Source organism: Puma concolor, chromosome D3 (genome assembly GCF_028749965.1).
Source record: "Puma concolor isolate L17-30 chromosome D3, mPumCon1.1.hap2, whole genome shotgun sequence".
Classification (NCBI taxonomy): domain Eukaryota; kingdom Metazoa; phylum Chordata; class Mammalia; order Carnivora; family Felidae; genus Puma; species Puma concolor.
Window position 1 is genome coordinate 79,643,458 of NC_141678.1, and position 72,089 is coordinate 79,715,546.

Below are 72,089 nucleotides of genomic sequence, written 5' to 3' on the forward strand. Positions count from 1 at the left end.
CTGCACCTTGTAACCCCACATAATTTTGAGAACAATGATGAAAGCACAAATTAAAATCAGATTGTTAGCTTTCTTCCCTACATCATGGGTTGCTGTCAATGATTTGAAGCCATGACTCTTTAGTGTTTCCACATTCTGAAGATTACACCCGACCACAAAGCCAGCACCCTTACTGCAGATCATTTAAACCATATATATGATGTTTCAGTAATAAATGAAGGTATGTGTAATCTCAGTGTTTAAACTGTGTTTTATAATAAATAATCATACTTGTAAACTATAACCATTATAGTTTTAAGTAATCAGACAGTAGTAAAAATCCACCAATGGCTTTGAAGCTTATTTATCTCGCTGTAACCCCTATGTTCAGATGCACACTATGAAACTACTACAGGCTAAAAGTGACAGGTTTTAGCTGTCAGAGGCTCCTCTGATTTGAACCCTAGGTTTAGTTCGCTCCAGGATGAAGCCGTGCCTCTCCCAAACAGGCAACGGTCAGATGTTTTATAACTTCTATTGCTAAAGAAGGTCAAGCTCACCCTGTACCCCCCAAGGTAATCAACACAAAGACAGAAAGGAGTGGGGGCCGGGGGAGGCCAGAAGGTTAAATTCCACAGATCCATGTATATAGGTTAGACCTTGTACCAATCACCTTACTATAACTACACTATTCCCAGAGACACCCCTATTGACGGGAGTTTGTCTCAATACAAAAGCCTTCTCAATACCTGATACAAAAAAAGAAAAAGAAAAAAAAATCCATCATCCACTATTTGTGAGCAGATTAATTCTGCCCAGGTATGAGCCTGCATGAATTATACCGAAAGTGCTCATTAGGAGTCTTTTTCACAGAGAGTAACGTTTCAACATATATAACTTTGTGGAAAAATGAAAAGTACATGGAATTATTTGGCATGCAGAGGCGACCCTAACCTGCTGTCATGAAGGGGTGATTTGTGGGTAACACTTCTCCTGACACTCCAATTCTCCTAATCACTACAAATTCTAAAGGAGCCTACAATGACGTAGGTCTAGATTTTCAGCCCAACACTATCATGGTCTGTTCACCAACCAGTTACTGCAATTATTACATGTGGGAAATATTATCCCTAATGGTTTCCATGTTCCTGTATTATCTAAGTGATAAAGCCAATGGCTAACTTCTTTCCTTTTCAGGTGATATTTGTGTGGCATAAAATTCAAATGTTGGGGCGCCTGGGTGGCGCAGTCGGTTAAGCCTCCGACTTCAGCCAGGTCACGATCTCGCGGTCCGTGAGTTCGAGCCCCGCGTCAGGCTCTGGGCTGATGGCTCAGAGCCTGGAGCCTGTTTCCGATTCTGTGTCTCCCTCTCTCTCTGCCCCTCGCCCGTTCATGCTCTGTCTCTCTCTGTCCCAAAAATAAATAAACGTTGAAAAAAAAAATGTAGAAGTGATCCCATTGCAGAAACAATGTCACACTTAGGACATGTTTTCATTTTTATTCCCACTAATTTCAATCCTGGGATTTTATATGAAAATCTAAAAAACAATGAAAGATGTACTCTTTAAAGTCACTTTAAAAAGAACAAAGAATAATAAAATAAACTTAGCAAATGCCAACAATTTTGCTTCAATTTCCAGGCTATCAGCAATGCTTTTTGGTTTGTAAAAGTACCTATTTTATAACATTCAAATAAAGATGGATAATTCACACTGGACTACAATAAAATCCTGAAAATACTTTTGGAATCCAATGTCACCTCACATAAGTTACTGAAGATTAATGTTACCACTGCGAATTCTAAAACAAATTACTGCAAAAAATCTAATTAGTATAAATGTCTTTTATTCTTAAGATAGTCTAGGTAACCACATAATTTTTTTCCTGTTTTAAAATGCAACCATAATTAAAGCTTGGGAGAGTTCCCCAGTTTCCAAAATTGATCCTTCAAAGAATGCCATAAAGGTTTAATATTACTTGCAGTACAGAGAGCAACTGATGGCATTATTTTTTATTAGATCCTTTATCAAATAAGTCAAATATAGATGTTATAAGTTTATGAGTTCAATATATCCCTGGGCTTGTTGACTTTAGAATCTAGTCTACCTGGGAGATGGTGCTCAATTAATGCTTGTGTCAAACAGCCAAAGTATACAGTTGTCCAATTATTTGCTTAATTTAGAAGCCCCTAACTCACAAACAAAGGGATTCTATTTCAAAAGAGCAAATTGTAAGTTCCTAATTCCAAGGACGACGTTGGTTATCTGGCCACAGAAAGTACAGGATAGAACAGTGGTCACAAAAGCGTATCAAGGAGCCAGACTTGCTGGATCTGAATCCCACCACGGCCACTGATAAGCCTTTAAAACCTTTAAAGTTATTGAACCTCTCTTGACCTCAGTTTTCATTGTAACATGGGATAAAAACAAAACCTGCTCCATAGAGCTGCAAGGATTACATCAATTAGCACATGTAATATTCTTAGTATAGCACCCTGTGATCAATAGATGTATAGGCTCTTTTAAATACAAAACAGGGGGGCGCCTGGGTGGCACAGTCGGTTAAGCGTCCGACTTCATCCAGGTCACGATCTCGCGGTCAGTGAGTTCGAGCCCCGCGTCGGGCTCTGGGCTGATGGCTCAGAGCCTGGAGCCTGTTTCTGATTCTGTGTCTCCCTCTCTCTCTGCCCCTCCCCCATTCATGCTCTGTCTCTCTCTGTCCCAAAAATGAATAAACGTTGGAAAAAAAAAAAAAATTTAAATACAAAACAGGGACACCTGGCTAGTTCAGTTGGTTAAGCGTCCGACTTCGACTCAGGTCATGATCTCACAGTCTGTGAGTTTGAGCCTTGCATCAGGCTCTGTGCTGACAGCTCAGAGCCTGGAGCCTGCTTCAAATTCTATGTCTCCCTCTCTCTCTGCCACTCCCCCGCTCATGCTCGCTCGCTCTCTCTCTCTCTCTCTCAAAAATAAATAAACATTAAAAAATTTTTTTTAATAAAATAAATACAAAACATATTTCTTTTCTACGTTAATGCACGTGACTTGAAAACTCAGAAACTATTTCATATATGAAATCACGGACTTTATTTTAAATGTATACATTACTCTGCCTAATATTTGGCAGAAACCATGCAAGAAAGATTCAATTCTGAACCTACTCTGAGGCTTTCCCCAGGTTCCAGTAACCAGGGTCATACCTAATATACTATTTGTATGATTCACTCTTGTTCCCTATTTTAGTAATTGTGCTTCTATCTTACTGCTCCAAATCTGAAATCTTGTCTTCATTTAGATCCAGAAAATCCCCTATACCTGCAGGCCTCACACAATGAGAGCCTTATTGCTAACTGAGCCTTAGCTCAGTTTTAACTTCTTCCTGACACTCTCTGCTTATTTCTCCTAGCATTAATTCATGGCTTCAACTATCAAATATTTATTTAGCATTTATTATGTTAAAGGGACTGGCTCAAACTCAGTGGTATGGAAAGGAAAAAGCCAACACATGAAGTCAGTCTCTTTCTGTAGGGCTTTACCCTCCTAATTAGACAGCTACCAGGCACTAACACCCCAGATCTTCCTACTCTGCCTGCCTGTCCAGAACCCCTTCCTTGCTTATTTCTGTGATCTGTCTTAATTAACCTGTCAAACTAATTTGTTGCAATTCCTCCAAGAAGTCAAAGACCCCTTGGATGCCCTTAAAGACACATAAAAATCTTTATCGGAAATCAAGGTACATGAGGGGACAAATGTGGCTTTCTATTCTGCACTGAGGCTCCTCAGACTTCCTAGAGTTTGGGACCAGGGCACTGCCTGTTTAAACATGAATATAATCTACCCACTGGCCTGCTGGCACCAAATCACTCCAAACCTCTGAATGTATCCATTGTTTCTCCACTGCTAAGAAGCACTGGATATGACTCATGATGGCACCTTTGCCCACCTGCCTTCCCCTGAGTCCCAAGCTCAATGAGCCACCTTGATTCAAAGGCCATCACTATCATCTAGGACCATGTGTACCCACAAAGATGATTCTGATGAAGTTAGTGACCTCTGCCCTTAGCCCAACTCTTCAGAAACACAGGGATTCAGAAGAAGAGGCCCAAAAGGAACACCATCACTTTGTTGCAGTCCCTCCGAAGAAGGAGACTTTCCTTTTGGGAGCTCTTATTTCCCAAGACACATACAATCCAGCAAAGAAACACCATACATCACAGAGAGCGAGCCTGTGAGAGGGGGTGCGGCATGAGGGAAACCAGCTTTTTCTGGAGACATCCCAATGTGCAGGGCAATGTAATTGATATGATTCATATTTAACCCCACTTACTCCTCATAACACCTTGAATTACTTACATCAAGCTGTGTTTTCTTGAAGAAGTAGACTTAGAGACATAAGCAGTTTGGTCAAGGCCACAAAGATCCTGAGTAGCATGACTGGGACTCTCTTTCCACAATATAAGACCACCCCCTAGGAAAAGCACAAACTCTGCAGGACAGTGTTTTATTGCAGAGATGAGCCAGTGATTAACTTCAGGTGCTGAATGAAGCCAGCGGGAGCTCTGATAGCTTGCATTATAAAATCAACTAGGAGCTTCTGGGTAACAGAGGCATTATCAGCTTCTGCCTGAGCCTGCCAGTAAGCAGGACCCAGATGGTCCTATCTGATCAGAAAGAACAGGAATAATAGGAGCTGGGTGATTCCCAGGCTCCATTCTGCTCCTCAATGAACACACACAAGTCTTAGAACTATTTCCCCTCCATCTTATAAGAGGTACTGACCCTCAATTCATGTTTCAAATAGTGTCTCTTCAACTTTATTTGACACTGAATTTATCAATTTAACAACCAGCAACTGTTTTAAGTCATGATAGAGGTTCTTGGCCTCTAGAGATGAAATAAACAAGACTACAAAATCCTCCCGAATGTTGACGTTCCAGTGATGGACACAAGCAATTGAACAGCTAAGCTCGCCATCATTTGAAAGGTGTTACAGAAGAGGCGTGAGCTGAGGGTTCCATGGAATCAAAGGAGGGTTAGGTTGAGGAAGGTCACACTGAAAGGTAACATCCAAGCCCTCTGCGAAGAATGAGTGAGGTGTGCATACATTAATTTGGGTCTTTGGGTGGAGATTACAATCCTGGGGATCAGAGATAAGTTCCAAGCCAAGTGGCAAAGTTTTCTTTAGGAACGTGTATAACAAACTTCTTACCTTGAATTGAATGGAGGTGCGAGTACTCAATCCATTTTTATCCCAAACCCTTCAATATATTCTCCAAACCCTATAACTCTGGCTAAGGTAGCACTTGGAATATCAGCCTCCACAGCCCACACAATTTTAATCCTGGCTCCAGCTTGACACACTACTCCTTAAACCCGGAGCATATTTATTTTCATAGAGTTTCCAATGTCAAACAAACAAACAAGCAAACAAAAAACTAGTTAGGATGCTTTTATGTAACATACTCATATAAAAATTGTCTCTTATCTTGGTTTGAAACTTCAAAACAGACTGGCAAATATTTCCTGGCCAAAAGATAAATATTCCAACTGTTAGAACAACAAATGCAAAAGCTTTAACACTCACACCTATCTGATTAATGCTGAAAACTTAGGTTCTTGGTATGGAAACTGTAGGGCATGCACTATCTGTAAGTCCTGAGGGTAGAAGCCAGACCTCAACGTTCTAAAGACTGAAAGATAATATCTTCAAGTCACCATGGAGCCTTCCTGGAAGGCAAGGTAAATTCTCCCACGAAGAGAATATATGCAGATTTAGCGAGTTTCCAAAGGGAAAGATGAGCTGCAGAGTGTTATACCATTTGGAGGTTATATTTGCCCACTGGGAAGACCAGTTAAAGGAGAATAACAGGAGTTTAAGCTTGAAAAAAAGAAAAAAAAAAAGGGAAAGCAATGAATCAACACTCTTAGATTTTGAACAGTGCTTTTAGGCTTAATGTTACAGCACATTATTTCTCCCCTAGAGGAAAAGAAATATTTTAAATTATATTATTATTGTGATGCATAAATAAGAATATGGCACTGAGTTATTTTAATCCGACACTGATGTGACCAGCAACTACTATTTACCATTGCAACAAGAGGTGCTACTATAAGAGGTGTTAAAAAAAAAAAAAAGCAGGCATGAATAGTGTCAATTTATTAGTATTTTGATTAAGTCTATTTTAAAAAGGAATGAATAAAAAATAAATCTAGTCATTAATGATTCTGATGTTCTGAATAATGTTCTGTCTAATTAAAGACAACAGTGTGGTCTTGATTCTGTTGTTGGTGTTGGGTTTGTCTGCTTGTTTGTTGTTTCTGTTTTCATTTGACAGCATTTGTCGGTAAGGGAACAAATAAAAAAGGAAAAAAACTTGATGGTCTCAACAAAGTTCAAAGTTAGTACCTTTAGGTTCTGACTTGACACTGGGGGCAAAGGTTCTAATCAAACCAGAGATTACCAAGTAAGGCCAAATTCAGTTGAGTTCTTCACATTTTAAGGACTGTTCTAATTCCTTTGCTTAGCATCCTAGTTGCCTGATCGTAAAGCAGATAACATTTTTAAAGACATTGAAGATGCTGATGTAAAACCAAACTGAACTACTGAAATCTATTCTACATGGATCAGGTAGTTTGGCTTTCAGGGTTTGTACAAAGTTAACATCATGGGGTATTTTAAGTATCCTCTGTAACTATCCTGTTCAAAATCCAGAAACTCCTATACCTGGATCTCCCCATGTGCCCTTGTGGGTTATTTTTAGCAATTCGCCAAAGAGCTAAATGCTATCAGTTATCGGTGGGTGATTCATCATCCATAATATAAATCTGATCAATATATGAATCTATTTCAATAATTGGAATTTAAGATGAAAGACAGACAGTTCATCACTTTCCTCAGTACAGTGGAAACTATTCCAAGGAAGAGGTGTAATAATGGAGGCATGCCCATATTCACTCCCATCAGAGGGGAGTGAAAAGAGAGGAAAGTATTCAAAATCAGATTAGAAGAGTTTGCTCTCATGGTAACTATTGTTGATGTTGCTACAGAAGTAGGATTATCCAGATGTACATGTGTCACTAAAAAGAAATATCTTTGCCCAAACAGGCCCCCGGTTGAGTGCATGCACTATGGATGAAATAAACTTCCCTTTACACAAAGAAGACTGTATGAAATTCTATTCTGAAAACATGGTTTGGAACTAAAATATCTGTCCCTGGTCTCAAACGTACTATGTCCCTGCTCTATCAAGCTATAATTCCCCAGCTTCTAGCCCTGCTCTAGGAGACACAAAATAACTGTTTACGAATAAACAAATGCACTACTGAAATAGGCCAAATGAGTCTAATTACCTAAAAGCAAATAAGAGGGGCACCTGGGTGGCTCAGTAAGTTAAGCATCCAACTCTTGATTTGGGCTCAGATCATGACCTCACAATTCATGAGACTGAGCCCCAAGTCAGTCTCTGTGCTGACAGCACAGATACTGCTTGGGATTCTCTCTCTCTGCCCCTCCCCCAATCTCTCTCTCAAATAATAAATAAATAAACTTTATAAATAAATAAAAGCAAGTAAGAGTTACACAGTTAGGTAACCACTTACAAAACCCTGGATATTTATATTTCCAGTCATCTTCACTTTATTCTATGGCCTTTCTTTTATGTTTGAACAGCTCTACTCTATAATTTCTCCTCAAAAACAGGGCAAATCCACTATGCCCGAGATGTATATGATAAAAAGAAAACAAAACAAAACAAAACAAAAGACAAACGCACACACGTTCTATCACCTACTGAAGACCACATCCAGAACCCCGGGAAAGGCATTCCAGTAGACAGATATCACAACTGGAAATAAGGCTGGATACTAAAATACTAAGCCCTAAAAGAACCTTGTTCTTTTCTAAAAGAAAAAGTCTGAACAATATATTTAACATATATATTTTGTTTATTTTATTTCCTCACATAGCCCCTAGCACAGGGTCCCACAAGGAGCAAAGACATATCCAATGTCTCTGAAGATGCAAACATCCCTTCAGGCTCACTTCCTAGACACACTAGAGAGTCTTTTCCCCTAAGATCTTGCTGTTTCCTCACAGTCCAATTCTACCCTAAGGACCCACCGATAATTCCCATTTGCCCATTTTAGGGGAATCTCATCCTTCTGGTCTCACTGTCCCTCCCCCAAAATGCCCTTCTTTACATTCCCTAAGATACACAGTATCATTTCTTCAAAGAGTTTTGGCATATAGTTTCAAGTAGTTCCTTCTTTCTGCCCCTTTACTTTAAACTTTGCCCGAGGGAAGATATTGCAAGGTCTGGATACCTACTTGAAAAAGCAGGAGGGAGAAATGTAGTAAGAAAACAAACAAACATATCAACAAATGTATCTCAGTAAGATTCACAGCTGGTCTACTTCTTTTATGTCCAAAACAATGCCCGCGCCCTTGACCACCAAAATCACCCTTCTACTCATTCATTCAACAAGAATGGATTAAGCACTTCCTGTGTACCCAGCACTGCATCAGTCCAACATGGTTCCTGCTCTCTCAGATTTCACTGTCTAGTGAGGGAGAGACAAGTCAATAAGAAACGGAAGACATTTAAAAGGAAATATATGGGGAACTCTCAGAGTCCTAGAAGGGAGGTGAAGTGCCGGCATGGCGAATGGCACCCAAGAAGGCCTCCCAAAGGAAGCGACATCTAAGACAACCCTGGAGGAACAACAAGGGTCAGGCATGAAAAGGAGGGAATGAAGAGACAAAAAGGGATCGAAGGAAAATGAAGAAAGGAGGATTTCAGGCTTTAAAAATAGCCTGTGCACAAGTTTAAAAGTAAAGGAAAAGGAGCCAAAGATTTAGAAATCAGTTCAATACGCCTGGAGAAGGGAAACCAGGAGATGGGACTAGAGAGGAAGCAGGTGTAAAATCAGGAAGGGGTCTTCAGCCGAGTTAAAAGGTTTGGGCTTCCTACTGAGGGCAATGGGAGATCTTAAGCAAGTGGAGAACAGCATCCTAGTCATGGGTATGGAGCCTATCCCAGCAGAGGCCAAAGTAGAATCAGGGAGTCCAGCATGGAGGCAGTTACAGCTGTCCAGGTGAGAGACGATGGGGCATGGACTAGAGTACTGATGGTGCAGAAGGCAGGGAGGGGAGAGATTCGAGAGAGGCAGCAGAGAGAACTGACAGAACTGGGAGCCTGGAAGTTTCACTGAAGGGGTGAGGAGCTAGGATTAATCCACCCACTTAATAAGAAATATCTACCGAGCACCCACTATGTGCCAAGCACTGGTCTAGGCGCCAAGAAGACAAGGGTAGAGAGTCATGCTTCCTCACTAAGGTAAAAGTATTAAGAGAGTCACATACTAAACCCATGACCACAAGTAAATTTATCCGTAAAACTTATGTCACAAGCTATGAAAGACAACTAAAGAATATGGCAAGAGATCTCAGCAAGGGACTGATTTAGACTAGAAGATTAGAGAAGACTTGTCTGAAGGGGCAACGTTTAAGCTGAGTCCTCAAGGATTGCGCCAAGTGACAAAGAAGAAGAAGAACGCCCGGGGCAGAAGAAATAATGTGGAGAGAAGCATCAGTATTGAGATTTATTCAAAAGGAGAATCGCTACACCTGGTGACAGGCTGGATGTGGAACTGAGGGAGGAGGAAGCGTAAGGGATGACTCCCAGTTTTCAGCTTTGAACAACAATCAGACGGTGATTAGCTCCCTCCACACACTCTCTTTCTTCACAACAAATGCCCGAAAGCCAGTCACCGGGCACCGCTTCCTCTCCAGGCCATTCTCTGCCCTGTGGTGCAGCCCCTTATCTTCAGAGAGGTTGGCCAAACCAAGAATCAGAGAAAAAATGGATACAGGATCTTTTTGTCCTTACATGGGGAACTCATCTCTGTCTTTTCAGCTCTCCTCCCAAGTTTGACCACGTCACCTTCTTTGAGTCTCTACAAACACAAGGACCAAGGCCTTCAACCCAGCTCTAGACACTTCCAAGTCCTACTTGGGAAGGATCTGACTGACTGGTAATGGCCAGTAAGGTATTAGCCCTTTCAGATTAATGATTGATACTTTAAAGGGAATATTCTATGCCTTAACCTACTAATTTTCACATATTTTAAAGAACAGAATCCTTTTATCAAATGTACAAACTTATTCTTGCAAAGATGCCCAACCTAGAGAACATACGGAAAGGGAAGCATTCTGGTAGTAGCTGCAGTGAATGGTCCAGAGCCTCATCCACTCTGGTCTTTACCCCCCACCCCTTCCAAAGTAATCCCTCTGGAACATTGAGGGTTTGCCTCAATTCAAACTTAAGCTGGGAAAAACAGCAGGAAAAGTCTGGGATCGAGTAAGAAACAGAGTTTCTCAAATCCTAACGTGTAAGTTAGAAAGAAATAAAAGAAGTAAGCCAATGATTCCTACAATCCTTTTCTCATTATGAAAATAACATTTTGAATATGCATTATATTTTTTTGTGCTAAATGACAAAACAGAGTATCAACCAGGGTTCTGGCAAAAGCAGATGGGATTCAGACAAGGTAATCTGAGGGAAGTTTAATAAATGTGTAAAAAATCTGAGAGGCTACAAAAGATAACAGGGAATCCCATTAGGGGTGCCTGGGTGGCTCGGTCGGTTAAGCATCCGATTTCAGCTCAGGTCATGATCTTGCAGTTCGTAAGTTCAAGCCCCATATCAGGCTCTGTGCTAACAGCTCAGAGTCTGGAGCCTGCTTCAGATTCTGTGTCTCCCTCTCTCTCTGCCCCTCTCCTGCTCACGCTGTCTCTCTCTCTCTCGAAAATAAAAATAAACATTTAAAAAAATTAGAACAGGTAGAAGGTACCACCCCCAGGCTGTGAGGAGAGGCCCCCACAGTAACCGGGTCCTTAGTTGGGGAGTAACCAGCATGGGGAGGCCCTCAGCGAGAAAGCTGAGGAAAAAGACTGCGATCGCACTCAGATTCCCCTCTGCTCTCCTGCAGCAGAAGCCAGAAGACAAGGAACCCTGAGACAGACCCTCATGGAGGAGTGAGGAAGAGCAGAAAGTAGATCTGGAACAACAAACAGGAGAAACGCAGCATAGACAGTTTGCCTGATTTGCAGGTAAGTGAATATTTTAGTGTAATTTTCATCCTTGGATTACAGTAAAATAGAAGACCACTTCACATGTGACATAATGTAAGACGGCAATTTATTTGGTGTTAACTTCAGGAAAATGATGTAAGCTCCTAAGTGCTCCAAATAGTATCTGTGACATCATAGGACAATGATGTGGGTTTTTAAATATTTCTCCCTGGGGTGTCTAGGAAAATTTTGTTTGACCTTTAGCTAAAGACTGTTTCAGGCAGACAATTGATTTTATCTGCCCTGAAAGGTGATCCAAAACACAGTTTTGTGGCCCAATCGCTATAAAGCTTTTTCATCAGGTTTCTCTTCAAGTCATTTGGTTACAAACGCAGGTGAGGGCAACATCGCCAGATGCCTCCAAAAATCCCCCCTCCAAATTTTGAGGGCCTTAGTACTTAAGTGGCTCTGCAGATGTCTTTGTGTAGCCAGTATCTCCAAGGACCAGCATGTACATATGTATGTAATTGGCATGCTGACAAGGCACATGATAGATGCAATTAAAATACAACTTATTTTCTCTTTCCCAAAATTCCTTTGGATTTGCTGAGTGGGGTGATCATCCCCAGCCAAGATTAAAAACTCCAGGGGACCCGGACTCCTGATGCCTTCTCGGGTAGTAGGCAGGCCTATCGTCCCTCTTAGGGAGGGAGCTGTTGTCCGCTCCTGCATTCTCTCTCTGCTCATCTTCCCCCCACTGGCCGGGTTGAGATTGGGAATGGGGGAAACAAGGAGGGAATGAGCACAAGAGCCTTGCCGGCTGATAACTGCTACAGCTGTAAACATGCTTGGAGCTCCTGGCCCCCAGCAGCCTTGTGAGGCTCACTCTTCCTCCACGGGAGCTTCGAGGGATTCTTGCGAGGGTCCCAGCTAGACCCCTCTCTGACCAAGACCCTTCTGTCTTGGCTTCTGGTCCGCTGTGCTAACATGGCATCTGGTCCGCCGGCATCCCTCAACTCAGCGCTCTTGGTTAGGGCATCTACAGGCTGGCTCTCCTCCCACACACCCACAGGGAGTCTTCAGGGACCCCATCCTGTCCCATGGGAGGTAGTTAATTCCCCAGTACAGCTTCCTCCCCCCATCTCTCTCTTTCCCGCTCTCCCTCTCTTTCCCCCCTCTCCCCCATTTCCTCCTCTCATTTTCTGCCCCCGCCACACACACGCCATGCTCCATGTTGCTTTTGCTTCCTCACATGTGAGTCAGGCACCAGACCCCACAGCCCCAGCTCCAGGAAACTGGGCTTTTCAAGCATCCCCTCCCAGCTCTGCACTCGCAAGAGGAGGAGGTACTGTCACAAGATAGTCACAAAGCTCTCCGAAGAGATCTAGTCGGGAGCCCCGTTCCCCACCCTCTCCACCCATCTCAGCAGCTCGGAGTCACGGACACTGAAATTCCCACTTAGAGTTTGGCACTCCATTTTCAAGTTTCACATCTATTCTATTCTGCTGCCTGGAACAAAACTTAAAGATACATTCACATGTACATTCAGGCAGACATCTATATTCCATTTTATACTCTATACCTGTACAGCTTTTAGGGTTTAAATAGTTCAACTCTGGGACTCCTCAAACTACTAAAAATCACTGGTGGAGGCTTTTGTAAAGCAAATTGGAGCAAGACTAAAACCTCTGCCTACCTATTTATCCATCGTTTCCTGCCAAAGGAATTTACAGAGGGCTGCAAATAATGCAATAATATGTTTTTCGTGGATGAAATTAGGAGAAAGTAAGCACTAATTGATTTCATATAATCCTCCGAGTTTGGGTTGCATTATATTTAATGACTTGAACAGAAATAATTAAATAGGTGATTATTCTGTACCATTGGTTCTTTTGCATGTATAAGAATCACATGGAGGGCATTAAAATTAAGATTCCGGGAGATATGCCCAAATACCGAGATTTTAATAGGTGATTCTCTTGCATGAGTTCAAAGAACACATTTGAGAAAGTCTACTATCTACTCTGGTGAAGGACAAAAATAGAACTGTATTTTTGTGAGTATGACATGTGGACACCACACCTCCATATACCTAAAAGAAACCCTCTTACCTGCCCTGATCCGTATCCTGACTATTCAATCAAGAAAATTATTTAAAGCTTAAATCACAAAAATTGTTTAAAAATCTGCACTTGAATTTGAAATATGACATTTGTTTATTTACCAGTCTTTTTTTTTTTTTTATGGGGTTAAGTCTCTCTTTCGAGTATGGTTCCTCTAAAGATGTCCTAAAGGACCATTCTTTCCAAAACCATACCTCTAATGCATTCTCTGTAATTCATACTCTGGCTACTTTAAAATGGAGTCTAAATCTAAATACAAAATGAATGCAAAATCTTTCTGCATTTTTAGTATTTCCTTCTAGTACTTTGTGGTTATATTGTACATACCTACTTCCATACCAGTATCTTCTGCTTCTCACCCTACAACTTGACAGAAGACTCAACTTAGTCTTCGTGATGATAAAATTCCAAGTCCCTCTTTCTTTACTGACTGCATGACACTGGTTGATATAGATGCAATTCGGTTAAATGATTGCGGTAAGAGGAACAGCTGGAAAAAAAAAGTTTGGGAAAGAAAACCACTGACTCTTCATAAGGATATACCTCACTGAGGGTTGGAGGGGGTGGGAAGTACAGAGTTGGACTACAGCAAGGTTGGCAAACCATCGCTCACAAGGCCACAAAGTAAGTATTTTAGACCATCTCAACTGTTCAATTCTGCCTGTGGCACAAAAGTAGCTATAAGCTATAAGTAAACAAATAAGCAAGGCTGTATTTCAATAAAACTTTATTCACAACACCAAGCAGCTGGCCCGCAGACAATCGTTTACCAACTTCTGGACTAGAGCCCTGATTCTCAAACATTAGCATGCGTCAAAATCAAGTAGAGTTTTTGATTCAGTATGTACAGGAAGGCTCTTAAAGCCTAGGAGTTCGTATTTCCAACAAATCCCTAGATGATGCTGATCCTGTTGATCCCAGGACCACATTCTAAGAAACACCATACTATATAGTTTAACTTAGTGGCTTTGGGTGTCCAGTGTGCTACGAGCAAGGGTCAGTATACTTAATGAGGTATTTTATCCCATATTCCCTTGAAAATTGAGCTCTACAAAAAACTTACTGGCTATTGCTTTGGGGGATGAAGGGGGGAGACCCAGGGGAGCAAAAATAAGGGAAAAAGAGAATAGGAGAAATGAGAGAGTAAAAGCATAGGGATGTGTTGCGGCACTGGCCACAGATTCAAAGCAGACACAGCTGGTTCCTCAATCTCGCCAGTTGTCTCCACAGGGCCGGTGAAACCACTATTTCTTGAAATAGTCCTTGTTGGAAAGGAAGGCAAGAAATAGATCTGCTGGCTTCTCTCCTTCTCTATCTCTTATTGGTCAAAGTCCACAGCAGGTCTGGCTTGTGTTGGATCTCTGTGCAGCTGCAGAGATAGCTAGAGCCCCCCATGTCCTCTCCCACCACTGTTCAGGGACACTGGACACCTCTGTTACACCACCTTAGCCTACGCCTTAAAACCTCTGTCTCTTCTCACCCATTAAAAGTAGGGATTCCTAAAAGGTTATGTACGCATTTTAAATTTATTTGTTCAGTGATGTTATCCATGCTCATAACTCCAAGTAACATGGCTCTGTGAATTATTCAAATGACCGTCGATATCTCTGATAACTTTCCCAAGTATATTAGCCAAAGCAAGCCTCAGCATTTTGTCAGGCCTGTAGCAATTCCAAAGGAAATTGTTCTTGATGTTTAGAAGGTTATATTTTATATCACATGATTCTGCCACCTCTAGTCATAACTCATCAGACAAAACGGTGGCACCTGACCCAAAGCAATCAATCCATAGGCTAGCAGTGGCCTATGCCTTGTCCTGATGAGAAGAGATAGGATGACCAAGCAGATTCCTCCGGGGAATGTGATTATTCGATGCCCAAAGGCTGAGCAGTTGGCATCAGGTGTTGAAGCTCACAGGACCCAAAGAGATAAAGCCAAGATACATAAGCCCAAAAAGCAAGTTGAAGTGAAGAAGAGAAAAAAATGATGAACAGGAAGAAAAAAACCTCGTAATGCAGAAAGGGAAAGACAGCAGAACACAGAGAAGGGGAGAGAAGTCTGGGGCACTGGGCTCCTGGGGGTCTCTGCGCCCAGTACCCATGTAGGCTGGTCATACCCTAATCCACATACCCTAACCATTCACTAGTCTCCAGCATGACCCTACCAGAACGCGTCATTCCCTTAAACTGCCGCCTGCTTTTGCCTACACGGCTTCCTCCACCCCTGGCATCTTCCACCAAAATCCAAATGCCATCAATTAAGATTCTCCCCATCCTGCTTACGATGCTTTCCTCATGGTACCAACGTGAAGTAACTCCTCTCCCCTCCTCTATGCAGTTCTCATCAGGTGTACGAATCTTAAACACACTTATCACTTGCATGTCTTACAAATTGTAACGTCTCAGGAAACAGAAAAAACCATAAACGTTTTTGATCCACTAGATGGCTTACACATAATAGATTTTCTATTAATACTGGCTAAATATTTTTTGAATAATCATTCTAATTCTTTTATATATTAATTATGTTCCTCCAGACATCCCTAATATTATTCCATTTGATCACAATCCTTATAAGGCAACATGATATATGCCAGCCCTGCTCTTTAGCACTTGATACGTATTATCTTTTTTAGACCTCTTGGCAGCCCTCTGAGGCACCATTACTGTGCAGCCCTCATTTTGTTGGCAAGGAAAGTGAGAGACAAAAAGTTTAAAATAGCCTGCATGAGGTCACATGGAGCCCTGGGATTTGAGCCCAAGAGGTCAGGTGTCAGCATCTACACCTGTAGCCATGATGTCATCCTGCTAGATAGGGGCTGAGGCTGCAATGAGCCAAGTATGGTCACGTGACGACTGGCACTGGAGAAAAACGAGACACAGCACTAACAGAGAGAAGATGCACAAGCGTAAATCAGATAAAACTGTCCCAATTCCAGCCCAAGTGCCAGTAACCTGGGTGATACAGGCATGATAGAGAAAGCAAAGACACAGATAATAATGGACCCGGAGTCAAAACGCTCCCCTTCCGTACACCAAGGCTAGAGAAGCCCCGCTGACCAGCTGCCCTAAAACTCAATTCATTTGGAGCTAGAGCAGTAGGAAACCGTGTCTGAGCAGAGCAGATAAATCCAAAGCGTTTACTTTTTTTCTTGTCAATAAGGATCAGAATATTCTATCCAAATTCCCAACATGTTTGCATGTTTCCTTGGAAACAGTGCAGCAGGTCTGGTGGAAGGGGGAGGGCGGGGAGGGACTCAGGAGCAGCTGCTGACAGTAAATCACCTGGAAGGGCATTGTAGGCACATAAATCCATCCCCACCCACCCCCACCCACTATGACCGCTTCATCTTGGAGGAAGGATGGATATCCAGACTTTTTGACTACGAGCTCCTGTTTCACTTTCTCCAAGCGCCCTACCGACAATACGAGAAACATCATCCAACCGTTCAGCGTGGTGTCAAAGAGTTCAGGCTCTAGAGTTGCCATTCTTGGAGTGAATCCTAACTCTGCCCCTTGTCAGTTGTTGAGCCTTAAACACATCATTTTACCCTCTGGCGCTCAGCTGACTCGCCTATGAAATGGGGATGACAATCATACCTCTTCCTCTTGGAGGGGGTGGACTCACACTAAATAATGCATTTTGTAGAGCTCTTCTCTGGGATAGCTTTTAACTATCCATCTAAAATTTTTTAGCTAATTCTAGCTGTGTACACTTGAAAAAGCTTGATTAACCTCTCAAACGTAGAGAAATAACATAAGTAAAACTATATTACTTGTTATTTGGTAGGCACTAAAGTGATGTTAACTAATCCTCAACTTTTTCATGTATTGGTTCATAGACAAGACCTCAGAAAAATGGTTCTACTCCTATCAATCCTTACATAAATTCTCCAGGTTCTTATGAAAAAAAAACAAAACATTTTGAATGAGTTTTCTTATTCTCGAGAAGCCTGCCAAAACAATTATTGCAATTAATAGGCCGGTTAAAAAAATCTATAGGTCACTAATTCTTTATAAATGTTTTGAGTCGTCTTCTGAATAACTCAGTGCTACTGAAACTTTTTTAATACCAGCAAATCAAATCAGCATTTGATTAGATATTTACTCTTATGTATTAATTTCAAACAAACAACTTAGAACAAAAGCTTTGAAACAAAAGATGCTGAACAAAGAGCTAACAAACAACCAGTGACTTAAAAACTCAGGGGAAAAGCATCAGTGTTTGCTAACCAAGCGATACATCATTCTGCACAAAACTTCAGTTTCTCCTCAGAATATAAGGAAAAGAATTATCACAGTATTAGATCTGTAGACGTTGTTCATATTTAAACAAGCCCCATAATGCCCATTGATCTGCATTTAGACAAGTTCTGAATTTAGACAAGGGCCAGCATCTGGGCGGAAATGAAGACTCGTGAGACAGTAAATTATATCCCCAAATTGCATAACCTCTGTTCTTTGGGGCTCCAGATGAAGACAATGAGCAATTACATGCCTATCAGATGCTCAAGATAATGGTAGATTACCAGAAATCAGGGAGATTAACTATTTTGTTCTGTCAGATCAGACACAGAAATTTATAAATGAAGAAGGATAAAGATCAAGGCTTCAGAAGAATTCAAAGAATACCATAAAAATCCCAAACCATTCAAAATATTTACTAATTTTTAGCTCTCTCTACAGGCACTTCAAGGTCATCGAACAAAAACTAAAATAATGAAACTACACCTGCAGTCTAAGAGCTTTCCAGTATAAAGCAAGATTTTAAAACAGTGAAACCAAGACAGAAGGGTAATATGTAGAAATCCTACAGAAGGGACAGCAGGGAAATTATGGGAGGAGAACTGATACACTGTGAGGCAATTAATAGCTATGCTTTTTCTCAGACCCTGACACTCTGGCCTCAAGGTTAAGTTATTTAGAAGATATAAAAATGTTTTCTCTGGGGGACCCTAGGTGGCTCAGTCAGTTGAGCATCTATCTGACTCTTGATTTTGACTCCGGTCATGATCTCATGGTCTTGGGATCAAGCCCCAGAGCATGGAGCCTGCTTGGGATTCTCTCTCTCTCTTTCCCTCTGCCCTTCCTCCACTCATGCTCTCCCTCCCCCCCCCCCCACCCCTCAAATAAAATTAGGGGCACCTCAGTGGCTCAGTTGGTTGAGCGTCCGACTTCAGCTCCGGTCATGATCCCGCAGTCCATGGGCCTGAGCCCCACATTGGACTCTCTGTTGTCAGGGTGGAGCCTACTTCAGATTCTCTGCCCCCCCCTCTTTGCACCTCCTCCACACACACACACACTCTCTCTCTCTCTCTCTCTCAAAAATAAATAAACATTTAAAAAGTAAAATGAAGTTAAATTAAACTAAATTAAAATTTTAAAAAGAAAAATGATTTTTCTGTGTACCTAACATAGGCAGACGAGATTAAAATCTTCTATAGCTCAGAAACAAAATCATTACAAACTCAGTTTCTGGGCCATGATGACCCCTATCTTCCCAGCATAGAACCTCCTGACTCTGCCCATGCCACTGGACGCTACTTTAAAGACCCCTTCAGGTGGCATGCTCTCTTTTTTCACCTTGGCCTCTGTGTATAAGCAGGAACTTGTTTCAAAACTCAAAGCCAAGGATGATTTTTGCATTGGCAGATAGGCAAGAAGCCACAACTGCATTGATCAAAATGGCCTTAATGTCCCCTCAGCTTGACAGACTGCAGACAGGCTTCTTCCTACCTATAGGCCACTGACTTCCCTTTTCTTAGAACATTTATTTTAGAAAACTTGTAATTGCAAATTCTTTCTCTGCTCCTTTGAAATGTAGATAAACCTTGTCCGGCCTCTTAACGTTTTACAAACCAGGACTATCTTTCTTAAGAACCTGGGAGCGATCCCTTTGAAATGTAATCATGAAGAAAGATAGCACCCCTGGGTACTACTGAGTGGCTCAGTTGGTTAAGCATCTGACTTCTGCTCAGGTTGTGATCTCAGGGTTTGTGGGTTCAAGCCCCACGTCAGGCTCTGTGCTGCCAGATCAGAGCCTGGACCCTGCTTCCAATTCTGTGTCCCCCTCTCTATCTGCCCCAACCCCACTTGTGCTCGCTCACTCTCTCTCTCTCTCTCTCCCCCAAATAAAAACTTTTTAAATACATACATACATAAATATGTAAATAAATAAATACGTAAATAAAAATAAAGACAGCACCCCAATCTCTGTAGGAGAGGAGAAGGCTAACTTAAACAAGAGACAATTTGCCAATGTGGATGGATCAGCTGCAGTGAACAACCTCCCCCACTAATGTCCTCCAGAACTTCCACGAGCTCAAGCCAGAACGTGAAAACCATGCCACCTTTTGTTTCTTCCCACTTCACTTCAATCTCTCTCCTCTATCGCAACATTCTTGAAACAAGTCTTCCTTGCCTGTTTAACTCTGTCCGGTGGGAATTTTCTCTGACAGCATAAAGGATTTCTAATGAATCACTTTGAGGTCTTTTGCCCTGTTCAAAGATCCTATCATTGAGTCAAAAAAAAAAAAAATTAAAATATATATGCATAATACATTTCATGCCAAAATTTTAACCGACAAAAATGATGACTCTTATGTGTTGAAAAAACTTACAAGCAAAGTATAAGAGATGGTCAGTTATCTATCAAGGAACACAGAAGTGTCCTGTCTGGAAAGCCAAGGGGATAAAGAAATTTTAGAAAGATGGAGTGGTCAACAGGATCCTATGCACAGAACCAGCCAGTAAGACATGGCAGGAAATGACAAAAGCATTTGTCAAGCAATTCCAGTTAAATGGTGCCATTGAATGTAAGACAGAAGAGAAAGGAAAAAAGGAACAAGCCAACTGCTCATGAAAACCACTGAATTAATGATCAATCTAGTGTTTTTGTGAGGGGACTATAGTTTCTGAAAGACAGTGCCCAGAACATCAGCCTCACATGGGTGAGGGTAGCATGTATTTCCAAATGTAGCAACCAATAATCCAAATGTGATATTTTGCACTTTGCTTTCCAAGCCAATGTTCAGACCACAGAGGTAGCTTAACAATTGGTACAACAGTTGAGTGGGAAGGAGCCAGACACACCCAGAAAGGAACAGCAGCTTGCACTGAGAGCGAAATTTTAACAAATGACAGAAGAAAAAGAAACTGTTCATCTTCAGAGTGATACCACAAAAAAACATTGGGAAGACAGAAATGAAGCTCCTGTTGGTGTAGACATTGTCGGAGAACAGCTGATAGTTCTAACTCTTCTCTCCATGGAGCGATCCAGCAGGGACCCTGTGACTTTGTTACAGTGAGTGCAAACATTCTCGAAAAGTCACAAAGGGGAGAAGTTGTAGAGAACACAAAGGTAATTCTAATCTGAAAAATGACCAGAACTCAAAATATTGATCCACAGAGTAGTTTTTAAGTACAAATGAGAAAAGGTACCTTCAGAGTGGAGAAACCAGGTGGAAACAACCTTACCAAGATTTCAAATTAAAATCAACAACAACCGGGTAAACTAACATGCCTGTCCTGTCACATGAGGACACATCACCAAGGCAGCATTTTTGCCAAAATCTGATCATGAGGAAACAATCAGACCGATACAAATTGAGGAGCATTTTGAAAAACAATAGGGTTAATGTCTTCATAAACCTTCAGTGTCATGAAAGCTGTAAAAGGCAGAGAAACGTCTAGATTAAGGGAGATCAAAGAGGTATGCCACGTAAATGCAACACACTAGCCTTACTTGGATCCTGTCGCAAAGAACAACACTGTGGTGACGGGTGAAATCTGAATATGAAATATATATTAGATAATAGAGTAATGATAAACTTCTTGAGAGTAATAAACATATTGTTATACATAAAAAATGTTCTTTGAGACTGTCTTCCTCATTCTCGACAGTTCTGCAAAATATTACATAGACGTATTGTTAAAAAAAAAAAAAAAGAAGTAACAGACCCCAAATGGAGTCCCTTGTGGTAAGCCCCACATCAGCAAACCAAAACTTAATACCTAAACTAATTTTGTTTTCAGCTTCTCCCAGGAATATCACCTGTAACCAGTCAGTCACTTAGTCAAAATATCACTATCCAGAGTCGTTTTTAAGCACAAATGAGAAAAGGTAATTTTTGTGGTTAGCACTAGCAAGGTAATCCACCTGATAGAGACCTGTGCCTTCTCCAGAAGGAAGGTGACCTTACCTGAAGTAATCCTTTCTTTTCTTTATGACTTCCTTGTCCCACCCCTTTAAAAAACCTTCCATTTTGTACAGCTTCTCAGAGCCCCTTTCTACTTGCTAGATGGGATGCTGTCCAAGTCATGAATTACGGAATGAAGCCAATTAGAACTTCAAATTTACTGAGTTGAATTTTGTTAACAGTATATTATATATTACAATTTTAAGCAAGATTCTATTTTAAGACTAGTTAACAAGAACTAAGAAGAAACCCTGTTTACTAGAAGCCAGCTGCATGTTTACTAAATTAAGTTAGACTAATTTTTGAAAGCTTTAGAAGACAAGATATTTTAGGGAAATGGAATAGAATTTAGTGGGTTTCTTTCAAAAGTCAAAAGTGCCAATTAATGTCTACCTTGATATCATGTAGACAAACTAAAGAAATATGAGTTGAATGGTCATATGACAAAACTAATTCAATCTTATCTGAACGGATATAATTCAAAGGGTTGGCATCAGCCTAGAGGGAGTTCCGAGTATTAAAAGATATAGGATTCCAGCCATCAAATGGATAAGGACATGAATGGCATGGTAATAAAACCTGTCAGTGACAATGGGAAATATTCTCAGCGACACAGTTATGAATCCCAAAGATCTTGGGATGGACTAAATGGGTCAAAACAACAACACGATATTTGAAGTCCCATTACTATCAATTAGTCAATACATGCGTTTTGAACATGGGCCAGGAACTGGGAATAAAAAGGTAAACAGAAAGGTCATGGAATTGTAATCTTGCATGAAAATTATGCATTTAAAATGGTTACAAGTGAGATAAATTCATGGGAGTGGAAGCACAGAGCTTCGGAAGTGTGTATTACAGAGACTTAACAAAAACAGAAAATCAGGAAGGGCTGCTCACGGGAGGCAACACATGCATGGAAAACTTTAGGGTGCTCTAGGAATAACCGATCAAATGGAAGGCATTACCGAGGGGTAAGGGGAATTTGAGCTGGGAAATGAATATACCAGCCTGTCAGAGGGAGTGCATGTGTAAAGGCTGCAAGCAGCAGACATGGCCATAGCAGAGTAACCACCCCAGAGAAATCCAGTATACTTAGAGCAGAGAGAGCAAGAGACAGCCTCAAAGAAATGGAGGATATAAGAGATACTCCTAACAGCCCCATAAGTCGAAAAGCTTTACAGGTTTAATGGGCTCTACTTTCAGTATGATTCAATAATGCTGTGTGGTTCTTCAAGGGACACAATATCCAGGACGAGGATGGTGAGGTCCTGTTCTGCTCACTGCTGATCACACCCAACTGTAAATTTGTTCTTAGTTCAAGTACATTCAGAGCGATCTGTATGTTGAAGGCAACTGAAATCCTGACGAAGTGTTGAAGAAGTTTGAAGGAGGTCACCTAAAGAGGAGAAGAGGGAAGATTCCAGGAGGCATGATATCTATCTTCAAATATCTGAAGGGTCATCATGGGAAACAGAAATAACAGCAGGTATGTATTTACCAAGAGTTAATGAATGGGGGTCCTAACAATGCACATTTAGTTCAGTCTTAGGAAGTCCCTCCTAACAGATCCTAGCTGAAGACAGAGTGGCTGTCTGGGGAAATGCTCAATCTCCCAGGCTGACTGATAAATAGACAAGGAATTTGTAGAGAGAATTCAAGTCCTTGAACTAGATAATTAATAGGCCTTCCTCCAACCCTGATAATCCATAATTCTACGACAGTGGCATTTCCATTACACTGGCAACATACTGAAGAGCTATTCAGAATATTCTAGTAGGAAAAATTTGAATACGGCCAAACTGATAAATCTGTAAAAATAACATCCGTACCACAAAGTTAAGACGGAATCTTAAAAGTAACTTCAAAAAACTAAGACCTCAAAATGTAAATGTACCTTCATTTTTGAGATGAAGGTAGCCTAGCCATTAAGAATGTGGACTTTGGAGCAGACCTGCATGGCCCTGGACAAATTCGCCAGCCTTTCTGTGTCTTGGTTCCTGATCTACGTAGTAAAGATCTTTTTTTTTTTTTTTAAGTAGCTGGCTTACAGGATTATTGCGAGAATTAGTGCGTTAACAAATAGAAAATGCTCAGTACAGTGCCTGGCACATAGTAAACACTACAGAAGTGTTTGATATCTGTGATCAATCACAGTTAGTTAGATGAGAAATTCTGGAGTCAGACAAACTCGGAGTAAATCCAAGTTCCATTGCTAACTAGTTAGGTGACCTCTCCTTTCCTATAAAACGGGGATCAAAGAATCTACCAGTCAAGGCTCACTTTCAAGTATCGGAAACCATCCTGGCCAGCATAATCAGATGCAGAGTTAGTGCAGGGAATTAGGAATTTACAAAAGTTCGTGAGGGACGGCTGGAGGGCAGGTTCTGGACTGAGCTTTCAAGATCATACCAAACAACTGGTCCTCCCCTGGAGTTGCTGTCTGGCACAATTTGGGATCAAGGGAATCAGGAACCCACTTCCCAACTGCTAAATCTGCACCACTTCTGCTAGGATCTGGAAATCCAAAGCTTCTACCACAGCTGTAGACTTCCAGAACATACCACTAGAGAACGGATACCTACACTCTACCTCTCTACGACCCCCCACCCGTTGTCATTGTTGCAAGACAACAAATGCCTCCACCACAGTATTTGGGGGGGGGGGGCAACAGAGTGTAGACTTCACCTCATGTCTGGATTCCAAACACCATGGGAGAACATCAGTTAACACACAAACCTGAGTTGGAAGAAAGTCTGAAAAATGCAGACTAACTCTTCAGCTACCGCAGCAACTGAACATTCTAAAGGGGAGCCAGGGTGGAGATAAAAGACCTAATCTGCAATATCTATCATCCTATCTCTTATCACCAGGGTAACAATCAGACAGGATATAAGGCACGTGTAGCATTTAGCCCTCTGTCTGACAGACAGTAATCATTCAACAAATTACTAATTGACTTCCAGTATAAACATGACTAAGAATTACCTTTCCATTTCTTATCCAAAAGTCAAGGGGAAGAAAATGAACACAACCTCTTAAAACTCCATTTTCAGTAAAACTAAGAGAAGTACACAACCCACTGACTCATGAACATACACAGAGCCTTCCAAAATTAGCAGAAATAAAACAAGGGCCACACACGAAGTCAGGCAGAAAGGAAACAACTGGAGTGCTGACAGGGCCCAGTGACCCCGATCACATAAAGTGCTAGGAGAAACAACCTTCCTGTACGGGAAGCCCCACACCAAAGGGGGAAAGCTGTATACCTGGCTTGTGAAAATGGGTGCAGAAATGGAAGTGAGACAGCTCACAAAATGAACTCTCCTGGATGACTTTCATTTGATTTTGAGAAACAGCGAGACAGGCACCGCCAGGATTCACTCTCAGGAGCTCACAGTTGCGGAAAGCAGTCCCTTTCTGTGACAGCAGGGCAAGACAGAGCTTTTGGGTTGAGAAGCCTGGAAGGCTGCCATGGGCACCACACACACACACACACACACACACACACACAGAGAGAGAGAGAGAGAGGGAGAGAGAGAGAGAGAGAGAGAGAGAGAAGCCCTATACAGAGAGACAATTCAGGAAAATTCAAATCTTTCAATGAATAACATAAAAAAAAATTCCCACAGGATCAATATGAAAATATTACAGGTAAAAAAATCTGGGATGAAAACAGTAAATTGTACCATTAGATGAAGAACACTTACCAGAAAATGAGCAGATAAAAATAACTAAATAATTTGACAAGAATTAAAATGAGAAGAATTCAATAGAATAATCACCTATTATGGGCTGAATTATGTCCCCCACCAAAACTCACATATTCAAGCCCTAATCTCTAGTACCTCAGAATGTGACCATATTTGGAGGCAGGGCCTTTAAAGAGGAAAGCTCAATGAGGTCACTGTGATGGGCCCTAATCTAATCTGACTGTTGGTCTTCTAAGAAGAGGCTACAAGGACACAGACACGCACAGAGAAAGAACCACGTGAAGACATAGGAGGAAGATGACCATCTGTAAGCCAAGCAGAGAAGCCTCAGAAGAAATCAACTCTACCAACACCCTGATGTTGGACCTCTGGCCTTGAGAGCTGTGAGAAAGTGAATTTCTGATGTTTAAGCCACTCACTCTGTGACACTTTGTTATGGAAGCCCTAGCGAACTAAAACTTCACCTTTACAAAGAAAGATCACAAAGGAAAGATGCAAAACTCAGGTAAAAGATGGCGAGACCACAAAAGACACTGAAATGTGAGCAGACAGAACTCAGGAAATAAGTATAAGGGAGGGAATACAGGCAACAGTGGAATAACCACAAAACAGTGAACAAACAGACCCCATGGAAAAGACCATTAGGGACATTTAGGACAGAAATAATAAAATGAACAAAATTCAGAGAAAGTAAGGAAAAGGTTTTAAAGGGTTCGAGGGAAGATGATTCTGTAAAGCAGTCAAAGCAAATCTAAAACGCACACAATCGGAGATGCTGAAGGACACCAAGACAATTCAATAGAATAAATATTTAAGCACACAATTCAAGGCAAGTTTCCTGACTCTCCATACCAAAGGGCTCACCATGTGCCCATCAGGATGGTTAACAAGATACATCCTAGTAGAGTTACTGGAATAGCAAGATAAAGACAGGTACTTTGGGCAGGCAGGCAAAGAGATTAAGTTGTTCTCAGAGGGAAAAGTTGCAAAGTAGTCTCAAATTTCTCTACAGCAACATACGATACCAGAAGTGGAACAACACTTATGGATAGTCAAGAAAAAGAGTGTGAATCCAGGATTCCGTGTGCATCCGCTCATGGAAGCTTCAGGCACAAAGCTGTAGCCAAACAATTGAACATGCAAGTCTTCTAGAAATATGACACCCACAGGTTTTTCCTGGGCACTGGACCTGAAAAGCAGCCTTAGTCAACCAAGAAATGCCTAGGAAAGAAAAAAGGTTAACAGAGCTGGCAATGAAACAGAATATACTTAACTGTAAAATTAAGACTAAAGCAAAGATGAAGATGATAAAAGAAAATGAAAATGTTATATCTCCCCACAATTCAGTAATGATACAACTATTTGGAGAAGAAAGAGGTTAAAAGGTAGGATGTGGGGGAAGTTCACAGTTTCACCTGTGTAGTTAACAGTCAAAGGATTTCATACAATAATGCCATTAAAATGATAAAACAGAAGTATGGTTAACAATACAATGTAAACACTAAGAAAATACTAATGATTAAAATTGAGTTGTAAAAAAAAAAAAGAATATGGAAAAGGAAACATGGCTGTTCATTGTAGAAATCAATAAATATTGAGTAAAGAAACAAGACTGAGACGGTTATTATATAAAGATTTAATTATAAAGATAACCATAGAACAAAAATATAAAACCTCTCTAAACGCTGTAAGAAAAACACATACACACACACAACCTAATAGGCCAACAGGGAACACCATTAAGACTTTAAAAACATAAAATAGGGGCACCTGAGTGGCTCAGTTGGTTAAGTGTCTGACTTCGGCTCAGGTCATGATCTCATGGCTCATGAGTTCAAGCCCCGCATTGGGCTCTGTGCTGAAAGCTCAGGGCCTGGAGCCTGCTTTGGATTCTGTGTCTCCATCTCTCTCTCTTTGCCCCTCCCCTGCTTGTGCTCTGTCTCTCTCTCTCTCAAAGATAAATAAACATTAAAAAAATGTTTTTTAAACATTACAAAACAAAAAATATTATGTAAAGTAACATGACAAAACTAAGATCAAATAAAACTTCTGTGTCAAATCAGTAAATGTAAATAAGCTTAACTGAGGTACAAAAAAGGAAAAAAAAAAGAACTTTTAACATGAGATCACAAAGGAAAACTCAACTCCCAAGTTTTACAAAAGATAAAACAGAGACAGAAAGACTGAAAACAAAACAATGGGCAGAAGTATACTGGGAGATGAACGTCCAGCTGTAGCAAGGTGAAGAAATCAGCAAACCTTCACACACACACACACACACACACACACACACACACACACACACAATTAAAACTGGTTAAGATTGTCAAAAATAACTATCCCAGGGCTCTGGAAAACAGACAACACATTGGAAAGTACTTGATTGGAAAGCAGACAACACATTGGAAAGATAACACATTGGAAGAACTATTATAGCTTCAGGTAAGAAGAATCTATGGCCTCGTTGCCTGGGGTTGGTTGCATACCCAACCCCAAACTCAACAGACAAGAGTAGTTGTATTACCAGCGTTGAAATTGCTGTAGAACCAACCACTCTGATCTGAAAAGGGGCGATCTTTATTTGCATCAGGACCAAAGAGGTGAGGGTAGGGAACTCATGGCTTTCTCCCTATAAGTGGTGGCCGCAGTAGGAGGCAATTATGAAAAAACTACCTGTTTTCTAACTTGCGGTTGTACTCACAGATGGAGTAAATGCTGGAAACGAGAGAGCCACAAAAGGGCTCCACAAGCTCTCCACATATCTTGGGACTGCAAGACACACAGATGTGCAGGGGAAACCCAAGAGAGCCCAGTGGAAAAGAAAAACCAGAAGAGATTTAAAAATGGCTGAACTCCACACTTCCAACCGCAGCAGAGGGTTGAAGTCTTATTGGCTCAAAGAGTCTGAGCACAGCCTCCGTCCAAGCTATTGGCTGATCAATAAACTATGCAGACACGGGAGCCATCCCTCTAAAGCCTGGCTAAAAAGTGAAAAAGAGAATAAACTGACCAGAGACATAAGTGGCTGCACTCAATGCGAGAAGTACGATTCCACAGAATAAGTTCAGGTAACTTGCCAAAAAACAAGAAAACAAACAAAATAAATAAATCAGAATCCCAAATAGCTACAAAATGTTAATTAAAATGTCCAGAATTTGTTCAACCAAAGATTATAAATACGCAAAGAAACAAGAAAATGTGACCCATACTCAGGGGAAAAATCATTTAATAAAAACTAACTCCAAGTAGACAGAGATGCTGGATTTATTAGATAATAAATTTCAAAGCATTTATTATATATACTTTGAAGAATGTTTTAAAAACATGGTAATGGCCATTCAACAAATAGTGAACTTCAATAGAGAAATACAACACATATATATATTTTTAATGTTTATTCATTTTAGAGAGAGTGCATGAGCAGGGGAGGGGCAGAGAGAGGGGGAGACAGAATCCCAAGCAGGCTCCATGCTGCCAGCAAAGAGCTGGACATGGAGCTTGAATTCATGAACCATGAGATCATAACCTAAGCAGAAGTCGGACACTCAACTGACTGAGCCACCCAGGCACCCCCAACACATATTTTAAAAATGGAAACTCCAGAGTTCAAAAGTAGAATAGCCAAAATGAAAAATTCACTATATGATAGGGTCAACAGCAGATTGGAGATTAGAGAATACAGTATGAGTGAATAATAGAACAATAAAAATTATCCCATCCAAAGAACAGAAAGGAAAAACATTAAAGAAAAATGGACAGAACCTCAGAGACCTGAGGGTCAAGATAAAGCAGGACAACATATATATACTGGGTATCCCAGAAAAAGAGAGATAAAAGGACAGAAAAGCTATCTGAAGAGACTATGGTTTTGAACTTCTCAAATTTGATAGAAAACATTAATCTACATATCCAAAACTCCACAAAATCCAGATAAACACAAAGATAATCCACACCTAGACACATCATAACTAAACTAGTGGAAGTCAAAAGAAAGAAGGAAAGAAAGGAAGGAAAGAAAATAAGGAAGGAAGGAAAGAAAGAAAATAAGGAATGAAAGAAAATAAAGAGAAGGAAGGAAGGAGAAAGGGAGGGGGAAAGAAAAAGAGAAATTTTGAAAGTAGGAAGAGAAAATCAACTTATCATTTCAAAGGAATACAATATGAATAATGGCTGACTTCCCATCAGAAAGTATGGGGGCAAGAAGTCAGAGGAATCACATAAAGTGCTAAAGAAGAAAAACTGTCAACCAAGAATTCTATCTCCAGCAAAACCAGCCTTCAAAAATGAACGTGAAATAGTGACACTCCCAAAATAAAATAAAAATAACATGAGATTTGTTGTGAGCAGACCTGCCCTATAAGATATACTAAAATCCATCACACTAAAAGGAAATAACCCCAGATGGGAACTCATCTCCACAGGAAACAATGAAGAGCACTGGAAACAGCAGATATGTGAGTAAACACAAAAGAACAACCAGCCAGGAGAAACCTCAGCACCTGCATACTGACTATATTGGACTTGCATGAGCTTCTCCAAAAGCTACTTACAGGGGCTAGTAATTCAACTCAGAACCTTGAGGGACTTAATGTCGCCAAGAGCACACCCCAACCAATGGAAAATAAGACAGGCAGAAGCAGGAAGACAGACTGCTTGCCTGTCTACTTCCCACCCACCCTCCCTTCACAGAGGACTGTTCTGTAAATGTCATCTCTGTTTCCTTCCCTGAAGAACGAGGTGTGTTCTTGTGAAGCTGTGGCTTCCTTAGTGGCACACCCTCTTGTATTTCTTCTTTCTTCCTCACTTCATTTCCCTTTATCCTTCACTTGTTTCCCTAGGATGACACCCCCCACCTTCCAATAAGGTCTCTTTTTCAGGGAACAAAGCTACGAGAGCTGCTAGCAAGAGTGGCCCCAGAATGTAACACTCACAGAAATGGAATTTGGGAGTTGAATTAGCAACCTGTTCAGAAATAACAGGGAGCCCATCTCTGGTGGTCCGTGTGGCAGTGATCATCATAATTATTGTTATTTGTTATTATCCTGCACCACAAATCTTTCATTTAACAGTGTATTTTCCATATCAATGTACAGTGAACATTCTCATTCTAGTTTTTGTTTCATTGTATTAACAAGAGTTCATTTCAAAGGAACCAGAATATTTATTTATTTTTATTCACTATCCAGCAAAATTTTTTAAATTTTTTTAAATGTTCATTTATTTTTGAGAGAGCACATGTGAGCAGGGGAGAGGGAGAGAGAGAGAGAGAGAGAGAGAGTGAGAGAGAGAGAGAGACAGAGTCCCAAGCAGGCTCTGCACTGACAGCAGCAAGCCCAATAAGGGGCTTGAACTCATGAACCATGAAAGTCATGCCCTGAGCCAAGAGCAAGATTTGGGCGTTTAACCAACTGAGCCACCCAGGTGCCCCTAACAAAACTTTTCTGATTGTCCCACTGTGTGCCAGGATCTATCATTGGAATGACCCAAATGGGTGGGGGGGGGGGGAGTCCTTATCCTCAAGGATCCAATGAGATGATGAAAGCAATGGTAATGATTCCTGGCATGCAATGGCACCACAATGTCTACACCTTTCACCTGCAGTTGCTTGGGATGAGGTGCAGGTGGAAGGTGTGGCACGGGGCTCCTTGGAAGGGGCCGCTGCATGTCATAGGTAAGGGGCCAGCATAATGACAAGTATTGTGGGAAGTGTCCACTTTCAAGGAATTGAAACCCCTGCATAAAAAGAAACTGATACGGTCAGCAGTTCAAATAGCACAGATAATGAAAATAGAAAATAATAGAACAAAATCCGAAATAAAAAAGCTCTTCCATGGGACACCGAGGTGGCTCAGTCGGTTAAGTGTCCGACTCTTGATTTCAGCTCAGGTCATGATCTCACAGTTCCCGAGTTCAAGCCCCATGTCAGGCTCTGCGCTGACAGTTCAGAGCCTGCTTGGGATTCTCTCTCTCTGTCTCTCTCTCTCTGCCCCTCCCCTGCTCATGCCCCCTCTCTCTCAAAATAAATAAATTAGCTTAAAAAAGAAAATAGAAATAAAATACCCTTCCGATACAGACACACACAGCCCGCATGCACACAGCAGGGGTACCTGACTCTAACAACCAGCGCCTTAGCCCACGGAGAGAGTTAAGGCTCAAATAGAGGACGCTTTCCACCTCAGATTCCCATAACCTGCCACGAAGATCACAAAAGATTATCTAAACTGTTCAGTGCAAGTCCAGGCTGTTCTGGAACTGGGTCCTGTTCCAGAACCACGCAGAACAGGTTAGGTATTAACTCTGGGTGGAAGTCTGGACCTACACACGTGCACTCGCACACACACAAACACACGCACACACTGAAAGTTCACTTGGGATTACAAGGGGGATGGTGAATACATAACGATTTGTCCTTCAGCAGGTGGGGCAGTCAAAACTCTCACCAGCGACAAACAACTAGAAAAGCTGAACTGGTGCTTAACGGAGGAAAATGAACGTCACTGTTCAAGTATTTCCTGCCTCAAGTGAACTTCTGAAAGTCTCACAGGTTCCCAGTGGTCAAACCTGGAGAAACTGCCCAGTCAGAAGGAAAGGGCTGCGCTGGGGATGGGGCGGGGTGGGGGGGGCCCAACCAAAGAAAGGGAAGTGTAAGCCCCTGTCCTCTGTCTCCCTGCTCCACCTGAGGACGAGAAGAAGCCACCCACCCCCCGTTGCCCTCACTCAACAGACTGCAGCCTTCTGTACCTTGTGGAGTCTTGTTGCCTCCACTCCCCAGCCTGCTCCTCTTTCCTCCCTGAGCCCCACACCTTCTGTGGGCCCTGCCTCTTCCATAGGTGTGTTCCTCTTCCCCTTCAGCTCCATCACCATCCACTTTCAAGTGGTGGCTCAGCTGTCACCGCACTTGGGCTTCCCTCGTTCCTCTTCATTTCAAAGCACCCACAGTCTTGGATAAACAGGACTGCCTTCAGAAAGTTCCCTATCCAGTCCGTCCCGGACTGGAGGATGGAATCCAGACATAAATATGCCAATTGAATTATGGGCAAAGAAGTAAAGGTCAAAATTGCTTTGGCCTAGAGTAGCAGAAAACAGATCCAGGAATTTTGCAAGGATGGTTTTTGTACAGATTTAAAGGCCAGATTTATATGAACCCAGAAGTTATTTCCTAAATAGTTCTACAGGTCATAACAACCTCTCTAAAAAATGAGGTAGCTATTTTTTTCACAGCAAAGCTATAACTTCCCAAGATGCCCTGGCTTCAGTTATTTATGTATTTAACCAGGGCTCTCGGTAAACATTTGCCAAACGGTGAATAAATGGGTGAATGCTTGTGTTGCTGATTAGACCGAGGATGGCAGTTGGTCCTTTCACGGCAGTTGAAAGAGATAACAATGCTGTTTTGAATTCTTTCAAAACTACACCTCTGGAATTATGGATAGGAGAGGCCTAAGACCTGATGGGCCAGAAGATTCCACTGAAGAACTGGATCCACTGGCACTAGTTATATCTCTGAGGACTTCCACACCAACACTTCCACCCCGGGCTGTGACTGAAGCTTACAAAATCAGAAAGGTAGAGGTGTGGGTGGTTCTTGACCCTACTTTAGCCTCTCACTACAATTCATAGGTAGGCCTTTCTTCCGGCTCCCTGCATAGGCTGTGTTATTCCTCAACCTATTGGTTTTGCCACTTTCCTCTTTTTTCTAGTTTTCTTCCTCTAATCTCTACTTATTTCAGTATGAACGTCGGAATCTTTTCTACCTCCTAACTCCTTAAGAGCTTCGCTCTGCTCTCGGTCAGTTAGCCAGTCATCTGTCGATCCTAATGGGGGGTTCTTTTCATGAGGTATTTTTTTTAAATAATTTTTTTAATGTTTATATAGAGAGCGTACACATGAGCAGGGGAGGGGCAGAGGGAGTAGGGGACAGAGGATCCGAAGCTGGTTCTGCACTGACAGCAGCGAGCCCGATGCGGTGCTCGATCTCGCAAATTGTGAGATCGGGACCTGAGCCGAAGTTGGACGCTCAACCGACTAGAGCCACCCAGGCTCTACCTTTCCATGAGGTATGAAGTGCACTCCTGGCCCACAGCTACGGGTTTTTTTTTAGGCTTCTGGTAGCTAGTATTTCCCAAGTAAGCCCTGGTGTGATTCCATGGTCAGCAGGACCACTGGCAAGTCAGACGTCCCTCAAAACCCATGAAAGGGCAGTAACTGTAGGGCACACGAACCCAAATGTTACACCATTCTAAATGCGACAATTCTGAGGAAAACACATACATCTAACCAATAATTAAGAATGGATTATAAAGCCTCATGCTGACAGTATAAAGCTTTGCCTGTTAGGAAAATATCTGTTGATAAAATATCTGTTGACAAGAGAGCCTGCCTTGGAAGACTTTAGTCTGTCAAAAGTCTACCAAAGATCATCTCCATCTTTTTTTTTTCCTCTAGTTAATATCCATCATCATACACAGTTACCAAAAAAAAAAGAAAATTTCTTTTCTTGCGATGAGAACTTTTCAGATCTACTCTCTTAGCAACTTTCAAATATGCAATACATTCTTATTAGCTACAGTCACAACATACATTATATTCCCAAGACTTGTGCCTTTTGACTCCCTTCATCCTGACACACCAGGAAGATAGGTCTATACAGCTCTCCCACATCTGTCTGACAGCCTCTACTTAGGAAGAGTGGTAGTTTCGTATGGCAGTTGGGTGTGCAAGCCCTACACCGAGAGCCTGGGTTTGAGTTTCAGCTCTGTTGCTTACTTGGTGAAGCTACTTAATGCTCTTTGCCTCAGTTTCCCCAGCCATAAAATGGAGATAACAGGAGCACCTACCTAAAAGTGTCTTTGCGACATGTGAACAAGTTAATACATATAGAGAACCCAGAATAGAGCTTAGCACTTGGTAAATATGGGGATCTGATTTCATTCAGCAAATATTTATTAAGTATGTACTGCAAAATGGCACTGTGTATTAGGAAATGGAAATATAATAGTGAACAAGACACAATGTCTGTTCTCCAAAAGCCTGTAGTCTAATGGCTTCATAGGAGATTATTTTTATTTTCTTATATTAAAATAATATCTAAGTACCTGGCAAACTGTCACAAACACTATAACTATTTCTAGGACAGTCTGACCATGAAAAAGATGAGCTTTTTTCCTAAGAAATCTTGAAAGCAAATGGGAAAATTGCAGTTATTATTTGTGCCCATCAATGAACTACATATTTCATTTAGACCAAAATGCTTTTCACCTTCATTACTTGGAGAATTTTCTAAGTCCATACTTCCAGACGCACGTCTGAACCAAGTTCAGAGATTCAAATGTTAATTCTTTATACTGCTGCCAATTTCTCACTGCATCTAACCTTGTAAGAAACAGAATGTGATTGATACGTCACCCCCAAATTTGTGCAGGTACTGAAAAAAAAGATAAAATTTCACATAATCCAGCTTCAGTGGGAGAAATCCCTAGGTTCCGACATAGATCTCTGATTAACAGAATTATAGAAAGAAAGTTGCAAAGTTAAATCAGGGAAGATGGCATGACTGAAACCTCTGAATCCAGCACTTTCCTCCCTGAAATTATAAAACTGTAATTACAAAAAATGAAAATGACTACAATCCACTTATCTTTGGGGATTGGTTTACAGATTATTCCATAATAGGCATACCAAATAATTGCAGCCACGGAAGCTGCAACAAGGTAATATTAAATAGGCCTCCCACCTGAAATCTCCAAAGATGTAAGAAATCATTTCTTTCAAATATAATAATGCCCAAATTTGCTACATTGTTATAAATGTTAATGTCTGAGAACCAGGTTAAAGGGAACATGAAATTTTCCTCGGCAATCCTTCCTGCAGAATAAACAAATGTGATATAAGAGATGTTATAATGCCTCTTTCATGGGAACTGTCCTGTAAAAGCACAATTCTCCTGTAGGACCAAGTGTTGGGATGTTGTAATTGCGATGCTGCGTGGGCATCCAGTCTGCCTAAGAATTCCCTATGGTAATTTAATCAGTAATAGAAATAGCGAGTAGCCTAAAGGGACAAGGTGGTGGCCTTGGGAGTAGAAAGGATGATGCACCTACCCCTCCAAGACAAAGGGCTGGGGGTCAAAAGAGACACCCAAGAAGATGGCAGATGAAAGAGGGAAGCTAGCCTGTCACTCTCAAACTGAGCGCTTATAAATGTACAGAAGGCCTCTCAGCTCTGTCATCAGAGCAGAATGTAGCAACGGGGTTCTTGAGCAAGCATGACATGGACACTGGAGTTTGGGCATATGTGAGCACAGAGACACATGGACCCCCTTGTCTGGAGAATTTTGAAGGTAGGCAACAACCCATAACAACAAAACAGAAAAAGGCCAGCAGTGGGTCAGTCTGAACTTCCACTATGGAGAACAGCAAGGATGGTCTTGTTTTCCTTGGGTCAAGTCAGTAGTTGGAGAGTAGCAGGACTGGGCCCCCATTGCAGATACCTTATCCACGAGGGTGAGAATGAGGAGACCTCATCCTCCTCTACAAGGTTACAGAATATATTGCAAGGGGCACAAAGCAAGAGTGTGTGCAAATTAGTCAACCAAAGAGTGTGAAGCCAGTATACTGGAAGCGTGCGATATGGTGGTCTTTCCAAAGACCACCTTCCAAGGGCCTCCAAATTACCAAACAAATGACCCTGCCCATGTAGGTGCCCACGAGGCAAGACTACCACATGAAGCATCCACCCCCAGAGCAGAACAGCACCACTGATGTGATGTTTCATCCCCTTGTTCCTCTAATTGCCTGCCTACCCAAAAGTCAGAAAAGCAGATGAACAAGGAAAAAGAATGAAATATGACAGAGTGTATCTTCTTCCCAGTGCAAAGAGAAGAGATACTGTTTCATGTGATAAATATTTTTTTTATTTAGACTGGACTCTTTTTTTAATGTTTGAAAAAGTCACAATTACAGAAAAGGGCCTGATCTTCATTATAGAAAAGAGACCAGAACGTTATATAATCTTGATCACTGAGATGTGAAGAACATCTTAGATGGGTTGAAAAACTAATAAAGCCATTTTCTAATAGTGGTCCAATACTCTCCCATAATCAGTCAACCAGGAAGTTTTTACTGAGCACAAAATATGTGAGAAACAGCATGCTCCCACACAAATAACTTATACTGCCTTTACCCCATTTGGCAAAATTGGGGTAGACAGTGAATAGAACAATACTGCCTAGTGATAGAGATACCCTGCCCTATCCTTTTAAATGAGAATCAGCAAAGGGGTAGGCATTTGCTAGACTGGTATTCCTGAGGGCTGTCTGGACCAATAACAGTGGCTCACATTAATGTGCCTTCCAAAGATGGGAAAGTTTAGGTTACAATCTATGACAAATGTAGAGGGGGAAAACAAAAGTAGCTGAGGGTAAAGGAATGAATAAGCGGATATGGAACAAGGGAGATCCAATATCACATTAGTACCCTGACAGAGATTCAGAGCAAGAGGATGACATTGTCTCCCAGCGCAATTATGCCAGATGCCCAAAACGATGCAATCATGTTTGCCAAGACCACCCCTGCTTTTGGAATCTGACAAGGCCTAATGGCAGCCTGCAAACCCGAATGGCATCACTCTGGGAACCATTGTGGCCATACCATGTGATGATGGACTGGACAAATTGTTGATGAGGCTGGAATTCCAGTAACATGCCAGTATCTTTTGACACTCATTTTTCAGGTGACAATACTATAAATGATATCATTGGGAAAGAAATTTCTGGTAACTACGTAGTATAAAGCTCCTGGCAGACTAATCACTGTGCAATGATAATCCTTGATAAAACAAATGCTAAGAAAGGTCCCTGGTCATAATGAGAAAACAGACCAGCTTCATGCTTGACAAGTCATCGTGTGCTATGTACAAGTACATATTGCTCTCATTTTTGTGGGTGAAAAGCTATTAATCAGAATAGAAGAACCAATGGGTTTCTGATGAGAATTAAGCAGTAGGCTTCACACAATGGGTCCAAATTCCCCTGGGGAGCAGCCCAACCTTGAGATGAGGAAAGCTATGCAAAGCATTACGGCATATTCAAACTGTATCACATCTAGGCATTGACTACCACTCATTTAACCCAACATTCAGGACAACCAAATTTCGGCATACAACACCTGTATCCTCACAGCATTCAGGCCATCAGTACACAATCGCAACAACACGCATCGTGGGTTAAACAACACTGGCCCAAAGACAGAAGTGTTTTAGAGGAGACAAGTGCCAGTCTAGACACCATGGGACAAGCTGAATTCACTTTCAGTGAGGAACAATATTCAAAGGAAAAAGATGTATTACCTAGAATAAGCAGATTAGAGGGAATTCTCTTCCAGGAGGAGGATTAAGGACTGGGAGTCAGCCTGAAAAGATGACAAGGATTTAGGGAAATGGGTCAGGGCAACTCAACAAATAATTCTAGATAAAGCAAGGACCCAGCATTGAGAAAGGACTTGCATCCCCACCTACCAGTGCCTCTCACCTGTTTTAATACAGAGTAAGACTAAAGCAGCCATGGGGTGATGGCCTTCCACCCAGCTACTGATGCTTAAGAAGGGTGCTTATGGGATGTCATAGATCCCCAAACCTAGGAAATTTCTCTGGGGAAGCTGTAATTTACATGGATGTACACTCACTGCTCTCACTCCAAGAATAGATCAGAATAAAATATAACCCGTGACACAGAGAGCAGAGAGAAGGACTATTCTGAGTAACATTGGTGTCCTCTCCACAGAAGAAGTGGACTTAGCTACAAAAGAACACCCAATGGAAACCTGTCTCAATACAAAACATGCACTAAGGCAAGGTAACTGGCTTTCTCCCTAACTTAGAATCCAGAAATAAACAAACCATAGCCAATTGTAATAATTCCTGTCAATAATAATCTAGTATATGGACATGTGTCAATTCTGTCGGGAAGACATAGCAAATACCAATATGATTCTTACTGATTTGTTTTTTAATAAAACTGAATTGGGGCGCCTGGGTGGCACAGTCGGTTAAGCGTCCGACTTCAGCCAGGTCACGATCTCGCGGTCTGTGAGTTCGAGCCCCGCATCAGGCTCTGGGCTGATGGCTCAGAGCCTGGAGCCTGTTTCCGATTCTGTGTCTCCCTCTCTCTCTGCCCCTCCCCCGTTCATGCTCTGTCTCTCTCTGTCCCAAAAATAAATAAACGTTGAAAATAAATAAATAAATAAATAAATAAATAAAAATAAAACTGAATTGTATCATGACTATATTGCAATATAGTTTAATAGTGGTATTATCAGTAAGATTCAACTGCTTAATATAAATAAGTTATATAATAATACTCATGTTAATGATCAAATGTTTCAGAAGCTGGAGTTAAAGCCTCTTCAGGATGTAATGCTGATGGAGAATGACTGTCCTGAGAAAAACTGGATTTAGCTAAACATCAGTTAGTTACTATGCTAAATAGGTCTGCACAAATTTATCACCAGGTTTAAATAACAATAGATCAGGGGGGCAGCAAGTAATCAAATTTGTGCAAATATATACCAATGTATGTAATGCCTTCACAGGATGGATTGGTTGTTTAAGTTCGTCCCTACCCCTACCCCACACTGGATCTTTGAAATGTTAGGTATATATTCATGCTTATCCTGTTGCTGTATGTGTTATATAAATGCTATACTAAATGTAGATACTCATAAAAATATGATCACTTTAGGAAGAGAGCCTAGGCCAAGGACTAGGAGTGTAGTCTTTCTGGGAAAGAGAGAACTCAGCAGGCTTGCGTTGTTCAAACTCTATACATTTCCAAGAACTGCCTACTTCAGGATTGGTCCTTAACTGGCTCCTACAAGACAAGCTCTGAGTCCCTGGAATATTCTGCCTGTTTAGCTAAATACTGCCAGTATCAGTTCAATCAGATAGTTTATGCTAACAACATGATTTGGGGTGATGCCTATTTTTGCTCTGGGATGCTGGAGGCTGAGTAGTTGAGGTCAGTTGCCCATGTGACTAAACCCCAATAGAACATTTGAATACCAAGGCTCAGCCCTTCCCCTGCTGGCTATATTGCATGTGTCATCACACATAATTGCTGGGAGAATGAAGCACATCCGTGTGATTCTTCTGGGAGAGGACACCTTGAAACTTGTGTATGGTTTCTTCTGAACTTTGCCACACATGCCTTTTCCCTTTGCTTATTTTAATCTTCATCCTTTCACTGTAATAAACTAACCATGAGTATAACTGCTTTTTCTGTTCCCCATGAGTCCCTCTAGTGAAGCATGAAGCTTGAAAGTGGTCTTAGGGTTCCCCAACCCATGGAGCAATCAGGGTATACAGAGGAGGTCAAATGTGAGCTGAGACCTGAAGGACGGGTAGATATCCTAAGGAAAGATACATCATTCAAGACAAGAGGGAGGTTGGACAGTAGGAGAAAGTTCTCTACTGAATTAAGAACCATGAAAGGGAATAATGAATTTCATCTCATCTAAGAGCCTTTGGACTGCCTTATAGCTTCCTGGAAATCTCTTTATGACTACTTTCTAACCCTGGAAAAAAAAATAGCACAAAATGCATTTTTTTTAATTTCTAAATTATGCTCCAGAAGTTTAGAAGCTCATCATGAACAATTCTCCAGTTCACTCATCCTCCCTAAAACAGCACTGAAACTTTTTTTCTATTGTGAATGTTGATAAGTTGTGAATTCTATTTTTCATGGAACTTAGATCTTTTATTTTTACAGATAAAACCCACAAACACAGGCCTCCGTTGACTGTCACTTGTTTTGAGAAAATTCACAAATCGTGCCACGTGACAGACCATGTACTATAAAAAGTTATTCCACATCAGCTGTCACCAAAAGCATCTGAATTCTTTTTGTTTGACCAAGGCTTTTTGCCAAGCAGCTAAAAATGTTCTGTCATGGACACTTGATTTCCTAATAAAGCTTCTAGTTCATATCTATGAAAAAAAACTCTGTAAATTATTTGTATGATCTGGTCCAAATCTGCCTGATGTTCATGCCAAGGTCTATACCACAAGACATCTTCTTCTGAATATTTCTTATGACTGCTGGTCTTCTCTCTGACTCCTAGTTTGAAGAAATTCTTGTCTTGGTTCTCTGGCTCCCAAATCCAACACTTGGAGCTGTCAAAATGAAGACCTTCTACAGATACATCAGAATTTTTTTTTTCTCTGAAACACCATGAAAATTCTGGTGTACTTCCCACAGAAGCTTTTCTCCGCATTATATATGGAAAAATATAAAATAGGAGTGAAGAGGGAAGGTAACTTTATAGCAGATAGTCAATTTCTGAGTATTTCTCTTGAAAGAACACTGAGATCAACCAATTCCTCTGATTCACTTCCTGTTTAAGATGTACCTTTCAAGGACCTAACAGTTCTCTTGAGTTCATATAAATAACAAGACTTGCAGGAGCATAAGCCAGCTGGCTAAACAACAGATTGGAAACGCCACGGCTATTAGTTCTCATTCTTGTATTAAAATATTATAATTTGGTGCGAGTCCAGTGACCTCTTTCTGCTTGTGTCCAGGAGTCTGAACTGATCTCACTGGATTGCTTGAAAGATTATTAATGAGGGAAATTTCAAAGAGTTCTCCCAGCACCATACCAATGCTAAGTAAAAATACATGAATGATTTTAAAATATCATGGTGAAAAGTGTGCTATAGTGGAGATTATAACCACCTCCCACATTTTGTATTTACACTGGCAAGAATAATAATGCTGGCATATAACCTTTGTGAAAGTAACAACAGTCAGCCAAGGGCTTGCCTTGAATCTTGAAACAAAGCAGAATGTCTTAGGTACTTCTGAAGTTGGCACTCTTGACCACAATCCATCCCTAAGTCCAGCAAATGCATATAACATATATGAATTAGTTGAAATGGAGAGAATCTTACCTGCGATTTGCCTGAGTGATTTGTTCTGTTCCTTCGGCACCTGGCACCTGCCAGATTCTAATTTCAATATTTTAAAATCATTAGTAAGATTGCACTAAGCTTTAATTTCAAATGCCTTTAATCACTTGGTATAATCTGTCTCAACAAAATTTTTCTATTTTTAATACCTTTTGACTGTAAGGAATGAGTGAGAAGTAGCTTCTTTGTCCAACATGTATCCAGAGCTTTTTTTTTTTCATGAGAAAGAGAAGAAACCTGAATTTAAGCAAGCATAAACAACAACAGAAAACAATAAATCTGCATACAAAAAAAAACCCTATTGAAAATCTAGGATCAGATAATCTCTTTACAAGTCAAATAAATTCTCCTCTAATGCCTCCTTTGTAGTTTCCCAAACTTACAAGCGCAGAAAGCATTTGATTCTGAGTTCTACCTATACAGAACATACTGAGAATGATGCTCTTTTCAATCACATGAGAGTCTGTACAAGGACTCCATTACACTCAATGCCCAATTTCCAAACTGCATCACTGAGGACTTCAGACTTAGTAGATTTACATGCCAATAATGTAAATATACAAAAAGTGGCAAAGGGCACCTGCATTCCCACACCTCTCTCTGCAGCCCCTGCTCCTCAAACATGGGGGATGTTCTATTCGTCCATCCTTTACAGCTTTGCTGCCATGGTTCTACACTCCTAACCCAAAGGGAAAGAAAAGGAAATCGAATTCCCTGTAGTCTGTACACACATATACATAGTACAAACAGATTTGCTTAAACATGAATGTATATAAGCAGGAACCCAAATTTAGTAAGAGAAGCAAGAGTCAGAACCAAAAATTTAATTAGATTAACTATTACATTGGGGTAATAAGAAGAATAAGAATTACATTGGGGTATAAGAAGGATCCTACAGGGAAGAGAAGGATGGCAAGAAGTAAAAAGGAAGCAATTAGTCAGTGGTCTGTGAGTTCCTCATCCTGGGTATAGCACACCTGCCCAGAAAAGTTTGATTTTACCTAAGAGCACAACTTAGCACTCTACTAAAGACTTTGGCTCCACTTTTTACATTTGGCTGCTGATAGCTTTCAAGTTCCACCCTCCCTCTTCCCCTTCTGCTCTACATCTGAGCAAGCTGCTAAGAAAGCCTGGGTGCACCCTCCTTTAGTGCCAGCAAGAAGTTCAAATGTTTAAGCCCCAGCCCACGTGAGCAAACCTTCACCCCAGTCCCACCTCTCCGCAACCATAAAAAAAAGCCAAGCCAATCTCCTTTCCTAGCTCTCTCACCCCATTTTCAGAGCTGCCTGGAAGCCTGCCCTGCTCTCCCCAGAAGGCTTCAGTATGTGAGTAATAAATATGTGAGTAACAAACCTTTTCATACCCTCTTGGTACATGTGTGGCATCAGTCAGTTTTAACATGAGAACCAAATTTTGAGTGAGGGAAGAGTACACCCTGTCTTTGTGCAGGAGACCAGAATGAGCACCATCTAAGCTAAGCATGGTCGTCGTCATCATCAACATCAACATCAACATCATCATCATCATCATCATCATGAGAGAGAGAGAGAGAGAGAGAGAGAGAGCATGAGTGGGGGAGGGGGCAGAGGAAAAGGAATATGGGGAGACAGGGAGATAGGCAGAGAGGTGGGGGAGTGGGGAGAGGGATAGAGCGAGTGTGTGTGTCTTAAGCAGGCTCCACACTCAGCACGGAGCCCAACATGGGGCTTGATCCCACGACCTTGGAATCATAACCTGAGCTGAAATCAAGAGTCAGACACTCAACCAACTGAGTCACCCAAGTGCCCTGAACATGGTCATTATTAACTGGATGGACTAGTAACAGGTTGAACTAGGATTAGAGTAATTTCTTACTTCCACTATTCAGTCTAGCAGAAAAACTGATAACAAGCATTTTATAGCATTATCCATGTAAAACTGGTTGTAACCTTTTTATCAGAAGGGACTAAGGGAATTAAGTGCCCTAATTTGTCTATGGGTGTGTCACAATTACCCCAGTTTAGGCCTCTGTCCAGATACCTAGAGAAACGTCACTGGGCAGCCCAGAAGGGCACCTACACTGTGAATACACAAAGAATAAAGCGTAAGATGGAGGCCTTTAGTGAAATAAAACCCAACACTAGTAAGTACTGATTATATCATCTCATATCACAACCTACCATATACTGTTTTCTATACCAATTATTAAATTCCTTCCAAAGAATAGATGAGCCTTGATAAATATAGAGATTATTTAGTGCTATTGACAATCAAAGGAATTGGGCTTTTATGAGATCTCAATCTGTTCCCATCTTAATAAAGGCAGAAAAAAAATTGAAAACGACTCAACAGGAGATACATAAGGACAAACCGCAGCACCTCCTGTGCCTCCAGCTACGCGTTTACAAAGAAGGGAGAAGAAAAAGGCTGAGAGAAATTTGAAAAGCAGACTCTAGTACTGTACCCGTGTAGGGCTGCAGAGGGTACCTCCCTTCCTTAAAAACCTGAGGCCACAGTGGTACTGGGTATACAAATCACAAGTGACGAGTAGCTTGCAGAGTATGAGCATCATACAACTTTAAGTTGTATGTACTTTAAGTACTCAAAGTGCCTCTTAAAGCTGAGCACTGCTTAATTCGAAGTTAGTTGTGCCTGTGTCCATCTTTCCTCCATCCTACACGGATCTCTCAAGAAGTCATGATAATGTAAGTCATAAAGGAAGTTTGGCTTGGTAGAACTTTTTTTATTACCCTTTCATTTGTCTCCTTGAATACCTTTACATGTTTGCAACAAGCAGATGTTGCGTATTTGTTAAAGAGAACTAAAAACAATAAATACAAGTTTAAAGGGGTCTATTTTGTCAAGCTAGGAGAAAAGGAATTTCTAATTACAGCTGCTCTACAAAGAAATGGCCTTTCTCAACAAAGGATCGAGCTTCCGAAGCCTGGAAATGCTCAAGTAGAAGCCATCTGTCATGAGGTTGTAAACAGCATTTCTGCATTGGGAGAAAGACTGGAATGCATGATTTGTAAGGTGCCCTTCCACTTCCAAAATATGATGTGGACAGGAAAATGTGCTGTGACTCTGAGAATTATTTGGTCCTCTTAAGAAAATGTTTTAATCTTTTGTTCAAAATGGTGTTTCCTAAGGAGTGTGACATTGATGGTCTCCTAGAGGAGACTAAAGACAACAACCTACCCCCAATTTCTCTTCTCTAAAACATAATTTCCAAGTAAGACCAGGCACCAGATCCAACCTGCATGCTTCATGGTCAACACACTGTTCTTAACATTTTTAACTTAGGCAGTTAGGCAGGACATGCACCTCTCCGTTCACCAGGCCACCACCCTCATACTCAGCCCAGTTCACATATTTACATCAAACACCTAAGCCTTATAGGCAGTGGCATTTTTGAGGTTCTAATCTAAATATAAAAGATTAATAGCAACAATAGGATAAGATGGTATAGTTACTTTTAAATAAATGTCACAAATAAGTATTAGAAGGGTTTTGAGGAGGGCAAGATCAGTGTGGGCTGAGTCTTCTTCAAGACGTCATGGAGAAAGGAAAATTTAAGTAATCTCTACACCCAACGTGGGGCTTGAACTCACAATCCAGAGACCAAGAGTCGCACACTCTAACGACTGGGCCAGCCAGGTGCCCCCTAGAAGGGAAATTGTAATCTGAAATACATACATACATACATACAGTTATTTATTATGTTTATGTATTTTTTTTTTTTTTTTTGAGAGAAAGAGACATAGCATGAGCAGGAGAGGGGCAGAGAGAGAGAGGGAGACACAGAATCTGAAGCAGGCTCCAGGCTCAGAGCTGTCAGCACAGAGCCAGATGCGGGCTCAAACCCACAAACTGCAAGATCATGACCTGAACCGAAGTCGGATGCTTAACCGACTAAGCCACCCAGGTGCCCTGTAATCTGACTTTTAAAGAACCGAGAGGACTTAAACAAGCAGAAAGAAGAGGAAATGCCATCCCAGACACGATAATGACAGGAATCAAAGTCAAGGGTGGGAAAGTGCAACCCCAGCTGGGGGGAGGTGCTGAGAACAGTGGAGAGCCTAAGAAAGAAGTGGGGGTGGGAAGTAAGATTCGATCACAGTTGTAGAAGGTTTGAAAGCCAAGTCACAGTTATCAAAAATCCTGACAGAAAGTGACAGAAATCCAAACCAAAGGAGTCTCCTCAAAAAATAGAAATTTCTTGGCGAGCACAACTGATAAATAAATTCAGACACAGCTGGGTCCAAGCACTCAAACGATATTATCAGCATTTTCCCTCTTCTCACTCTTGCAATTACTTCTAATTTCTTCCATGTGTTGTGTATTTTTTCTCTTGTTGCAGATGGGCTACCACCATGAGATCCAGGATCTTGGCCTCCAGGAGACTCAACTTCTCCAGCTTCATAACCCAGCAGAAAGAAAGTCCCTTTCTCTCTGAATATTCATTTATGGGCTGAAGAGAAGGATTCTTAGTCCAGGGAAATGGGGTCCTGAAAATCACATGACCAAAACACTCTCTTAAGAAATTTAAGTGATGAAGGGCCCCTGGGTGGCTCAGTCGGTTAAGCATCCAACTCTGGATTTCAGTTCAGGTCATGATCTCACAGTTCATGAGATTGAGCCCCACATTGGGCTCTGTGCTGACAGCCTGGAGCCTGCTTGAGATTCTCTCTCTCTGACTCTCCCCCACTTGCACTCTCTCTCTCAAAATAAAAAAAAATTTTTTAAAGAAGTTTATGTGATGAATTGGAGGGAGAGGCAAAGGAATATGGGAGGCCAGTTAGGAGGCTCATCCAGCAGCCTAGGACTGAAGACATAAAGTTCAGACTAAAATGGAAAGGGATAATGAAAAATAGACAGATGCAAGAAATATTTAGGAAGGGAAAAGATAGAATATGGAAATTGACTGAATGTAAGAGAGGAGGGTTTCAACGATACTTCATTCAGTAAACATTCATTCAGTTTCAGCTACCGTTCCAGGTACAAGTGACTATGGTAGACAAGATGTCTGCTTCAGAGTTCATGCTCCTCTGGGGAATATGGAAGAGGGACACAAAAACTGAAAATTAAGTAATATAATTTCAGTTCCTAATAAATGCTATGAAGGGGAGAAAAAAACGTGTCCATGGCACAGAGACAGTGGTGAGTGGAAGCTGCTAGTTACATAAGGAGGGGACACTTGAGCTGAGAGCTAGATGGTGAGAAGGAAGCAGCCATATAAGGATCTGGGAGGGAAGCTGGTCAGGGAGCTGGACAAGCAAGTGAGGACTCTAGGCCAGGAAGAGAAGAGAAGAGAAGAGACTGGTGCTGGACAAGGCCAGATCCGGTGGGGCTGCCAAAGGCATGGAAAGGAGATAGGATTTTATTCTCATTGTCATGGAAATTCAGTGGAGGATGTAGACCAAGGAAGAGACTTGATCTCTTTTGGGCTCTTCCCAGACCACCCAGGCTTCAGTGTAGAGAATGGACCACAAGAATGGAGTCAGAACCATTGTCAGATTTCTAGGGTGTTCCAGACAAGGGAAGATGGCGGGGGTGGAAATGGTGCTAGGTGGTCAAAGAAATCAAGGTTTTGTGCCCGAGTAAAATATGGTATTTTCAGGAAGGGAAACACAAAAGTGGTTAGATTTTTCATACTTTACATCTGAACACATCTAGCACTCGGGTGATGTCTAAACTGTTGGATGATACTCCTTGTCCAAGAGCAAAGGCCCACAAGTGCTTCCTTCCAACTATGCAGATAGGGAAAAACATGTGAACGTGTACCTCAGAATTGTTTCTGACTGGAAGTTTTAACCAACAGTGGAAAACTGTTGACAATAACTATTTGTGATATGGGAAAAGCCTTAAAGGATGCCCCTAAAGAGAAAGAAAGGATGAGAAAGGAATATAAAAAATAAATCAAAATGAAATTTTTAAAAGAAAAATTATTTCACAGAGGAATTCTTGAAAACTTCATAGAAAAAAAATGAGCTCCTTTGGCCTCTGGCTTTCACAAATTTTGCACAACAAAAAAGGCATGACTCCCTCCCTCTTCTGCACTTTCTTCTATCTATTGAATTTTTGGTGATTTTTCAGAACAAAAAATATGACATATACTGCTGTTTAAAGAGTAAATGTCTACAGATTTTCTGAAGAGGGTTTGGGCAGAATGTATAAATGTAAAACATATTTATATCCTTTATTTGTTCTGCTAGTTACAGGCATTTATCCTAAAGAAACCCAAATATGGAAAATATTTATTAAAAATTTATTAATTACAAACTGGATACAGTCTATATATATATATATATGTGTATAAATATATATATATATATAGTATACAGACTATAGAGACTATATATAGAATATATACATTACATATATACGTGTGTGTGTGTGTATATATATATATATATATATATATGTTAAAAGTATGAAATAATCTAAACGAACAATAGGGCATTGACATGGACACAACTTTAAGTTTCCTGTATCCTTTTTGTATTGGATTATAAATGCACATGGGCAAAAAGGAAACCTGGAGAAATCCAGGGGAAAGGCCCTTCCAGAGTTTCACTGGGTAAGAAATACTCTTCAAGTGGTACCCGGTTCATGACCCTACAGTAGCAAGTTCTGGCTTTGCAAAAAGAAATCCCTGCATCTTTGTTATTTCAGACATCAAATTCCAGTTTTTAAGCAAAGTAGCCAATAAAAAAGAAAGGGCCAGGCACCTGGGTAGCTCAGTCAGTTAAGGGTCTGACTTCGGCTCAGGTCATGATCTCATGGCTCACGGGTTCGAGCCCCGCGTTGGGCTCGGTGCTGACAGCTCGGAGCCTGGAGCCTGCTTCGGATTCTGTGTCTCCCCCTCTCTCTGCCCCTCCCCCGCTCGTTCTCTCTCTTTCTCTCTCTCTCTCTCAAAAATAAACATTTAAAAAAATAAACCAAAAAAAGTTCCAAAAGAATAAATTCAAAAATCCCGTGCAACTATAGGTTCATCATTTGGGGACTGAAGGCAGTAGACTGGCGCCTCGAGCTAAAGATGCAGCAGCTCGTTCACTTGTATCCTGGAACCGGCTGTGTTTTGCAGTGTTGCTCTTCTCACGCCTTGTCTGGCCCTATGAGGTAGCTATTGCTATTTTGTTCCTTGAAATGCCCAAAACTCTCGAGTCTTAGTCCCTGTCTTGTTGAAAGAAGGGACCCAAGAAGCCAAAACAAAGAGGATACCAAGAACTGGTTGTCACGGCCTGCTTCAGTTTCACGTTGGGAGAGAGAGAGACAGAGAGAGGAGACGAAGGGGGGCAAAAATGAACAAAACCATTCTGCAACTATGTCAACAGTTGTCTGTGACAGCAGCATCCCATCTCCTTTGGACCACCTCTGAATTATTTCTCACAATTAATGGAGAACTGAAGAAATAAATTAATTAAATTAATTAATTAAATAAATATTTTTAAATAAATGGCAGAAAATGTAATTGCAGCTACTAACCCTGAATATAATACTTAAGGCAGAGAAGATAATGTGATGGCTTCATAGACTGAATCAAAAAGGAAAGAAAACATGGGTTTATATTCAATGTTTTCATTTTTAAAGAGCGACTTTAAAGATTTCTTTACAAAACTAAATCTGGCCCTTTGAATACCATATAATTTTAACTAGCTTCCAGATTTCTCCAATATTTTAAAGAACGTGTTTAGGGCTTATTTTGTGCTTTGAGTGGTACACATCTAAACACAATATGACAAAACCCACTTTACAGCTTTTGAAAAAAATACGAGTTATAATTAAGAGTTACATTTTGGTGACTCTGGCTTAAAATTTATTTAAAAGGTAACCATGTGCTCTTGGTTATAGTGACATTTGTACCACACTCATTTGGCAAAATTCTTTAGAGAGACCATTTATGTTTAACAAAACATACTTGGTACAACAGAGCTGTATTCTAATGTCCTCATTTGTGGTATTGTCTCATAACGTTGGCCTCTGCTTTGGATATTGAGAAAAAAGAAACAAACAATCTAGGTCCCTTTTTTTTCTGTTTCCTCTGACATTTAGTAGTTTGCCATGATTGCAAAATATGACTTTTTGTTTCTTTATGCATGATGATATAGGGTCTTGCCTGGAGACTTTTTACATCAGCCAATTTCATATACCAGGAGGAGAGGATGTTAACACTGCCATGGGAGTGTTTGAAGGGACATTTCCATCTTAATGACAGAAATGCATCTAATTCTTACATTAAAAGGAAGTAGCCAAAGATAAACCAAGTGCAGTGAGAGATACCATCATCATTTAAGCTGTGTGAACAATTCTCACCAGTGTAACTGAGACACCAATGACTTCATTGGTTGAGCAAGCAATTACCCAAAGGTCACGTTGCTCCCATGGTGTCAAGATAGCCAAAGCCCTATATGATAACAGTTTGACATCGATTGAAAAATCTGAAACTTACCTAGCATGGCTTGAGAGTATTTATTTTGGGAAATACAGTGGTGACTGACTGTGGCCATTAACTTTTTCCAGTTGTGACGTTCCTGCTTTTTTTCTTTTCTTTTTCCCTTTTGTGTGAGATTAATTTGTGACTGAGATTTATTAGCCTAAAGGAGGCTGGGGTTGATGAGATTTTGCTGATATACTGTGTAGAACACACATCAAGTCAAAGGGAAAAGATGAAAAATTGAAATGATGCAGTCGCATTGCTAGCTTGTTGCTGAGGTAATTGAAGTGGCTTGTGTTGTGCTGTGCTGTGATGGGTAGAAATAAAACGTGTACAAATTTATCTAGATCATCCTTCTGAAGAAAAGGACTACAAAATATATTCCCTCTCTATTTATGTATTGAGGAAATCTCCCAGTTCTTTTTTTGACAGTGATAGTGAAGCAAAACAAAATGAAACCCATTCAGAATGAGCTCCAGAAGTAAAGCCAGCTTGAAGTTATCCATGGAAATAGGCATCAGGGTTAGCATAGATAATTGAAATATGAGCATAATGTAAAAACAGCATTTTGTCTATTAGGTGAAACCACAACTCCATAAAATTTCTTTTTTAACAGAACTGAAATAGCAAAATGAATTCAATTTTTTTAACCTGCCCGCATTTCCCTCTGATGGAGATTCTAATTATCAGTGAAATGCCGAAAAAATACACACTCCCCAGAATATTTAAAAAGGAATAAAAAAAAAAAAGCAAGGGCCATGACATTCATAAAGCACTAGAATATTGGCTCCATGAGAACAGGGATTTTTAGTTCACTGATGTGTTCCACGTGTCTGGAATTGTGCTGGGCAAATGAAAGGTGCCCAGTGGACCTTTGTGCATTCACACAGTGCCCAGGCAATCCTTTACCACTAGAACTAACTAGTTGTGTGGGTCAGATCACACAGATTTCTTCACTTTTGAGGACTGTTTGGCAGATACATGCGTCACATGGAAATCTGGCGGTCTATGGCAGTTCACCGGAACATGACCCTGGATGGTGGACAATAATCCAAGTCTAGTGGGCATGCATTTTCCTTGAAGGCAGTGTGACTAAAGAAGAGACACCCCCCCACACACATCTACCAGCAGCACAGTTACAGAGATTTCCAAGCTAGACTGGCTCTCCCTCCCCCTGAAGCCCATGATGATATTCCAGGACTTTCGACACCACCTTGATTCTCAAGCTCTGTAATTCGCTCAAACACCCAACACTGACCGCGTGTTACAGGCCCTTCACAGAGTTAGGCAAATGAGAGCCCACACGTCACTGTCTTCTCCGTCCCTTTTTCAACCTACTATTCTCACACAAGTAAAATAAAGTTTAAATCGGCCAAACGCCCTAACAGGAGGGAAAAGAGCACAAAAGGAAAATTCGAGGGAGATTTATAAAAGCTAACGTGCTTCCTTTCGGTGAGTGGGGGCTGTGAGGACTGACTGCATACATGAGACTCCAGATTTCAGAGGAGGCATGGGGAGAGAGCTTTCTCATACCTGTGGGAACCATCTCCTTCCGCTTCAGACTGTCCTCCTCATCACCTTGACAACAAACCAGGAGTTTCTATCCCCACAGTGAGATTACTTGCAGCGCCCCAAGGAAAATTCTGACCTTAATCCAGAGAAAAACCTACCAGTTTCAGTACCTATGTATTTTGGTTCTCCTCATAACACCTGTGCTCCAAACATGCTTCACATCCAGAACATGCTTCACATTTTGCATGAAAGCTTAGCCGACAAGGACCCCATCATGGCCCTGCTCTCTCCCATGACAGCTCTACGAAAACAGGGAATACCTGAGACGCTCTTCTGCATCGGTCTTTACAAGGACACCAAAGTCCCAAACTGCCATTGACTAAAGAGACGTCTCACCAACAGAGAAATGTCTAAGAGTCCTGGTTCTGGACACTTACTAGCAAGGTGACCTTGGGTAAGTCCCCTAATTATTGTGAGGCTTATTCTGTTCATATGTTAAATGGGAATACAACAGAACCCATCTCCGAATTAACTGTGCCTAAGATACTCAGCACAGAAAAAGTACTGATACATGCCATAACTTCGATGAGCCTTGGAAACATTACACTGAGTGAAAGACACCAGTCACAAAGACCATAACCCCTATGATCCCGTTCATATGAAAGTCCAGAAGAGAGAAATCTCCAGACACAGAAAGTAGACTAGTAGTTGCTCAGGGCTGGCAGTGAGGGAGAGGGGGAGGGAGAGATAAAGGGTTTCTTTTTTGAGGCGATGAAAATGTCCTAAAATCGACAGTGTTGATGGTGGCACGTATCTGCAAATATACTAAAAACCACTGAATTGCACACTTTCAGTGGATGAACTGTAAATACGTAAATTGTATCTCCATAAAGTTGCTTTTAAAAAGATATTTAGCACGGTGCCTGTCACATAATTAAACTTGGAGAAATGTTTGTCATTATTTATTCATTTGTTCAACAGGTATTTACGGAGTTCCCATTCTAAATCTGGCACTGCACTGTTCTTGTTCTCATTCTTCTTATTATTTGCCTGCCGTTTTTACATTTTAAACTTTGTGCATGTGTGAAACATGCAAAGGCTTTTTAAGAATGCAGGAAAACTCCATAATGTTATTAGGACTAAAATGCCTCTCCTAAAAAGATAAGATTAATTTAGGTGAATAAAATGTTTTAGGTTATAAAATTTTTACCTGAGAAAAAGTCACTGAAACCCTGAAACCATAGGCATCTTGAGAATAGCAACAAAAAAAAAGTCTTCATTTATTCAAAACTAGAGTTAACTTATTTACAGTCAACTTAGAAAGTTTTCCAAATGAGAAATACATAATTTAGTGACAGCAGAGCAGAGAGCAGAGTTCCATGTTTCTGTGGAATTGAACAGTTCGTACTGAAGAAACCTAGAAATGAAATCCTGCATCGAATGGCTTAAGTCAAATAAACAAAATCTAAAAGCCATACTGGAATTTCAGAAGACATTAGACAATTATTCTAAGTAGCTCTACAAATGCCACCACCCCAGGGTGCCTGGGTGGCTCAGTCGGTTAAGCCTCTGACATCGGCTCAGGTCATGATCTCACAGTTCATGGGTTCAAGCCCCGCGTCGGGCTCTGCGCTGACAGCTCGGAGCCTGGAGCCCACTTCGGATTCTGTGTCTCCCTCTCTCTCTGCTCCTCCCTTGCGTGCATGCTCTCTCTCTCTCTCTCTCTCTCAAAAATAAACATTAAACACACACACACACACACACACACACAAATACTAAAATGCCATCATCCCTACACTTCCCATGACTTTTGATAAAATGGCCAAATTCTACTTCCTCTTGGCCTTCACTTTCCATCAGCCTCATTTCCATCTTCCACCCAAAATTCCAGGAAACAGGTAAAGTAATAGATTTGTAGCCAAAACGTTATAGAAAAGAGAAGAAAAAATAGGACTCTAAAAATCTATCTCCACGTGGGAAATTCTTTTACAAAAAAAAAAAGTTTGGATCTGCTTCAGCAAGTGCAGAGATTTAAATGGGGTTGGGCGATGCCATGCCAGCCTGCATGCCAACTCAAAGCTGGCTGTTTCAACCATAATTGGGACGGGACCCTGAGCACAAAAGAGAATAAAGAAGCAAACTCAACAAAAAAGCAGCCAGCAGCCCCTCACCCTGTGAAACCTAACTCCTTTGTTTTGTTCATTTCAGATCAGATAGGTTGCTCACCAGATTGCTCCCTTGACTTTCTAGTAAATTCCCCGAAACCAGGGCTGAATAGAAAAGCATTGAAGGCACCTGTTAAACCCAATTTCTCTTAGAGATTCACTGGTATCCTGGCTGCCAGGGCTGGAATCCAGGTCGGAAAAGTAAGTCTGTGCTGGTGAAGGATTTTCATTTTAAAATAATGCTCTCCTGGTGTCCTCCCTTTCTCCATAAACGCTCCATGGGCTTGTTCATTTGCACCGTTTTCTAAACTACCAAAAGCCATTAAAAAGGGGGGCGGGGGATTGCCCTAAAAGTATCCTGGGAAGTTTCTTTTTCCATATATTCAGGATTCCTTCCCAAGCACAGATCCTGAAGCAAACCAAAGGAAAGAAATTGGAAAAAACTAAAAGAGGAGGGATTTACTCAAGGTCTCTAGGCAAATCTCCACGAGGATCACACTCATTTCTCTTCTTAAACACAGGGCTAACTTACTTAGCCTGCTATATTAATCACATAGTGTATTTAAGTCGTTAAAATTTTTAAATTATTTATAGAAGAAAACTGTAGATTTTTATAGATAGACCCACCGATATATAAAGCAAAGTAGTGATAATAATCACGAGGGATTTTTTTCCTCCTGTTAAGATGTAAATTTTTTGATGGATTAAATTTCCCGTGTTACTGATACAACTATGTCCTTGCGAACAGAATTACATTTACCTGAATACAATTACTTGTCCAGGATTCTTGACAACTGCCTTCCTCCCATGGCTTTTGCTTTATGATAGCTTGCTAGCTCAACCCAAGGTTTCTTGAGGAAAGTGACTGTTTCCCTTATTTATTTATTTCTATTCCTCTTGCCTCACATAGCGTCTGGCACACTGTATAGATTTAGAAATTACTTGTGAAATAAGTGAATAAGCACCTGATTACTAATGTATACTTGGCATCATTTCAGACATCTATAACCACTTAAGGCAACGTCTCTCATAAAATGTCAGTCTAAACCATTACAATTTTTTTTTAATTTTTAAAATTTTTTTTAAGTTTATTTATTTATTTTGAGAGAGACAGAGACAGCGCAAGAGGGGGAGGGGCAGAGAGAGAGAAGGAGAGAGAATCCCAAGCAGGCCTCGCGCTGCCGGAGCAGAGCCCGATTCAGGGCTTGAACCCACGAAGCAGTGAGATCATGACCTGAGCCGAAACCAAGAGGCAGATGCTTAACCAACTGAGCCACCCAGATGCCCCACCATTACAAATTTTTATGGAATGATGCCCGAATTATCGTTGATGAGGGAACTTCACTATGCTCCCCTTTTTGTAGGTTTTGATGTTGATGGGAAAGAGAAAAGTCATTCATGGGTCATTTTTACCCATTTCAGCAAAATATTTCCTATTACCTTTGGGATTCAGATATGATGAGAATATCTTAGCTGGCCTATTAACGTCTCCCCAAATTGCACCTGCCTACTATTTCCCATTTGGCTCCCAGACCCAGAACCCCATCGTCAAGGGAACCCAGATCAGGGCAGGCGGATATGCGGACACATGCTCTTCCTCTTTGCTTGCAATCAAAGCCCCTGGCAGTGAGCCTGGAATGAATGGAACACACACCCAGGGCTCCTGACAACTGCTGGAACCATATCCTGTCTCTCTTTCTCTTTTGCATGCTTCATTCTTTGCTTTCTGTTAAGGATATGTATTGACTTTGTGGAACCACTGCAGCGAGTTGTAAATGATGTATTTAATGAAAAATCCTTGCCTGGCGCTCTGAGAGAGCACAAACGACGCGGGGCGATCATGGCTGGGCACTGACGAGTATTGTAATATCACATGCATCTGCTTTACCAGCAAGATAGATGTGTCCTCGGCTGTATGTCAGAGTAGACATACAGTAAGAGGTTTTAACTAATCTTTTAATCATGTTCATTATCTGTTGTTTCTTCTGTCCCTGTCACAGTAATCCTTTATTCTTAAAGACCGGTGACTCTTTTGTCTGAACATCCCAAATCCTGTATCACGAAAAGATACACAAAAGGATTCTGAATGATTACTTTTTTGGAGGAAGTATATTAAATTTGTATTTCTGCGGAGCTCTGTAGTTATTGCTGCCATCCTTGTATTTCAATATGGAACTTCAGGTTATTGAAAAGACTATTTTTCTCCCAGTTTCTCTTTCTTCCTCTGTATTTCTCACTTAAAAAAGATAGGATAAAATAAACAGGATTTGGCTTTTTCCCCACAATGCCAGGAAGTACAATCCAAGTGACAGAGTCTAATCGAAACTGGCACCTACCATAACAGAGAATCGGCATGGCAGAGCCCGGCTTGGCGCAGAATGGGCACAACTGCCAAGGCCCCGCGAACCCCCGCCCCACGGTTCACACTGACGGCGAGGAAAGGGCTGTCCCTGGATTTCACGCCCTCCGGGAGGACCACACACAACGCCCCGGCACGCCGAGCATGCGTTTCCTGCCGTAGCCTGCCATGCAGTCCACCGGCAAGTGTACCGAAAGGCGCCCCACGCTGCTGACCAGCGCTGAGACCAGAGCGACCGGCACAGCCAACAGCCGCCACGGGTGAGCCTAGGACTCTTTCAGCCAGCTCCTCAGGGCCACGCTGCTGGCCTGGGGTTCGCTGGGCTGGACGAGAAGAGCCGGCGTGGTGACGGCAGCCGGCGGGGGCCTGGGCCCGCGCATCCTGATGAGACAGGCTGTCTGCTTGTCCCCGGCCATCACCAGAAGTCACACAGGTACCAGTCAACTTGTGTTCCTGTTACCTGAGGCCTGTCCTCCGGAGACAGTTTCTTCCCACGATGCTCATTCCTCTAAGAGACAGCCTGTCCAGACTGCAGTCCAGCGCTTTTCCTTTATTGTAATGAATATTCGCTATATTAAAGAATGAACTTTCTAATGGGTTTCAGTGTTTGTTTGTTTGTTTGTTTGTTCTGCATAATCCCATCATGAGAGCACATGACCAAGTGAATTCAAAAATATCCTCTGTATGATACCTAAAGAGCTGGCCAATTCTGGTGGGGGAAAAGAATGAGTCACCCATGGTCTGGGTCTCGTCTAAAGGAAATAACTGACCGACAGGATTCTGTTGTGGTCTGTTATGTTGGCTGAACACAGCTACAGTCTGAGTTATGGAAATGGCACTCATTTTTTTTCTAGTTTTGACAGATTTTCTGGAGCCTCCAGAATGATGAGCTGCACCTCCAGACATCCTAGAATATACTTGAGTCTTCAGAGAAACCTAATTAAAACTGTGGCTAGAAAAATCTTATTATCAAGCATATCTAATCATAGAAATGTTGTCATGTGGAGACCATGCCTAGGATCCTATTAATTCCAAATATTAGAGGTTTCCTCATGTTTCTAAGTTTTTATTGAAATGACTCCCTTAATTTCCGACCACTGAATACATGATCAAAATAGCTAATAATTTCTAGATTTATATTTTCCCCAAACTGCATTTCTAGAAATAAGCCATATCAATTTCTTCTAACATCAATCTACTCATATTTCATTGTATTTAAACCATCACTTGTTTCATCTTTATTCTTCTATTTTTTTATGCATCTTACTAGTACCTCTGGAGTCCAATAAATCACTCCTAGTTTCCCCACATTTAAACTACACCAGGCTAAAGAGACATCATCAACCTCACATCTTGTTTCCATGGTCTTTCTCTTTCTCTTGAAAAAAGAACCTTCTTTCAGTCACTTCCACTTGCCTCTTCTTTCCCTGATAATCTTGCCTACTTGAGTCCAAAAATATTTTGCTGTGTGGTATCTGGGGAGATGAGATGTTTCATCATGCTCCCCAACACTGTTCCTGGATGAATGGGGTCTCCTCAGGAACATCACGCTGGCTGTATGCAGAAACCTGATGTATAAAACATCACACATGACATCCGTAACTCTGCCCTACTTCTATTTCCTGAAGCTGTTAGAGGATGATTTGAATGTTCTCCCTCTAAATCCCTCAATTTCTGTCTTCTAAACACAAACCTGCTTTGGCACTTCTTAGTGAAACTTTGTTGCTCTCCCTGTAAGAGATCCAACCTTTATCTCCCTGTTCCACCATCTCCCTCGTCACATCCCTCCTCCCCTCTGTCTATTCCTGCTTTCCAAAACGTGTGTTCTCCTGCAGACAATGCTTTCCACCAGGCAGGTAAAACAGTTTTCACATCCCACTCTCCTCACAGAGAATCATACAAAATCTGGTAGCAACCAACCACTACTTACAGCCTGTAGCAGAAGTTTCATTCAATTTGCCCAGATTTCCCATAAGGCTCAACATAAAATTTTCAACAAGCAAAATTAATTACATGTTCTCTAATAACGGCTTGTGAATGTCCGATATTTATTTATTTCTACATCTTTATTTTCATTTCTATTCAATTTTGCCTCTTTGAATCAGTCTAAACCACACACCCAAACTCTTACTGACTTGCCCTCACTGGATGCATCTATTTAGGATATTTCCCTTTGGGGATCACACAGTCTGTTTTCCCGACATAATTCTCATATTTCAAATGCTGACTCTTTTTTTTTTTTTTTTTTTTTTTTGTCTTATTGCCAGTGGGATACTGTCTGCATGTGTTAATACAGGATTGAGGCTACCCTACTGTTTCTTTTCTAGCTTTATACTCCACCAGCCTTAAATAACTAGTTATTTCCTTGGGAAAAAAAAAATCTAAAATCCACAATATGACAAGGGCTATGACAACCTCTTATTCCTGCAGCGTTTTTTTCCTCTTCACCATTGGGAGTAAAGATGGATGCCTTTCACTTTTGTATGGACTCTTCATACATTACAGTAACTTGGCTGGCACTCACACTTTGAGTGATCTTACAGAAAGACTGTGTTTGCTGATCCAAACGTTGTTCTCAGTCTAAACCTAATAAAATTCTCTCCTTTGGCACCTTCCTTTGTTTTTTCCCTAAGACCAACATCAGTCATCAGTCTTCTGTCACATAAACGAGATCTGTGGAAGTGTTTAGAAACCTGTTTAACACTCTTTGGTTTTGCCAAGCTTCCCGTAGGCAGAATTCTCCCGTAAATTCTTTAATCAGCGTTCAAAATATCTGAAATCAGGGTGCCTGGGTGGCTCAGTCAGTTGAGCGTCTGATTCTTGATTTCGGCTCAGGTCATGATCCCAGGGTCTCAGAAATTGAGCCCCGTGTCAGGCTCCACACTGAGCGTGGAGCCTGCTTGGGATTCTCCCTTTTCCCCTCTGTCCCTCTCCCCTGCTCGGACTCTCTCTCTCTAAAATTTAAAAAAAAAAAAAAAAAAATCAATGAAATCATGTTGCAATATATGCCTTCTCCTCCTCTCTACCTGTCACCTCACTTCTCTCCCATGGGCCATGAAGAGCTGTGAACATTTGTCCACAGCTTTGCTGGGCTTCAAAACTGCAGAGAGAAGCCACCGAAGTTGGAATTGTTTGCCATCCCTGAGAACGTGATAACATTTTGCTAACTCTGAGCTGTGAGTAAATGAGATTTCAAAAAATACTATCAGTAACATTCTTTGTAGAACTGTTTCAATTTTTTTAAATGTTTATTTATTTTTGTGAGAAAGTGAGAGACATAAAGAGTAGGCAGGGGAGGGACAGAGAGAGACGGAGACACAGAATCCGAAGCAGGCTCCAGGCTCCGCATTATCAGCACACAGCCACGTGGGCTCAAACCCACGAACCATGAGAACATGACCTGAGCTGAAGTCGGACACTTAACCAACTGAGCCATCCAGGCGTCCCTATAGAACTGTTTCAAGGACAAAAAAACTGACTGGCTTCCTTTAACACAGACACACACACACACACACACACACACACAACTTTACACAATTAGGCCCTCTTAGGTTCTTCTCTCTTGCTGATAATGCCCGTCTTCTAAGCCTGGAGTATCTGGGCTTGACTTTACAAAGGGCGCTGGGTGTAACCAGTGAGAAGAGTGAGATGACCAGGAGAATCCCAAGGAGCAGGTGCCTCACGAGGTACCTGAGTCAGGACAAGGTCCAGCCAACCCTCCTCCCGTGGACAAGCTACTCTTTCCAATTCTCAGAGGTTGAGTGTTTCTTTGCCATTAACTTCTCTGCTTCTTTGGCCTTAATTCTGTCATTGTTCCATGTCCCCTAATCTCAGATTGTTACTCTTCCTGCTCTGGAAGCATTTTGTAGAAAGTACATCATTATTCACACTATCTCTTTCAGCACCATTTAATCTACTGGTACTCTACAGTCGAGCACCCATTTTTATTTTCTTCCAAATCAGATGGATTGCCATTGCTTGACTTCCTTTCTATCAACTTCATCCATTCAGAAGTTCTTCCTTTATTTGTTGTTTGATTCCTATTACTCATGCTCTGATTTCTTCACTGTTTTCCTATACAAATAAGTGCCTTTCTTTTTTTTTTTATTTTTTTTTTATGTTTTATTTATTTTTGAGACAGAGAGAGACAGAGCATGAGCAGGGGAGGGGCAGAGAGCGAGGGAGTCAAAGAATCTGAAGCAGCTCCAGGTTCTGAGCTGTCAGCACGGAGCCTGACACAGGGTTTGAACCCACGAACCATGAGATCATGACATAAGCTGAAGTCAGATACTTAACCAACTGAGCCACCCAGGCGCCCCCCAAATAAGTGCCTTTCTGAATGCCTTTAGTTTCAGCTCTTCATCTTGCAAAGCATTCTCTCTCCTTCATTACATGTCCCACCCTCCCACAACCTTTTTAGATGGAGCTTTGGCTTATATTTTTTAATTTCAACATATTCTAAAATGCATTTGTTCCTCTCCTATGGTAAAACTAAACTACATTTTCCAGATTTCACAAATTAACTTGGTTTTTCCCTTAAAATTATAAGGGAAAAGCAATATTCACTCAGATGTTAGGACATGTTTTCCAAACAATATTTACTTACTATCTCTGTCTAGAAAATACTTGTTTTGTGCTATCAATGACCGGTGTTGTGGTTGGACCAGCCCTGGTGGTTCTTATTATGACTGCTAGATACCCTTCAGTAATATCCATGAGGAAACTTTGAAAAAATAAAAGTTTACTACTTACAGGACCTGGAAATCACACAGCACACCTGGGGCCACAGAGTAAGCTCACAGGAAATGAGAGAGTGCATGGGTCTAGGATTCTGCTTTTACTGGGGTTGAGGGTAGGATCTAGGGTTTCTCGGGCTCACTCTTTATTGATGAATTTAAAATATAAGAGTGGGAGGGGCACCTGGGTGGCTCAATCAGTTGGGCCTCCGACTTCAGCTCAGGTCATGATCTCATGGTCCATGAGTTCAAACCCCACATCAGGCTCTATGCTGACAGCACAGAGCCTAAAGCCTGCTTCAGATTCTGTGTCTCCGTCTCTCTCTTCCCCTCCCCTGCTTGCACTCTCTCTCTCTCTCTCTCTCTCAAAAATAAATAAATGTTTAAAAAATTTTTTTTTAATGTAAGAGTAGGAATTTAAAGCACCAGAAGAAAAACAAACAAACAACAACAACAACAACAACAACAAACCAGAGTCCCAACAACAACAACAAAAAACCAGAGTCCCAAATGGTCAGTGAATCAAAATCAACCAAGATCTCTAAAATAAAGCAAGGGGAGGGGAATGAGGTTGGCCTGGCTCTTCATCTGCCCAGGTGGCTGGCAATGTGTTTATTCAAGATGGCCCTCTTTGAAGTGGACGCCTTGGCAATCAAAGCTTAAGTCAGGCACTTGCATCACAAAAAGAAAAGCCAATGCCAGAGCTTACACTACAGTACAGCACTAGGCATTTGGGATGTACAGACACTACTCTGCACACTCACAGTTTCAACCTTGACTGTGGAGCGAGGTGTGCAAAAGAACAACTGCATCCAATGCAGCACATACCGCCGTAAAGGGAGGTCTGAGAGGTCTCCATTGGTGGGAAGTGATCAAAGAGGTCCCAACAGAAGAGAAAAATCAAGTGTTGAAGGGGGACCCCATTTGCCAATTCAGCAAGCCACAGAACAAGTGGTAAAGTGGAAGAGAGCACTCCAAGCAAAAAGAAAAATTCATGTTCAAAATCCAAGAACAGCAGAGAATAACCTATTTAGAGAACTGCATGTGCTAATTATCTTAACAGATAAAGCCAATTATGCAGCCAGCCCATTAGCAACCATGACCCCCGTTTGTGGAAAACCTAGCAGTTTATGTTATCTCATTTAATCCTAACCACTTTGCAAAGAAGGTATTATTTCCATTTTATGGATGAAGAAACTGAGGCTCAGGGATTTTTTTAGCGCACCCAACCTCAATCAGCTATAAATGGTAGAGTCAGAACTGAACCCAGTTGTGTCTGATACCATAGTCCATATTTCTACAACACCCGTATCTCTTCCAGATTTCATTCTGTAGGTGTTGGAGAGCCAGTATATAGTTTTCTATAAAAAAGGACTTGATCAGATTTGCTTTTTGGAGAAAACTGGTTTGAGAGGGGATGAATCGTAGATAGGAAGCCCTTTAAGAAGACTATTTTAATAACCCAAGGAAGAGATGATGAGGACCTTCACTGAGATAGCATTTGTAAGGACAGGAGAGGCTGTAACTTCAAAAAATGATTAGGAATTAAAAGGGACAGCCCATAATGACTGGCTGGGCATGGAGGATGACTGAGAGGAAAGCATTCCAGGAGCATCTCTTGGATTTCTGAGCGTACAACTTGGTGAACAGCTGTACCGTTCTCCGAGATAGAGAAAAGTCATGGGTGAGAAAATGTGGGTGATGGACTTGTTTTTTTTTTAGCCAAACTGCCCACGGGACAGGCTAGGCTGTCCAGCAGGCAATGAATCTGTAGCCAGGGCACAAGGGTGTAAGAGCACCTGTCTCCAGGAGTCCCAAACAGACCAGGTTTTGCTACTCACCAAGACAAAATCCAAAGGCAGAGAAGCCAGGGGTGGTGAAACAAGAAAGGAATTTATTTATGTGACACTAACACCAGAAAGACAGTGGACAAGCATCTTAATGACTATCTCCAAAGTGCTGAAAATACTTCCAGGTTCCTCTAAGGAACATAGGGGGCAAAGGTCGGTGAGTATGTGCAGGTGGGCAGTAAAGGTCAAGTCCAATACTGTATTGGGGTCAGTCATGCAGGGTCTTGCAGGCTTAGGGAGACCTTATTGCTTGAGGAGCTAGTTTTGGTTCCCATCAAGGGATGCTCCCCCGGGGGTCTTTTGCCTGAGTTAAGAGATAAGCTGGAAAGACGAACTTCATCAATTAGAAAGTATAGACTGAGGCTGAAATGGAGGTGGCTGATGTCTTCTTCCACATCAGGTGGGGGCTCAAGACTGAGGTCAGAGCCAGACATAAAAGGAACCCAGTATATGTTTGAAGCCATAAGTATGTAGAATACTGACCAGGGAGGATATAAAGTTTAGGGGGGTGGGAGGTGGGGAGACATATAAGGACACAGCAAAGGGGTGAGCAGAAAGGGAAGTTATTAAAGGATCCTAAAGGCCACCGTCAATGTAGAAAGAGAAAAAGAGGAGGGTGGAGCTAGAGATACAGAAAGAGGAGCGGTTACTAAGGAAGGGGGTATGATAATGGCTGCAGTCATAATGTTCTCCAATGATCCCACCTCCTCATGTTCAAGCCATGTGTAATCCTCTCACTTGAGTGGGGGTGCTCAATTCAGCAGCTTGCTTCTAACTAAAAGAACACAACAAAAGTGAGGGAGGTGAGTTTATTAAAAGATGGCCAGTTCCATCTGGAGCACTCACTCTGGTGGATGTCCGGACAAAGTCTTAGAGAAAGAGAAGCCAGCCACCATGTTAGAAAGGGTGGCCCAAGTCGCAACGTAGCAAAGCCTGTCAGTAGCCCCTGGGAGTACATTTACAAACAAATAACACCCCCCCACCCCACAACTGTTGAGCCTTCACACACACACAAAAATAAATAATAATAATAATAAATTAAAAACTAAAATTAAAATTAAAAACCCCTGAAATAAATATATGTTGTTTTAAGCCACTAAGTTTGGGATCATCTGCTGTGTAGCTACTGAGAACGAATGCAATCACCCTGCAAATACAGCCAAAAATAAGACAGGACGAAAAGGACCCCTGCTCACTTTGCAGTCGCAATTTATATTTTTGTGATACACACATCGGTCAATGTCGAGGGCTCATTCATCATTTTGGTAACGCATTCTGGCCTGCAACAAGCACATAGGTGTGCACTGAGAAGCAGTACGTGGTAGTGGTAAAGGGCAGAGGCTCTGGAATCAGAGCCCTGGAGTGCAAATTCCTGTTTACCTCTTATTCCCTGTGGAGCCTGGGGCACATGTGACTTCACCTGTCTGGCTTTGGTGCCCTTATCTTGTAAAGAATCGTAATAGCTGCCCCTGTAGGGTGACCAGGATGCAGACATGAGTCAGTGCATGCGACACTGTGAAACCAGTTCCTGAAGCATTGCAGGCACTCAGGCCACATTACCTAGTATTATTGTGGCTGTGAGAGTGTGCATGTGCAGAGAGAAAGAGAGTGAGAGAGAGATTTCAATCTATATTCCCACATTGACTAAACTGTCACCTCCATTGGGCACTCTTTGTTTATTTTCAATTCTATCATGTTTTTCCCCGAGATACAGTTCCTTATTCAATATATTTACAAACCTGACCTTTTTCTTCCTTGGTGGAGGTTCATTATCATGTGAACTCCACCACAGATTTCACTTCATACCCCTTTAGAACAATCATTGATTTAACCCTAACCCTGAACCTAACCAACCCATCTCTCACCAGACTTCATCCTATTGACAAGTGTTACAAAACCACACATCTAATTTCTTAATCTGCAGGAATGATGGTATTGAACCCTGTCCTTATTCCACACCTTTGCCTGGTGTTGCCCATCACGGCTGCCTCCAGGAGCCAGCTTCCATGGCTTCCTACCTTTCTGAGTTACATGCTTTACACATTGTATAAAGGCATAGGTGACTTTTCTTAGGTTCCCAAGACTTGCTCCCTCTTCTGTTTCCTCCAGGGAATATCATAGTTCTCTTCTCTCTTATTCTCACGTTGGGATTCAGGTCCCATGTTCTACAGATTAATCACTTTTACGGTCTTGATCTCTCCAGGTCATGCCCGCCGAAGGCCCCTCCTTTCCTTTCTTCCACTGCAGACCTGTCCTTTCTGGGGCAATCAACTCTTATCTCCTTTGTTGAGCAGGAGCTCTCTTGACCACACTGTTGGCAGCTCATCAGCTTGTCTGTGTTTGGTCTGTGCCTGCCTTTCACTACCCTCTCTTCCCTCAGGACATCCATCAACCTTGCATTTTCCCCCCATTTTCTGTGGCCCCTCATACTCTCCCACCTTCCACCTCTAGGTGGCGCCCTTGCCTCAATAAGGGCAGATAGCACAAGCTCTGTCCTCTCCGGACTCCTTCTGAGCTGCCCTCTCAGACAGCGGCAGGGTGCTCCCTTCTTCCTCACAAAGATGCTGCACCATCAATATAGAGAGATCATTGCTGTGCCCTTGTTCTCCACACCTGAAAGACTTCCTCTAACAGCATATTTACTGAAGTAATTTCTTATACTGTACCAGTAATGTCTGTCTTCGGAATCTGGTAAAATCAGTTAACCTCTCAAAGCCTCACTAGAGTCATCTGTGGGGATAATAACAGTAGCCACCTTCAACACTGACGATGCAGTTTTGATGATATAATAAATGCAAATGCTGGCCCATAGTAAATGGGCCATAAATGCTAGATTATTGGTGGTGTCAGCAGTGGCAGCTCTCCCATACACAGACTATACAGTCCTTTGTACTTTAGGCAAAACAAAAAAAAAACAAAAAAAAACAAAAAACAAAAAACGAAAAACAAACAAACAAAAAAACCCCTAAAATGTGGTTTAACTCCATCTTCCCTGGGGTATGGTTCTACATCCCCAAATATGTCTTTTTCTTTTCCAAAAGATATCACCATCCCAAAAGAAGCCCTGATTGCTTCCATCCCGGTGTTTTATTTCTGGAAAGAATGGTGAGCATCTTTAGTCTTCAACATCTTTAGTCCTAAGTAAAACCACAACACACTTCTCCGAAGAGTCCTGTCCCTTGTTCTCCCATAAGATTTCCAAAATAAATCCATTCGCTCTACTGATCTGAAGCTTAGCATCAAGCTTCTTACAGGGAAAAATCTGGTTTACTGAAAACTATTTCCCTTCGCTAGATCCTAACTGAACTGACAGTCTGGGTGTCCAGCCACATAATAGTCTCTTGTTATGTTCCTGTCTCCTGTGAAAAGAATCCTCCCCGCAAACACACTTTGATTGGCACCGTTATGACGCTGCCTTCTTCTTTCACAGACTTCCTAGACCTTCTTTACTTCCGTTTATTTCACTCCTAACTACATACGAACTGTGTGAAAGGCAAAACAGACATCATTCACTTCCTGTCCCCTCCTCAGTCTCTTGTTCCTGTACCTTTTTCACCCTCACCCAGCTCTTTCACATTTTGCTGTCTCTGCCCCGCACCAAGTTCACGCTGTCGTTGACTCTAATCAGGCTTACAAGTCATACCCAAAATCCTTCATCACTAAACAGGGGACTTGTGCTGATTACTGACCCCAAGCGGCTGTAAGAATCAGACCCACTCCTAGCCCTGCCTTTGTCTGCATCTTAGACCACTTTCACAACTGAAGTCACATCTGCAAATTCTGGCTCCTGTATCTCACAGCTGACTCTGTTTTGACCTCCTGACCACCCTGGGAGTAAGTTTGGTCAGATGTCAGATTTACAGATAAGAAAATGCAAGCCAAAGAAACGAAGAACTTTCCGGGGGCCTGTTCGATGTGTAGAAACACGGATAAATTCACGACCCCACTCTTCCTGTAAGAAACAAGGGGACCCTCTCCAAATATTCTCAGTGGGACGGTTCCATGCACACCACCCTTGTGTGAAAAACATTTCAATTTCCACGATTTTGTCTCTCCCCACCCTGTGTGCCCCACACTAACAAGGTTTGCTCCCACTGGCAAGAGTGTGAATCAGACTAACTAGTTCTGTAAAGTTGATTTGCTTCATGAATCCACACAGAAAGGAGAATCACCCTATATGAACATGGAGAGAAAAAATTGTGTGACTTTGGACAAGTTCCTTTGATGCTCTACACCTCAGTTTTTTCTTTTTCTTTTTTTTTTTCAACGTTTATTTATTTTTGGGACAGAGAGAGACAGAGCATGAACAGGGGAGGGGCAGAGAGAGAGGGAGACACAGAATCGAAAGCAGGCTCCAGGCTCCGAGCCATCAGCCCAGAGCCCGACGCGGGGCTCGAACTCCCGGTCCGCGAGATCGTGACTTGAGCTGAAGTCGGACGCTTAACCGACTGCGCCACCCAGGCGCCCCACCTCAGCTTTTTCAATAATAAAATGAGAGGGCTAGATCTGACCATGTCCAAGATCCCTTATATTCAAAAACTTCTGTGGTTTTATCATTTTAACAATGGTACAAGCTATATAAAGGAAAGATTTCAATCTCCTTTCTGGACAAAGAGGACATTAAAAAGCATAAAAACACATGGATATTTATAACTCTTATTAATAACAGCGGGTCATCTTTAATGTTGCTTACTATGTGCCATAGGGTGCTAAACAATTGTCTCAGATTCTCTAATTTCATCCTCATCAGAACCCGAAGAGGCAAGTAGTACTATTTACACCCACTTTACAGACGAGGAAACGGAGGCACAACAGGATTGAATAATTTGCTCCAAGTCACTGGGTTGTAGCCGAGCCAAGACTCCGATTCAGGAGGTGAGACTCCCTGGGCGCCCTCTTAGCCATCACATTCTCCTGCTTGCGCTTTCTTAGTGCTTTTTTTCCCCTAATGTTTATTTTTGAGAGAGAGGGACAGAAAGAAACAGAGCATGAGCAGGGGAGGGGCAGAGAGAGAGGGAGACACAGAATCCGAGGCAGGCTCCAGGCTCCGAGCTGTCAGCACAGAGCCCAACGCGGGGCTCAAAACCACGAACTGTGAGATCATGACCTGAGCCGAAGTCAGCCGCTTAGCCAACTGAGCCACTCAAGCGCCCCTCTTAACGCTTTATAATGAAAGAAAAATACGTAATTAGTGGCTATTAATTTTCCAGTGTAATACAGCACTAATCCTCTCATTTAAATCATCTACAACTTTGCCTCTGCTAAGTTATCAATAAGCATATTTAGAGATGTTTCTTGCAATTATTTGTCATATAAGGATTTCAGAATAATGTTAAGAATAACAAATAGTCTTTACTTACAAAGGGACTTGCAAACTGAGTTTCCTTCGTCTGTAAAACCTCGCCACATAAAATTAGTCATCCTATTTTATACTTTATTTTTAGGCTGCTTTATGTTCTCTTAACATTTGGTTAGTTAAATATCAAAATTCATAGCAATCTATCTGTATGTGAGGACTTACTTACCAGAGGCTCAAAATTTAATTTATAGTCCATGCTAATTTTAGGAATTAGTGTATTTTTAAATAACATACACCTTGCCCAGCTTTTAAAGGATTTGTTACGAATAAGAAGTGATTATTATGCATATGTGTCATGCTTAGTGTGTATATGCGAATTTAACAGTGAATATATTTCAAGCATTTTTTCCTGCCATTTATTCTTTGATAAAGCATCAAAACGAAAATAATAAGTCAAAACCACACATTGCTAGGACACAGAAATCCCCACTCGGTTACTTATGGTTTTATGTGAAATATAACTTAATATCATATTACTTACATTTTCTAATTATTAATCATCTCACATAACATCGGTGACACAAATAACAATAATGAATGTAAAAAAATTATTTAAATGCATTCTTTCAAAAGACATGCCACTTAAAAAATGAATTATAAACATGAAAATTCAAACCTGACTGTCTGATTTCCACAAAGCACAAACAGGGTGACTCAAACAAGGTTACAGACACGCACTGTGATTTTTGAGCACTCACACTGTGTTTCACAACTCCTGAGACGCTAGTGTCACATCTATGAATACTGTCTGAGGGACTGCATAGGAAGCTTAATTTAAAACCACCAGCCTCCTCACTGCACACAGTATGACATAATCAAAGAACATACACTCTGACCTCACACCACTAAGGCAGTCACATATATTCAGACCAAGATTTGGAATTTTAGAACAAAACATATTTCTATGGTTGAATCTAAGACATCACACAAGACATAGCTTGTGGATTCTGGGGCACCATGTTCCCTAAAATACGATAATAAATCCAAAAGTGTAAGCAGGCTGGTTATCCTTCCGGATCAGTTTTCCATCACTATTAATACAAATTACTGCCTATTTAGTGGCTTAAAACAGCACCAATTCATTATCTCACAGTTCTGCAGGGCAAAGGTCTGGCATGTGTCCCACTGGGATAAAATCAGGGTGTTAACACAGCTGTGTTCCCTTCTGGAGGCTCCCAGGGAGAAGGTTTCCTTGCCTTTTCCAGCTTCTAGAGGCTACTCTCATTCTTTGGCTTATGGCCCCTTCCACCATCTTCAAAGCCAGCAATAGTCAGTAAAGCCCTCACATCGTGTTACTCTGCTTCTGCCTTTTTTGTCTACCTTTAAAATTTTTAAGGGCCCTTGTGATTACACTGAACCCCCTTGGATAATCCAGGATAACCCCCCTCATAGAATCAGCATCGTGAGTCCCACTCTGCCATGTAACCTAACGTAGTTAAGGGTTCTGAGGATTAGAATGGAAACACCTTTGAGGGACCATGCCCAGCACACCATCTCTACAGTTGAAAGGAAACCTTGATAAAACGCCCTGAAGTTCACCTGAGTTTTGCTCGGCCCTGAGAGAGGAGATGTGCTCTCGCCATGAGGTTTTCCAACTGTACCCACGATCGGCTCCACCAGATTTTTTCATCCTCTCAGACATTTCTATAATCAGAAGTCATCTTCAACCCCAGACATGCTCTTTATTCCAAAGCCAATTAATAAGGGACAGAGGAGAACTTTCACAGTTTGCCTACCAAACTCCAGTAACAAGCCAGAATCAATATTTTGCAATTCTTCATTTTCTCTGACGCCCCACATCAATTGTTTTTTATTCCATTCAGCAAACAATTATCTAGTGCCAACAAAATGCCTGGCACTGTGCTAGGTACCGAGACACAAAGGGAAAACTGCAAACCGCGCTCTCGAAAAGCTCGCTGTCTGAGCGTTGCATATGCACACGCGTATGCGTGTGTGTGCGTGCGTATGGAAATGTGCATGTGTATATGCATATCTGCTCATCTGTGTATGTGTGTGCATGTGTGCACATAGAGTGTGCCTGTGTGTGTGTGTGTGTGCATGAGGGAAGGGAAGGTTGTTGAGGTAAGAAACATCTAGAAAGAACAGGGATGCCTGGGCGGTTCAGTCGGTTAAGCATCCACCTCTTGATTTCAGCTCAGGTCACGATCTCACGGCTTGGGAGGTCGAGGCCCCGTCAGGCTCTGCATTGACAGCGCCACGCCTGCTTGACATTCTGTCTCTCCCTGTCTCTCCGCCCCTCCCCTACTCATGCATACACATGCGTGCTTTCTCTCTCTCTCTCTCTCAAAATAAATAAATAAACTTTTTTAAAAGAAAGAAAGAAAGAAATATCTAGGACAGGCAGAAACAAGACATTATTTCAATGTAATGGTGACGCGCCTGCCATGATGCTTTTCTACCTCTCGCCCCCTCTCAGGTCCTATTGTCACATTCCTGGCTCAGGCCATCAGCACATCTTGCTTCAGCTACTGCAAGTCTCCCAGCTGGTCCCCAGTCCATCAGCCCCCCGCCTCCAAAGGCTCCACACTCGAATGTAAACGCAGCTGCAGTTTGTCAAACCCAGGCTCCAAAGCCACACCTTCCCCCTGGCCTCAGTTACAGCATATGCGTCTCTCCACCTGGCGCCAGAGGCCCTCTGGGCTCCACCTACCCTTCTAGGTGCATCTCCTTTTACTGCATGTGTGCTCAGGTGGATTGCAGGCACAGCAGGCCCCCAAACTCGCCCTGTGCTTTCTCAGTCCTCTGCCTCTGACCAATGACAGCCCCTTGCCCCCTCCCCCATTTCCAAGTAAGGTCCAGTCTTCGGAACCCCACCAACCATCACTCCTTCCGTTGAGCATTCTTCTATCTCCACTGGAAAAAAAAAATCCCTAATTGGGCCTCCCACAGCACTTCATTTTTTATCCCTTCATAGAAACTATCCATTTCTGCCTTAGATCTTCTACTTTGCTAAATATCAAGGCCCTTCTCCCAGACGATAAACTCCTTGAGAGCAGTCACTGGTTTTATTTCTCTTTGAAACACCTATAACAACTAGCACAGCACCTTGCCCACAGCAAGGATACTGAATTCAAGTTTGTCAGATTCAACTGAATGGAACAGCTGCATCAACGTCCAGGGTGTTGTCACAAGCGCCGGATGTTTCTACAGCTCATTCTCCTTGGAGGTGACGCTGGTGGGCTGTGTTTGCCTGCACCATCGTCACAAACACAGTGAAAGAGACAGGAACTGACAGACATCCGGCATAAGGGAACCAATTCCATTGAAGAATGACTGAAAGTCACTGATTAACCTACACGTTCAAAGGACAAATCATATGTGTACATCACCCAAAAACAAAAGCAAAGTAACACAGAATTGCACATGGCCTCAGTAGAATCAGTATAGAAATATCAACTGACCCGTTATATCAATGCTACAGAGAATACAGAACCTGTAAAAGAACAGGAATTGTTGATTTTGTGAATGTTTTTAATATAACAACTGTTCTGTAATGAATACTTAAGACAGGCTATGAAGCCACGAAAGTGTTTTTAAATTAAAAACAAATTTTTTTTGAAGTTTATTTATTTTTGAGAGAGACAGAGAGAGTGAGTGGGGGATGGGCAGAGAGAGAGGAAGAGAGAGAATCCCAAGCAGGCTCTGCACTATCAGCACAGAGCCCCCCACGTGGGGCTCAAACCCACAAACCACAAGATTGTGACCTGAGCTAAAACCAAGAGTCAGACACTTAACTGACTGAGCCACCCAGGTGCCCCTCCACGAAAGTGTTTTTAATGTGTCACTGTCATCAGTTCTATGAAGTAATTATCATTATAAATCCAAAAAATATCTTGAATGGGTAAATCTGATAATCTAGATCATGGAATTGCACTGGAAGGGTATTAGCTGACTCAGGAGACTAATTATAACGAGGTATTGAGCTGCTTATCACTCGTCTCAATTGTAAAACCATAAACCACACCGGATGGGCAGTGCCTGCCAATCAGGGTCGGCGTGGGGTAGCAAAAATAACACTGAACAAGGGGCAAACACCCAAGCTCCCGTCATTAGCTCTGTGACCTTGGGAGCTCTTCATAAAGATCATCCCATAGGAAAAAAGCAGATCCCTTCCTTAGAGAAATATGGCTATGCCAGCAGTTGAAGCTGCTCATTCACAGAAAACACCCTAAAACTGCACAAAGATTACACACAGGCAAACACACACACACACACACACACACACACACACACACACACACTCACTCACCTTTCCCAGACTAATACCTTCTTGCTTAATGGGCCAGTTTAGTACTACTATTAACCAGATGATTATAATTTGAGCAAGTGTTATCCATCCATGTCCTAAATAACAGTAGCTGACATAAAAATGATCGAACTGCTTTCTCACCCATAGAATTTATCAGCCAGAGGTCAAGGCTAAAGTTACTATATTTATTTCTGAATCTACTTTTGAACAATAATAATAATATCATTACATGGTATTTTTAAATTTCCCAAGCACCTGCCAACTATTCCATTTAATCCTAATAACCCAGGAAAGTCAATGGGACACATTTTCTGAAGGGTGCAGAATTAGTGTTGGTGGCCTGAGTGCCTCCCACTAAGCTAAATTTGGGGATACAAAAG